Source organism: Zingiber officinale, chromosome 3A, assembly GCF_018446385.1.
Source record: "Zingiber officinale cultivar Zhangliang chromosome 3A, Zo_v1.1, whole genome shotgun sequence".
In the NCBI taxonomy this organism is placed as follows: Eukaryota; Viridiplantae; Streptophyta; class Magnoliopsida; order Zingiberales; family Zingiberaceae; genus Zingiber; species Zingiber officinale.
The window spans coordinates 37089811-37161899 of record NC_055990.1 but is presented as its reverse complement, the minus strand read 5'-3'; the positions used below and the strand labels follow the sequence as shown (position 1 = coordinate 37161899).

Genomic DNA, 72089 nt, shown 5'->3' with positions numbered 1-72089 from the left:
TTGGGCTCCCACAGTCGTCCCTAGGTTCAGATAACCTAGTAAACCCTACTAAATGCGGGACTTGCAAACCCGGGTCTAGCTAGGGATGCGCGCACAGCAAGTACTGTTGCCGGGCCCAAACAGCAGCATGATTACTATTTTCACTTATTATGATAATAGCTTTCAAATTCGTAACCTAGTTATGTGAATATAGTTTAAGCTCAGTTTTAGCTCAGTTTTAATTGCAGTTTCAGTTTAGTTCTCCTAGTTGATACCATGAGATAGCTCCATGCTTAGATTTTATTATGCATGCCATGTTTCAGTGTTTATGCCATGTAACTTCAGTATGTCATGCTTTAATGAATTCAGTGCATGTTTTAAATAGCATTCTTTAAAAACATGTTTGCATCGTTGCATGTTTTAGTGAGGTAGTTGGTTTCTTACTAAGCTTTAAGCTTATAGATACTTTTTCCTTATACTGCAGATAAAGGTAAAGGGAAAATGGATTAGCAGAGGAAGCTGAAGGTCAATGCAGTGATGGTGTGTGTGGCAGGAACCTGGAATGAAGATCCTTAGGGAGTTTAGCACATTAAGAACTTAGTTCCTTTTCTTAAGTACCTTTATGCACTTTTAGACCTTAGAATGTTTAAACCATGGAATATTTGTTTAAGTTGTTAGTAATTATGTTGGAATGCTAGTTAATAGATGTTAGGACTTATTTCGATTGATTTTAGAACTCTTATATGAGATTTTGGCACGAACTAGTGCTGAAATCAGAGTTTTCAGTGCGAAATCAGAAACTTCGATCGATCCATGGATCGATCGGGGGTCCTCGATCGATCCATGGATCGATTGAGGGTTGATTCCTCGAACAGTGTGCTTCTGGATCGATCAGCCGATCGACGCAGTCACATTTTGTCGCGAACAGAAGGCTTCTGGATCGATTGGTCGATCGATCCAAGCTTTTCCTCGCGAACAGCAAGGTTTTGAATCGATCACTGGATCGATTGACTCATGTTGGATCGATCAGCCGATCCATCCAAATAAAGTCCCGTGCACAGAAGCACGCTGGATCGATCACTGGATCGATCGGTGAGCCTGGATCGATCAGCCGATCGATCCAGATTATCACCCGAGCACAGTAGCAGTCTGGATCGATCCATGGATCGATCCAACAGTGTGCAATCGATCCAGTACAGCCTGGATCGATTGGGAAGTTCAGTTTCGACCAAGAAATTTAGCAGATCAGCTCATTGACCATAGGGGATGTAGGATACACCATGTATCCATTAGACTGCATCCTTTAGCACGTGTAGAACCAAGAACAGATATCAGTCAGTTATCAAAAGAAAATTTTAAATTAGCTCACGTTTCCGCACAGCGTAGTTCAGCACAGCATGAATTGTAGCGATTGGCCTCGTAGTCTAGCCCGTAGGAGGTGGGTCGTTACACCTATGGCCCTTGAAATGGAACCCTAAGTTCCTAGATCTTGGGCGCCGAGAGGGTGGAGAGGAAGAGGGGCGGCGTGTGAGGGTTTTAGGAAGAGAAGAGTTGTGTTAAAACAATTCCCTACTTAATAATTTTCCTATTTATATTTAGTGGATAATTCGGCCCAACTCTAACATAAATATAATTGATTCCCTTTTCTTTCAGCACGGCCCTGCTAGGTTCACTTGGTCACTAGAGTCATCACTAAAGCATAAGGTCTAGTAGGTCTCGGGTTCAATACCCGCGTAGGCTATTTTACGTTTCCATTTGTTTTTGCTACTTCCACTACTCTAAAAATTCCATAAAAATATCCTAAAATTCCAAAAAAATAGTAGGATATTTATAAAAGTCTTTTGAAAATTTTCAGGCATTACACACATAATTGACTTATACTTAGTAAATTAAAGTTAAAATTTTCAACCAATAAAACATTTCGAATAATGAAATCGGAACTAAGTTCAATATTACCTTTTCCGATTACTTTAAGTTTACCGTCGTTGCCGAATGCAACTAATCCTAACTTCTTGTACTTGAGTTTAGTAAACTTCAACTTATCTCCAGTCATATGTCTGGAGCATCTACTATCCAACATCCATTGATCCAATTCCTACACATGAAGTAGTTTGAATTGGTTTTTAATGGATTTAACGATAGCTTAATTGAAGTAGACTCCTTAGATTTTCTATCTTACTCAATTGTATTCGAAGTAATTTAGCAAACACGTAATCCTATGGTTATTTTTAATTAATGTTTTGAAAAGATTTTACAGTTAATTTTGAAATAAGTTTAATTTTAATTAATTTTGAAATTGATTTTAAAATAAATTTTGAAGTTTGAGTTTCAAAATATTTTGAAATTGAGTTTTAAAATAATTTTGAAATTGAGTTTTAAAATAATTTTGAAATTAAGTTTTTAAATAATTTTGAAATTGAGTTTTTAAAATAATTTTGAAATTGAGTTTTAAAATAATTTTGAAATTAAGTTTTTAAAATAATTTTGAAATTGAGTTTTAAAATTTTAAAATTTGAGTTTTAAAATAATTTTGAAATTGTTGATTAACTTGATTTAAGTTTAAGTCAATTTAATTTCTTAGTCATCTCACCCGATCTAAATTGTCAATCAGGGAACCCTATAATTGTTGTGAGATGAATTATTGTTGAATTTAAGGGTCTGGTTTAACTTTGTGTTAGATTCAGGTTAGCTTTGGGTTCAACAAGTAAGCATTCTTTGGATAAACTTCTAGGCTATGATGAGTCACAAGGAACTCATTAAAGTAACTATGCCTTCGAGGTTTCCCAAATAGTCCTACCCATTGAACTTAATACTAATCCTTGGTCTAACTAGTTAGGATCCATTTAAGGGTAGCTTCGGTCAGTTCCACTTGGCCAAATGCACCAGGTCGAAGCCATATCTTCCTAGACATGCGATGCCCAAGCTTCCCTAACATACTATCATCCAAAAACTTCACCAGTACTGTGGGTCAAGTTAAACCTAGCCCGTTTTAATCTAACCTTAATTATCCTGCCGGGTAATCTACTCTTGTTTTACCCATTTCGGGTAGATTAGGTTTAATTACCCTGTCGGGTAGTTCAGTTGGGGGTGCCAGCTAGTCTGGATCCTCCATCTATATTTGATTTTGAATTTTAAATTTTGAATTTATAAGTTAATTTCGAATTTTTAATTTAATTTCAAATTTTTAATTTGATTTTGAATTTCAAATTTTGAATTTATAAGTTAATTTCGAATTCTTAATTTAATTTCGAATTTGAAATTTGATTTTGAAGTTTGAGTTTTGATTTGAATTTATAAGTTAATTTTGAATTTTTAATTTGATTTCGAATTTTTAATTTGATTTTGAATTTTGAGTTTTGATTTGAATTTATAAGTTAATTTCTAATTTTTAATTTAATTTCAAATTTGAAATTTGATTTTGAATTTTGAGTTTGATTTGAATTTATAAGTTAATTTCGAATTTTTAATTTAATTTCGAATTTTTAATTTGATTTTGAATTTTGAGTTTTGATTTGAATTTATAAGTTAATTTCGAATTTTAATTTAATTTTGAATTTTAAATTTTAAATTTTTAAGATCGTTTTTCTTTTTGCTCCCCCTGGATCATGGCCTTGATATGGTCTATCGAGGTAGTGTATTTGATCCTTCGGAACCCAGTATTGGCCAAATCCAACTTGATGAATCAATTTAGACTTGGGGACCCATGCTTGGACTGATTTACTACTTTGTTTGTTTATTAAGGATAAATAAGATTTATATTTACTTTTATATCCTAGCCCGGTTCTATTGTAAACGGCTCTTTGTGTCCCAAGAATTAGATCCAGATTCTTGGAGCCCAAAGAAAACCGTTCTAAGGTATTTTTTAAATCTTTTACCTGATTTTTCAAACTAGAATTTTCTTTCTCAAGTTTTGGAACTTGAGTTGAATTTCCAGTCTGAATTTGATCAGGTAAGGATTTAGTGTTAGTCACTTCTTTAAGGACAACTACTTCCTTTAGAAGTGATTTAATCCTAAGGTTTGACTTAGCCAACTTGCGTAATAAATAATTGACTAAATTATTAAGCCTCGAAATACTTACAGTGGAGTCTGGCCCTTCGAAAACGGATGTGGATCCATGGCTTTGCTCGGACTCGGCCTCTGACTCGCTCTCGCTCTCGACGATCTGGTCCCGGCCCATCAGTGCAAGTAAACTCGTCTGATCGAGTTCGTCGTCGTCGTCCTCCGAGGAAGATTCGTCCCAGGTTGCCTTCAGGGCCTTCTTTCTTCTTTGCTTTTTGGCTTCCTTTTGGTTGGGGCAGTTGGCTTTGATGTGCCCCTTCTGGTTACACCCGTAGCAGGTGACTTCAAACTTTACCTTCGAGCTCGGTTGGGCCTCCTTGGATTGAACTGCCTTCTTTAGATCTTTCTTGTTGAAGCCCTTCTTCTTCTTGTAAAGCTTCTTCACAAGGTTCACTAGTTCGCTGGTCAGTTCGTCTTCTGAGTCTTCTGAGTCGAGTTCGTCTTCTGATTCCGGTTCAATTTTTCGCCGTACTCTTGGTTCCCGTGTTCGACTAGTACCTGCAACCAAAGCAATACCCTTCTCGGTCGGCTGTGCATTAGTTTGTTCATGAAGTTCAAATTCACTAAACAATTCATCTAATTTTAAGGAAGACAAATCCTTGGAGACTTTGTAGGCATATACCATTGATGCCCACAATGTGCTCCTAGGAAATGAATTAAGAGCATACCTTATGATATCCCTATTTTCTACCTTCTGCCCGATTCCGTGAAGGGAGTTAAGGATATCTTGGATTCTTGCGTGTAGTGAACTTGCCGTCTCGCCTTCCTGCATTTTTAAATTGTATAGTTTATTAAGTAACAAATCACGCTTACTTACCTTGGTTTCCGAGGTGCCCTCGTGAAGTTCGATCAATTTCTCCCACAGCTCCTTTGCGGAAGAGAACGGACCGACTCTGTTGAGCTCTTCCTTGGTAAGACCGCATTGGAGGATGCAGGTGGCTTTGGCATCGGCTTCTACCTTTTTGATAAGGGCTGGTTCTCACTTTTCGCAAGATGTAGGCTTGCCGTCTTCATCCATTGGTAATTGTAGTCCCATCTTGACTATCATCCAGGTGTCGAACTGGATCTTTAGATATATCTCCATTCGCCCCTTCCAATATCCGAAGTCTTCTCCGGAAAATAGTGGGGGACGAACAGTGCTATATCCTTCTTGTTGGGCCATATAAATCTTGCAAAAACAAAAACAAGAAGATCTATTCCAAGACTGAGTCTTGGATTAGTAATGCGGGAAGAATAGAAAAAACACGAGCTCAAGTGGTTTTGACCAACTTTGAGCAACACCGATTTTGAAAAGAATTAGAATGTTAGCTACTTAACTAATTTCTAATTGACTCCGAAAGAAGAACAAAAAATACCACGAAAAAAATGTTTTGAATGGTGGTTACACCAATTCAAAACAACCCCACTCTGAAACCAATTGTTGGATCGAGAAGCGCTAGAGGGGGGGGTGAATAGCACTCGTGGCTATTTCGTTCGATTATCAGAAAACTATCGGAGTAATTAAAACGCAGCGGAATAGAATAAACACAAAGACACAAAGGGATTTACTTCGTTCGGAGCCTAAGGCGACTCCTACTCGAAGGCCCGCGATCCTTGATCGCTTCCGGTGGGCAACAACTATAAGCTCGATAAGAATTACAAATTACAATGAAAGTATTAAAATAACTTTGTACCGACAACTTAAAGAAGAAGAAAACAGAGCTCCAGGTCATCGGAATGTTGCAGCAGCACTTCGGAATGATTTTGTTAGCAGCACGTTGAAGAAAGAAAGCCTGGAACTTGATGATCTGAAGTGCTGGTCGAAACCCCCTTATAAAGGGTGTTCAAGGCGCCTTGAAGGCTGTTCAAGGCGCCTTGAAGGCTGTTCAAGGCGCCTCCATGCTGCCGAGTCCTCCGCGTGGATCAAACTTGATCTGGTCGAACTTCATCTGCTTAAGGCGCCTTAAACCCTATTCAAGGCGCCTTCCAAGGCACCTTATACTCCCTTCAAGGTGCCTCCATTGATGCTTCGCAGCCAGGTCAGCTTTTGCACCCGAGGCGCCTCCAAGCTCCATGGAGGTGCCTCGGACACTGTTCATCCGAGGAAAAACTTCATTATTTTGTACCTGCAAGACATGTTAGTCCAAACAACTATCCTGCAACACAAAGTTAGCATAACCAGCAGCATGAATATGATAACGAATATTATGATAGTCTCCGGACTGTCGGGGTCTGACTTCGGATTTCCGACCGAAAACCCTAGGTCGACCCGACACCTACTGTTCCCTCTACGGGGAACGCGTCCTCACCTACTCCACTCAGGAGATTTACCTGTTGCCAGTGCGATCCTCCAAATCGACTGGACTTTTGCTCAGCACTCAACGCTTCCGGACTTTCTGCTGGACATCCGCTTCTTGGCAAGTCCAGTCTTTCACCTGGTTCGCGACACCAGGACTTTCCACCTAGGGTTACCACCCCCTAGGACTTTTGCCTGAAGCCATCGACCTGCCAAGTCTTTCCGTATAGGGTTACCACCCCCTAGGGGTTTTTCCTTTGCCTAACCATAGCTAGGATTTCAAATTAATTATGCACATATCATATTTAATTTAGGTAGGATAATAGTAGGATATGCTAACTTTGTGGTTGCAGACTCCAACTATTATGACATTTAGATATTATGTGTGATTGGACCTTGGACATGTCAAGGGCATTATTTTACGTGCATGATTGTATGTATCAAATACAGCAGGAGTTGTATTATTTTTAGAATTTTATTTTTTGTCGATCTAGAATACATGTACATTCCTTTATGGAATATAGAATCAATATATGTAAAATTCTATATTTATCGCGGATCGTATCTTTGCGAGGCATGGTGCTTTTTGAGGACCAAAGACGCAGCGGAATAAGAAGCAAGATAGATGCGACAACTCGACCCGATGGCGGTAGCTAAAGATGGCAGTAGCTAGGGTTGGAGTATACTGAAGACAGTGATAGAAAAAGGCCATAATAGTTGGAAAATAAATTTCCATATTTATTGCTTTTATTTACTGTGATGTGTGTGTATGCATGTGATGTATGCTAGGATAGTTTAAAATTCCTCACTTTAAATAACTAAGTGGGAGAGGAATTTATTTTAATAAATTCCACGGTCTCCATTACTGGTTTGTAAGTGATGCAAACAAACTTGCGCATTGGCTCTGAGTGTCTTCCTCCATATCGGATGAGTTTGTTTGCGGATCACTAGATCAAACTTCCATTTTGGATAACTATAGGAAATTAATTAAGAGTGTGTGGTCTTCCCCATCGGAAGGGGCACAATCTTATTAATGGACTAAGTGTTAAGTAATGGTATACACTTAGACACGTCTAATAGTATCCTCCCCATCGGAGTCACTGCTATTATTTGTGTGACCGAAGGAAAACCAACTATTAATTTTATTTGTCATAAAGTTAGGTTGACAAGAATAAAATTAATGGGTAAAACCTCCTCTTACAAATGTTTGATTTTGTATACGTCCACACTATCGTGGCATGCAAAATCATGGTGATTTGAGGTGTTGGTTAATTTAAAATAGTATTGTTTGAGGAATCAATATTATTCTAAATTTAGAGTCCTGACCAAAGTTTATTTTTGTGATTCTTAGGATGATTTTCAACCCACTGGTCATTATACTGAAAAAAAACAACTTACTGGTCCCAACTATATTGATTGGAAAAGGAACCTGGACATTGTTCTTACTGCTAAAAGCTATAAGTTTGTACTGACTGCGGCTTGCCTTGATGCACCTGACGGTGACTCTACCCCAGAGGAGATTGAGTATCATAAGAAATGGGTAAAAGCTGATGAGATAATCGGTGTTATATTTTGGCATCAATGTCAAATGTATTGCAACATCAGTATCAAGATTTACCAACAACTTATGATATAATGAACAATCTCAAAGAATTCTTTAGGCACCAGAGTCGGACTGCTAGGTAAGAGGCAATGAGAAAGTTAATGACGACCACCATATCTGAGGGAACACCCGTAAGGGATCATATCCTCAAAATGATGGCCTATCTGAACGAAATACAAGTTCTTGGAGGAGAAATCGATGGGGAAACTCAGGTCGATATAATTCTCCAAACACTACCCAGAAGTTTTGAGCAGTTCTGCCTGAACTATAACATGAACAAAAGAGAGTATACGTTGGCAGAACTTCTGACAGAACTACAGGCAGCAGAAGGTATATTTCGTCAAAGTTCTCAGATTCACTATGCTAAAAATGGTTCTACTTCTAAGCCAAAAGGCAAGAAGAAGAAGAAATAGGTCTTTTCAACAAAGAGAGTGAACAAACCTCAGGGACAAAAAGTTGGAATGAAGAAGCCAAAGGGAAAGTGCTTCATCTGCAAGCAGTCAGGATATTGAAAGGTTGACTGTCCTCGTAGGAATCAGAACAATAAAGGTATATCTCATGCTCTAGTAGTTGAAACATGTTTAGCGGTGTTATCTACCAGCACCTGGTGTGTAGATACGGGAGCCACTGATCATGTCTGCAATTCTTTGCAGGGGTTCCAGGAAACCCGACGACTATTTGATGGAGAGATAACTGTCTACATGGGCAATGCTACTAAGGTGGCAGCTGTTGTAGTGAGAGACGTCTACTTATCTTTTGATAGGAATAGAAATTTAGTTTTAAGAAATTGTCTTTATGTACCCAGTTTTAGAAAGAATTTAATTTCAGTTTCTAAACTGTATTTGGATGGAGATTCAGTTTCTTTTAGTAACAATGTGGTTATAAAGAGAAATAAGGTAATTATCTGTTCTGGTGCATTGGTTGGTAATTTATATACTTTAAATCCAATTTCTCCCACAAAATAAAATATGGAAATTAATAACACATCTTCTAACTCTAATAAGAGAAAAGAATCTTCGGAGATGAACCAAACGTATCTTTGGCATCTAAGACTTGGTCATATTAACTTAAGTAGGATTCAAAGACTCATAGCTGATGGACTCTTGGGTCCATTGGAGTTGGAAAATTTTCCAATCTGTGAATCTTGCTTGGAAGGTAAGATGACCAAGAGACCTTTTAAGGCCAAGGGGTATAGAGCCAAAGATGCGTTAGAACTGGTTCATTCTGATTTGTGTGGTCCTATGTCTATCCAGGCAAGAGGTGATTTTGAATATTTTGTCTCTTTTATAGATGATTATTCAAGATACGGATACATTTACCTGATGTGTCGCAAGTCTGAGTGCTTTGATAAATTCAAAGAGTACAAGGCTGATATAGAGAAACGTCTTGGTAAAAATATCAAGACACTACGGTCTGATCGTGGTGGCGAATACCTCTTAGGAGAGTTTAGGAATTACTTATCAGAGGCCGAGATTCAATCCCAGTTGTCTGCACCTGGTACATCCCAACAGAATGGTGTGACAAAATGAAGGAATAGGACTCTTATAGAGATGGTTAGATCGATGATGAGTTATTAAGAATTACCAAATTTATTTTGGGGATATGCACTGGAAACAGCAGCACACATTCTGAACTTAGTACCTTCTAAATCAGTATCCTCTACTCCCACAGAATTGTGGAATGGGCGAAAGCCCAATCTAAGACATATTCGGATTTGGGGTAGTCCAGCATATGTGCTAAATCCGGATGCTGATAAGTTAGAATCTCATACAGAAGTGCGCATGTTTGTGGGTTATCCCAGAGGAACGAAAGGTGGTTTAATTTATAATCCTAAAGATCAGAAGGTCATTGTTAGCATCAATGCCCAGTTTTTAGAAGAAGACTATATAATGGACCACAAGCCCAGTAGCAAAATTGTTTTAGAAGAACTTAGAGAGGACACATCTACTTTAGTACCAATAGTACAAGATGAAGTACCACAAGAGACTGCAACACATGCCACACATGATACACAACCACTAACAGTGTCTCATCGTAGTGGGAGGGTTGTAAGGCAACCTGAGAGATTCATGTTTTTGGGAGAGTCTTCAGACTTGATCCAGGGCAAACATGAACCTGATCCCCGGACATATGATGAAGCACTCCAAGATATAGATGCAGTATCTTGGCAAAAGACAATGAATTCAAAAATAGAATCTATGTATTCTAATAAGGTCTGGGAGCTAGTAGAACCACCTGATGGTGTAAAAGTCGTTGGATGCAAGTGGATCTACAAAAGGAAAAGAGGGACAGACGGGAAGGTAGAAACCTTCAAAGCAAGGCTTGTTGCGAAAGGGTACACTCAGAAAGAGGGAATCGATTATGAGGAGATTTTTTCGCCAGTAGCCATGCTTAAGTCTATCCGGATACTCTTATCCATTGCCGCTCATATGGATTATGAGATTTGGCAAATGGATGTCAAGACAACTTTCCTTAATGGAAGTCTTGAAGAAAACATCCATATGAAGCAACCAGAAGGGTTCATTAAAAGGGGCAAAGAGCATCTAGTGTACAAGCTCAATCGGTCCATTTATGGACTGAAGCAAGCTTCAAGATCTTGGAACATCTGGTTTAATGAAGTAATCCAGTCTTATGGATTTATTCAATGTCCGGATGAGTCTTGTGTATACAAGAAGTGTAACGGAAATGTGGTGGTATTTCTTGTACTATACGTAGATGATATTTTGTTAATTGGCAACAATGTCAAGGTATTATCGGGCGTAAGGGTATGGTTGTCCAAACAATTTGATATGAAGGACTTAGGAGAATGTGCACACATTCTTGGGATCAAAGTTATAAGGGATCGCAAGAAAAAATGTTGTGTCTATCTCAAGTTTCATATATAGATACGGTCCTTGCTCGTTTTAGCATGCAGAACTCCAAGAAAGGTTTCTTACCTTTTATGCATGGAGTAGCCTTATCTAAAGAGATGTCTCCAAAGACATCAAAGGAGATGGAGGATATGAAGGCAGTTCCTTATGCTTCGGCTGTAGGAAGCCTTATGTATGCAATGCTGTGTACAAGACCTGATATCTGTTTTGCCGTGGGCATGGTTAGCAAATATCAGAGTAACCCTGGACAAGGACATTGGACTGTTGTAAAGCATATATTGAAGTACCTGAGAAGGACTAGAGATTAAATGCTAGTTTACCAAGCAGACGATTTACTCCCTGTGGGTTACACGGATTCAGACTTCCAATCAGATAGGGACAATAGTAAGTCTACGTCAGGCTATGTGTTTACTCTAGGAGGTGGAGTCATTGCATGGAGGAGTGTTAAGCAGAAATACATCTCGGACTCAACCATGGAAGCTGAGTATGTGGCAGCCTCTGAAGTAGCTAAAGAAGTTGTATGGCTCAGGAACTTTCTAATGGACTTAGATGTGATTCCTAGTTTGCCCAAGATCATCACAATTTATTGTGATAATAGCGGTGCAGTTGCAAACTCGAAGGAGCCGCGAGCCCATAAGGTAAGTAAACATATAGAGCGCAAGTACCACCTGATACGAGACATTGTCAAGCGAGGAGAAGTTGTCGTTGCTAAGATTGCATCAGCAGATAACCTGGCAGATCCTTTCACTAAGGCCCTTCTGGCGAAAGCTTTTGATCGACATGTGGAGGGGATGGGAATCAGATGTATGGCAACAGATATAATAGCTTAGTCTTTTAGTATAAGTGGGAGAGTTTAGAGTGTATACTAAAAGCCTAGCTTTTGTAAATATTTATTTGTTGAAATAAAAGAATCACATTGGTCAATATCTACATTTATTTGTTAAATGTAATTATTCAATTAATTTATATAGTAGACAACATGGTGTGTGGTGTCACACACAGAAGATTATGTTGATGGTTCTTTATAAATTATAAACAGTTACTCACGACTAAGATGGAAAGGAACAAACCATCGGAATAGTCGTAGTGTAATTAAGTATTAGTTTATCTTGATTAATAAATTACACTGGTACACTCTAAGTATATTGAGTAGGACCATTTAGGTAAGTTCTTTTTGTACTGACTTAGTAAAAGAACTAGATCTTAGTTATTATGGAAGTGTGTGCTCTTAATCCTAATATAATAACAAGCACATATATTTAATATTTATTTCTTTGATATCAAAGGGTGAAGTTTAGCTCGATAAATCAATATGCCCGATAAGTTGGGAAATGATATTACTTATAGTGTGTGTTATTGATTATAGAAGGAATCTGTGTCCTAATTATCTAGGTTGAGAATGTCCCCAAGAGGAGCTCATAAGGATTGCCATGTTAAACCCTATAGGTGGACTTAGTCCGACATGACAATGAAGTTGAGTGGTACTACTCTTGGAGCTAGATATTAATTAAGTGAGTTGTCAGTAACTTACTTAATTAGTGGACATTTGTTATCTTAAACACAGGGAGACTAACACACTCATGATAAGAAGGAGCCCATAATGTAATTTGGGATTGGTGCAGTAGTGCGATAATAACTCTCTAGTGGAATGAGTTGTTATCAATGAACTTGAGTTGTGTGCTCGGGGCGAACACGGGATACTCAAGCTCATCGGAAGGCCAAAACCAATTTCTCCTCTAGGTCTCTGTCGTAGCCTTATTATAGCCTCAAGTCCATCTAAATGTAAGGCTCTTCTTGGTCTATAAGAAGGGGGTCGGTCCAATGCTTGGTGACCAAGCAAAGGCCGGTCACATCCTCTTCTATAGGGGTCGGCCCTTTGCTTGGTGACCAAGCATGTAGGGGTCGGCCATAATAATTTAAACAAGGAGGGGTATTTTGAATTTTTAAAATCTTCTCTTTATAGAAAACTATAAGTTTTAAAAGAGAGATTTTAATTTCAAAAACTTTCCTTATTTGAATTAGGTCACATGTTTTAAAAGAAAGTTTAAAAGATTTTAAAACTTTCATTTTTTAACCATCCTCATGGTTTAGAAAAAAGGAAGATAAGTTTTAAAATTTAAATTTTCTATCACTATGTTAAAAAAGGGAATTTTATAAGAGAAGTTTTAAATTTTAAAACATGGTTTTAATTTTTAGAACTTTTCTTTTTTTAACTCCTATTTTAGGAAAGAGAGCTTGTAAAATTTTATAAGAGTCTTTCTTCTTGTAAAATTTTATAAAAAAAATTATTTCCTTCCTCTTATAGGGGTCGTCCACCCTTGCTTGGTGCCCAAGCAATGTGGCCGGCCATGTTTAAAATTATAAAATCATCAAATTTATTTTTGGAGATTGATTCAATCAAGAGGAAAGAAAAGGAAAATTAAAAGGGAAAAGGAAAAGCTAGAGGAAGATTTTAATTTTTGTAAAAATTCTTCCCTTATTTACCTTGGGCAAGTATTATAAAAGAAGGGGTGAGGAGACTTCATGAAACACAACAATTCTTATTCTCTTGGTGGAGTCTCTCTAGGTGGTCGGCCCTCTCTCTTCTCCTTTTCCCTTTGCTCTCTTCTCCTTGGTGGTGGTGGTGGTCGGATTTTAGAGGAAGAGGAAGATAGCTTTTGGGTGGTGTTCATCTTAGAGGATCGTCGCCCACACGACGTCCAAGGCGAGGCGAGGAATACGACAGAAGATCTCGAGGTCATTAGTTTACAAAGAGAAGGTATAATTAGCAATTATTTTCCGCATCATGCTAGTTATTTCTTTTTGTAAGAATTCCAAACACAAGAGGCATTAGATCTAGTTTTTTCGAATTAGTTTTTCGAGTTTGTGTTTTTTCTTCTTTTTCGAATTTGTGATTCGATTGTTCTTTTTGGTTAACCTAGAGTTATTTAAGGAAATTAAATATTAGTTTTCCTTAAAAGGCTTTGTCTAGGCGGTGGTGGTTGCTCCCATATCCAAGAAGGCCATGTGCCTCGCCATGCAGTCCTGGAAGCCAATTTTGGAAATTAATATTTAATGGAATTAATAACATAGGTGGATTTGAATCAATAATGTTAAGTTCCGCTTGCGATTCAAATCTAAACCATTAAGAACAGATAAGTTAAATTTGGAATCAATGATGTTAAGTTCCGTCTACAATTCCTAATTTAACTTCTAAAGAACACAATAGGTTATTTAAGGAAATGTTCGACACTTGTACAAAAAATTTTTGTACAGTGGAACCGGTACGTTTTCCTAGGACTAACCAACATCTAGAAAATACTTGATTAACCCTGTAAGAAGGAACCTCTATTGGGTTCCAAAAACCTATTTAATTTAAATTAAAACTTAGCATTTTTAGCGAGAAAATTAAATATATAGTTTCTTTATGAGGTTTTGTCTAAGGAAGTGGTTGTTGCTCCAATAACCAAGAAGGCCTAGTGTCTCGCAATAACCTAGAAGCCAAAATATTGAAATCAAATGTTTAATTAACTTTCTGGCAAAGCATTAAAATTAGAAAAATTTAAACATTTATTTTTGATTTTTTTTAAAAAAAAATTATTCTTTTTAGAAAAATTCTTTTTAATTTTCAAAAATGTAGATTTTTTTTTAAAAGTTGCAATTTGCCTTAGAATTTCTTTTTACTTATGAAATATTTTTTACTTAGAAATTTTTTTTGTACACTCAAATTTTTTTAGTTAGAGTTAACCTTAGACTTGTCAAAGAACCCCATTTTTTATCTGATCAAAGGGGGAGAAGAATGTTACGTAAGTCTAGGGGGAGGTATAAATTTTTTTTTCCTATTGAAGATTCTTTGCACTTATTTGCAAAATTTTGTTTTTACTTTATGTTTGTTTCACTCTACCTTAACTTGGGTTGCTCACATCAAAAAAGGAGAGATTGTTGGAACCCCAAGATGTTTTGATGTGATCAAACAAGTTAAATTAGGTCCTGCTTGTTTTAACCGTTGTGTCTAAGTGTGCAGGAGCTTAGGAGCACAGAAAGTCGAGCGAAAGATGCGACTAACAAGAAGGACGACACAGGAGAGAGCCGACGGGCTCGGTGCATCCGAGGGACGAGGTGACCGCGGAAGAGTACCCCAGTGGACGAGAAGAATGCACGCGACATTCGAGGGACGAGAAATCGGGGAGGAAGGCTGCTCGAGGAGAAGACTAGAACTTGGGTTCGGGTGAGCCCTATTTCGGATGGCCGAGATCACCCAAGCTAGTGGAGCTGGAGCAAAAGACCCAGACCGAGACGAGCTGAACCAGAGCAGAGGTCTCGGACCGAGGAAAGTCAATTCTGTTGACTTTCCTGGTCCGGGCGCTCGGAACCACTCGGGCGCCCGGACCACTGGGGCGCCCAGGATGCTTCCGGGCGCCTGGACCCGACTTTTGACCAGATCGAGTTTTGACTCGATCTGAACGTTGGGAGATAAAATTGTATCCCCCCCAGGGCGCCCAAACCCCTCAGGGCGCCCCGAACAGTACTATAAATATAGCACTGTTCTGCACAATTTATTCAATTCACTTGTAATCAATTTCTCTGTGCTTTACATTTCTGTCTGTGCTGTTAATGTTGTAAGAGGCTACTCCGACCGAAGGAGACATCAGATAGTGCGCCTTATTTTCCTTGGATTAGCAATCCCCTGATTTCAAACCATGTAATTTTCTTGTGTCTGTTTTCTTTTTGTTAGTCTCTTTATTTTAAATTATAAGTGCTTTTATTTAGTTGAAAATCCTAGAAAGGGTTGTTTAATTTTTGTAGGGCAATTCACTCATCCCCTCTTGCCGACCTCCAAAGGGACCAATAATTATTGTTCTACCGCACCAATCTCATATTACAATATGAGCTCCTTCTTATCATGAATGCACTAATCTCCCTGTGTTTAAGATATCGAATGCCCATTAATTAAATAAGTTACTGACAACTCACTTAATTAATATCTAGCTCCAAGAGTAGTACCACTCAACCTTATTGTCATGTCGGACTAAGTCCACCTGCAGGGTTTACATGACAATCCTTATGAGCTCCTCAAGGGGACATTCTCAACCTAGATCACTAGGACACAGTTTCCTTCTATAAACAACAACACACAATATAAATAATATCATCTCTCAACTTATCGGGCCTATTGATTTAACGAGATAAATCTCACCCTTTGATAAGTTAAAGAAATAAATATTAAGTATACGTGCTTATTATTATATCGGGATTAAGAGTACGCATATCCATAATAACTGCGGCATTGTCCTTTTATGTAGTCAGTATAAAAAGAACTACCTCAAATGGTCATGCTCAATACATTCATAGTGTACCAGTGTAATTTTATAGTCAAGATAAACTAATACCAAATTACACTACGACCATTCCAATGGTTTGTCTCTATCCATCTTGGTCGTGAGCTACTATTTATAATATATAAGGAACTGATAACATGATCTTCTGTGTGATACCACACACCATGTTATCTACAATATAAATTAAATGACCAACTACATTTAGCATATAGACATTTGACCAATGTGATTCTTATTTCATAATAAATGTTTACAAAAAGTTAGGCTTTTAGTATACATCCTAATAATGACGTCGCGATTCTCCACCTTCTAACCGATCGTGTGGAGTCCGTTGAGAAGATCTTGTATGCCAGCATGTAGTTAACTCGTAGATTCACCATCCTGTATTTTTATATTATATAATTTATTTAAAATTAGATCTTTTTTACTTATCTTAGTATCAAAGGTCCCTTCGTGTAACTCGATTAGCTTTTCCCACAAGTCATTGGTGCTTGAGAAGGGGCTTACTCAGTTTAGTTCTTCTTTTGTTAAGCCACATTAGAGAGTGCATGTCGCTTTAGCATCAGCTTCGATCTTCTTCATCAGACTTGAATCCCAGCTCTCTCATGATACTGGTTTTCCTGTGCCGTCAAGTGGAAGTGTGAGGTCGGTTTGGATGATCATCTACATCTCGACTTGCGTCTTGAGATGATACTCCATTCGACCCTTCCAGTAGCCAAAATCCTCGCTGGAGAAAAGTGGCAGGCAGACTGTGCTGTAGCCTTCTTGGTGGGTCATTTTTAGGGAGAAATCTCGCACACAAAAAAAGGACAAATATTCTAAGACTTGATCTTGGATTAGTAGTGCGGGAGAGAGAGAGTGAAAATAGTAAAACTTGAGTGGTGTTTGCACCGACTTCGAGAAGCGGAAAAAACTCGATCGACAAATCTGATCGAAGAGCGACAACTTTACCAATTCTGATTGACTCTGAAAAATTAAAAATACCACGAAAAAGAAAAAGAAAAAAATTCTGGAATGGTGGTTTCACCAAGTCGAAGCGGTCCCACTTTGATACTAATTGTAGGATCGAGATGCACTAGAGGGGAGGGGTGAATAGCGCTCGTGGTTTTTTCACACTTTTCAGAAATCACAGAGTATTGTAGCAGAAGATAGAAATAGAGCAGAAGCAAACAATCTCTAGCACTTTTCTTTTACTTGGTTTGGAGCCTGTGATGACTCCTACTCCAAGGCCCGCGATTGTCGATTGCTTTCGTTAGGCAATCACTATAGATTCGGATAATTACAACTTGAAAGTACAATTAAGTGAAATAATTAAACATATACTGACAACTTTTGAGGATCTTAGAAGGTCGTTCTTTCAGTTGTTGAAGTCGCATCGCTCGATCGTCGGAGTTGCGTCACCGAGTCGTAGGATCGTCTTTTAGAGCAGTGCGCTATAAAATGATCGCAGAAGTCATTGTTTATAAGGCTTGGCTCGAGACAACCTTATATAGGTTGTTAAAGGCACCTTCAAGCTTCATGGAAGGCACCTCCAGCTAAGCACTTATCCCCACAAATTTGATCGTCGATAAAATCTGCTTTCTGCAAATTCTATCTGTCCGAAGGTGCTTTCAAGCTCCATGGAAGGTGCCTTCCACCTAGCATCCGAGGCACCTTCAAACTCCTTGAAGGCGCATTTGCGCCCTGCAGTGGCCTTCGACTAAGACACATGAGGTGCCTCCAATAGCTTAGGAGGTGCCTCGAACATTGTTCATCCGAGCTTTTCCTTGTGCAACTCCCTTCCTGTAAGACATATTAGTCTATAAACAAAGTATACCATGCAAAATAAAGTTAACACAATAAAATATGAATAACATAAGTGATTGACAGTCTTCATACTATCCGGTTCTGACTTTTGGATTTCTCGGAAACCCTAGGTCGAATCGATGCCTATTGTTCCCTCAACGGGGAACGCATCCTCACCTACTCCTCTCAAGAGAAATTACCTTTTGCCAGACCAGTCTCTAGACTGATTGGACTTTTGCTCAGCACTCGAGACTTCAGGACTTTCTCGTTGGATGTCCGATTCCTGACTCGCCCAGTCTTTCACCTGGTCCATGACCACTAGGATTTTCACCTAGAGTCCCCGACTCTAGGATTTCGCCCAAAGTGCTCAACCCTTCAAGACTTTCTGCCTAGGGTTACCACCCCTTAGGACTTAGGGTTACCTCCCCCTAGGATTTTTCAGCTACCTAGAATACACTAGGACTTTTTGTAAAATACCAAAAATAGGCGAATATTAATAAGGGAATTTTCCGGAATTTTTGAAAATTTTTCGGAAATTTTTCGGAGCTCGTATGGACGAGTTAACGGGGACAAAAATGGGGCCCGAAAAAGCCTGTTTAGGCTACCCATTTAAGCGAGGAATTGTTTCTTTTATAAATTCTTTTTTTTCTTATTTCTTTTTCTTTCCTCTCAGCTTCGCCGAAAACCCGCGCCCTCTTCCCTTCTTCTCCCTGACGCCACCCGACGATCCTTGCCCTAACCGCCGGCCCGGCGGTTTCTTCCTCGCCGCCCACCCACTTCTTCTTCATCTCCTTCATTTTATTCCTCCTGAGCCGCACCCTTGGTGCCCTAGCCGAGCACACCGACGCCACTGCCGATCCACCGCAAGCGCGTCTGTGCCCTAGTGTCGGCGCCACCGTCGACCACCTGGAGTCCTAATCTTTGCCGTGGAGCTTCCTAGCGCCGACCACTGGTGCCCTAGCCGTGTCGCTGCTGCACGGAGGTGCCGCCGCAGCACGGAGGTGCCGCCAGTATTCTCTGTGCTTGTGCCCTAGTTTGGGTCATAGCCAGCCGACTCCCTCTCCACCCTGTGCTCACGACCCGCTGCATTGGACCAGCGCTGGCCATCTCCACACCGTGCCCTAGTACTGTCGTTGGATTCTTGATCTCCTCCTATTCTGTTCAGTGAAGGATTTCGGCTGGAAGGGGTTGTTCAGTGGGTTTTTTTTCTTGGATTCCAGCAGCTACAATCATTGGTTGTGGAGGGCTGTGAATTGAGGTAAAGTGTAAATAATTTGTTCTTTGTTGTAGATAATAGATGGAGAATGGTATCATTAACTGGTTATGATTATCATAAGGAAATTGGAATTTAAATATAATGTGTTGGTTAGGGAACATTTGATGTGGAGGACAGCAACATTACTTTGCTCCGGCTGTGGATCATCGGCTGAGGTTTCAGAGTTGGATTTAATTTAGGTAGGAATTGGTACATACATAATTGCTTATGTGTTTGAATTAGGTGATTGATTATGTTGATGATTAATCATGTGTAAATGGAATTAAGTTTGGATTCTTGATCTAGTGGTGGATTGAGGATTTGGTAACTAAACCATTGTATCGTTAGACTTTGTTTAGGTGGGATAATGGTTATGTGATAAGGGTTTTTCCCTAATTGATTTGGAGGATTTTATTTGGCTATTTTAAATTTATTTGAAGGTAGCTAAATAAAGATGCATATATATATTGGTGACACAGGACTTTGACACGAGACGAGCATCTCGACATCAGATTTGGACTGGATAGGATCCTTACTATTGGAGGCGGGTACCTCTTGACTTATCTTTTATGATATTGTATTTGGATATGCATAGTATTTTATAACTACAAGCAATGAACATGTTTGTCTTTGGTATGTCACTGTTTAATATCCATAGCATGTTAGGTTTATCGCCTGTGATGTATCCGTGCTTATATCATATGATTTATTGCCATGAGTACTGTATTACCATGAGTATCTTAGTTTCTAGAATAAGTGACATACCATGTTTTACTGAGGTTAGGACTAGATTCTGGACTTTTGGTTTCAGTCATGTGTATCGAGATTATCTGATACTTAGGTTTTATGTCATGACTGGCTTGTGTACCTCTATTTGTATATCATATATAATTCGTGTACCTAGACCTTGATTCTTGATATGTGCATATTGTTGGTACATATGTTATGGAAGGAGATATGTTTAGGATCTAGGTTGCTATACTATAGAGGACCTGTATGCCCTAGATCCATGGATTGACCTACTGATACTGTGGTACCCATATTATGTATATATGGATTTTTCTATGTTGATCAGGATATTCCATACTTATTATGTTCAGGACATAGGTTTTTGATATTCTATCTGACCTGTGTACTCTAGATTTTGGTATGTGACCATCGCTTTTACAGTACCCATTTTGTATATATGGATATGGTTATATTGATCAGTTTTTGTTATGCATAGTGACATGCATCATGATTGCATGCTGTGCGATTGTCGGCTCCACTATGGTTGAGCCCATCGCCAGTTACATGTACACACCCCACTCATGGTTTAGTGGTATATCGGGCAGGTGTGTGGCGGTTCTGCTGTTTAGCTCCGTTGGTCATATGACCCAGTGTGGTAGCCGGCAGTCAGTTCCGCTATGTTTAGCTCCGTTGGCATGCGTAGTAGCCGGTAGACGGTGGACTCTGTTTGGCTCCGTTGGTCGGTGACTCGGTAGTGGCCGTGAGAGATACCTCCCGTCATCGTGTCTGAGAGTTGAGGCATTGAGCTCCCCATTTATGATTTAGGGTCACGGGACAGGAGACAGCATCCGTCCACTCGGTCACTCATCGGGAGGCGGTGTGACGAGTGCAGTTGTCATAGCCCACCCACTCGGTCTCGCCGTTTGTGTGTGAGAGGAGCGTCAGGGGTGACCAGGACGCATCATTAGCATCATATGCATTGATGTATTTATATTATTGTGATTGTGTTTGCTGCATTTGGTTGCTGCATTTTGGTTGGATGCATACCTTTGACCTGCATACAGGATTATTGACACTTTCGGTTTGATGACCCTTTTGTCTGGATATGAGTTCCTGGTGAGTACAGCTTCCTCAGTTACCTTTCAGTTTTGCATATTCCCTATATATGATTAGGAAGTTGTATTCCATGTTTGTTGCTGTTAGATATATCTTACTACTCATGTCCATTGGTATTCACTGAGTTGTTGAACTCACCCCCGTTGACACTATCTTTTTCAGGTACCAGGTTATTTATAGTGTCGCTTGGAGCATCCTGTCTGTTGGTCCCCACGTCACATCAGAAGACTTATCGGTTTCACGTATGTTTGTTTGTTTTATGTATCAGTTTGTTTAGCTCTGTACTCTGGTTTTATTTTTGGAGTGTTGATGTTGTTATGTGGTATTTTGTATTTGTTGTTGGTTGTGTAAGCCTAGCCGGCTAGCAGTTTTTGTGCTTTGGTTAGTATTGAGTTTCTGTCATTTTCGTTGTGTTGGTTTTGTTCCAGCCGTGTGGGCTGATGATATATTTATAACTGCGTGGTTGTGTGTATATTCCAGCCGCCTGTGGCTGATGTATATTATGTCTGTAGAAATGATTCAGATTGTCACCGGTACAGGGGAGGTGCTGCCAAAATTTCTTCGGACAGAGACTCCTCTGGGGCGTGACACTTTTGCCTAAGTACACTTAGGACTTTCCTGCACACTTGGTTCAATACTTGTTAGATCACAAGACAACTTAACTTTAAATCCTTTGCCATTATCAAAACACAAGTTCGATCGTCTGATGCTTCTGCACCAACAGTATCTTTATTAGATATCATGAGACCTCTAATGGTTATGTTTTTATAGATGAGCAACTAGATGGAACCATCTCCCAAATAGACTCGAGAGATGCGACTTTTCTTGAAACTGAATTCCCAATTAGAAGTGATGTTGATAAAAGAGTTTCTCTATTTGAGGAGGATGAGATATTATCAACAAGAAAGGTGTCAAAAGGGATGTCTGAGTCTAGTCAACCGAGTGGGAGTAATATGTCAAATCATGAGTTGACTTCTCAGCAGCCCAACTTATGAAGAAGTGTTAATAAAATCAAACCTAAGAAGAGGTTTGATATTAAGAATGAGGCATTGATAATACTTCCAGTTGATGATGATGAACCTCAATCCATTGAGGAAGCATTGGGATGTAGAGTTAGAGAAAAACGGAAAGCTGCAATTGTTAAAGAGATGGAGTCAATGAATCAGAATTATGTTTGAGACTTAGTTGATTTTCCTCCAGCTAAAAGGCTATTGAGAATAAGTGGATTCTCAAGATAAAGAGGAAAGATGAAGGATCGATTAATAGATGCAAAGCTCGTTTGGTTGCAAAAGGATATATCCAAATAGAGGGTATTGACTTTAAAGAAATATTTTCTCTTATAGTAAAATTTGTGTCAATATGAGTTATTTTAATCTTTGTGGCACATTATGACTTGGAATTATATCAAATGAATGAAAAAACGTCTTTCCTTAATGGTGAGCTTGACAAGGATATCTATATGGTTCAACCAGAAGATTTCATTACTGATGGCCAAGAGGAGAAAGCATATAGACTTAAAAAGTCTATATATGGGCTAAATCAAGCGTCAGGACAATGGAACATAAGATTTAACGAAGTCATTTTATCTTATAATTTTGAGATGATCAATAAGGATCATTGCATTTTTTTGAAAAGAGGAAAAGGAAAATATATCATTTTATCATTATATGTTGATGATATGTTGATCGCAGTAAATGACATAGGGTATGTGAATGAAGTTAAAAAGTGGCTGTCATCATATTTGATACAATAGATATGAGAGAAGCTGAATATATGTTAGAGGTGAAGATCATTAGAGATCATTCTAAAAGACTTTTGGGTCTGTCATAAGAGTCTTATATAAATAAGATGTTACATCATTTCAGTATGTCTAATTGCAATATAGAACATACACCATTGTGAAAGATACTATTTTGAGCAAGAATATGTGCTCTAAAACTCTAGAGGAAATAGCTAAGATGAATAAAAAACCATATACCAGTACTATTGGTAGTTTGATGTACACTACGTTGTGTACACGTTCAGATATCAACTATACTATTGGCTTAGTCAGTCGCTTCTGGTCAAACCTAGGACCAATACACTAGAATGTAGTAAAAAGGATATTCAGATATCTGAAGGTGACAATAGATTATTATCTTTATTTCCAAGGATCAGATATGAGTCTGAAAGGTTATTCAGATGTAGATTGGGTTGCAGACCTAGATGATAGAAAATCCATATCAGGCTATGCATTCTTGCTGAATGGTGGAGTCATCTCATGGAACAACAAGAAACAAGTTTTTGTAGCTTTGTCAACTATGGAAGCTGAATATGTGGCATGTTCAACGGCTGTGTAAGAAGTAGTTTGGTTGAGAAGGTTCCTGAAACATCTGAAGATTTCTGAGGATAGTGGGAGTCCAGTAACTGTCTACTTTGACAGTCAAACTTCAATAGCTTTTTCCAAGGATCTCAAATATCACAATAAAGGTAAGCATATAGCTATAAAATTTAACTTATGAGGGATATTGTGGCTAAAAAAGTAATTCTTGAGTATATCTCTATACATGTTATGCTTACAGATTCTTTTACTAAGCCAATGACTAGAGAGTCATTTAAAGAACATGTAAAGTCTTTAAGATTTCATAGAATATAATAATATTATAATAACACTCAGATATTGTGATTTAATTATGCGATTTACCATAATTTATTCAGTGCATATGTTATTTTTGTTACATTCATATAAGCTTTCGGTGAGTATGTGACAAGTTGAGATTGGTTCACTCGCATGGACAAATTATCTCTATTTGTTAAATATAAATAGAGGTAAGACCCTTACTTATATGACAACTTACGTAGCTATGAATAGAGATGAATCCATAAGTTAAGGTTGTCTTGATAATTATGTCAAGTTGAAATATCTATTTGTTAATAATGATCGAAGTAAATGAACCCACCATTTACTAAACCTGTTGAAAGCCATATTGGAATTCATATGTTGGATTCAGGATTAGACATTAGGTGTGTTTATATCAAAATTTGTACGATATTAAATTTTAGAAAAACATGCACGCACTCTTTTTAGTAAAGAGAATAACATCGTAGCATGTGATTCATACCACATGTGCTATTACGGCAATAAAGGTAGTAGGAGAATGGATCACTGTTTCTCTATTATGTGAGACCTTTGAGTTTATAGGTTAATCTCAGGTTTGCCCTAAGTGATTATTTAACTGTTTATTTAAAGTTTTAATTAGTGATTGATACTTTAGCATGTATCTTATGACTATGATTGATTCGGTCTATGAAGTATAACTAGGAAAGTGACTAATTAAAATGAATATATTCTAGCTAAAAAGGAAGATTAAATAGATTTACATCTTTTGATGTTATTCACTAGTCGATCCATTTCTGTTATGTATAGAAATGATTGTGAATATTGAACATGGAATATACTCTTAACATAATAGTCATTATACGATATTAGAGATATTCATATTGATGTAAATAAAGATTATTTAATCTGGATAAATATCAAGACATGAATATCTCCAAGATAATGGTTGTGTGCCATTAGAAAATTGGATGTTTATTGGATAAAGGCTATGTGCTACTAGGAGAGAGAGACTATGTGTCATTATGAGAATGTCTCTAATTCATTTGGAAGAACGGTTAAATAAAATATAACAATTTTGTTAGCATTGATTGTTCGGAGAGCGGCTATGTAAGGTGTAACAATCTTTTTAGCAACTATCGCTCAGTGTGCTTGCTATTGTACAAATCATTTTTCCTAATGTATGAAATGAATATTCTTCTATAGTCTTTGTGACTTGATGATCTTTGGGGATTGATTTGGACGAGTGGAAGATGTTGGACGTGTGCAGTTACTACACACATTGCCAAGTGAAAGACATATATTGTCGAGAGAGTGGGCAAGTGGCGTTCACTCTTCTCCCTATAAGAACGTCCAAGTAAATCAAAGGGATAAGGGAGTTTATTCAAGAGAAATAAGAGATTTAGTTTGTGGAATCGTCAAGAAACGTTCGTCATCATAACCTTCTTACAGATGACAAGAGACGATTCCATCCAACGTTCTTTCTTCTTCAAATTTCACTACAATGATATATGATTTATCATTTCGTACAGTAAATTTCAATAATAATTCCTTCAAGGTAAACATTTGATTATTATTATTATACTATTACCGTTTATATTTTGACTTATGATTAAGCAAACATATTAAGGTTTAAATTAGATTTTGTTTAAAAAATTTATCCAAATTAATTTTTGGGATGATCCATTCAATTTAGAAGACGCCCACCACTATACTTGGGGGAGCTAAGTTAATGAAAATTTTGATTTTCTTGTTTATATGCACTTTTATGAGTCCGGATCCTCTGGACCACTTTTTGTGGTTCAGGGGATGACCCCTATATATGTATTGGTGGAATACATGGTCCCCACTTATAAAATAGGTGGGGACCATTCATCCCCACCAATACATGTTTAAGGATCATCTTTTCGATCGAAAAAAACGATTCATAGGATCTACCCTCGTACTTTTATTGGGTTTTATTATTTGTAACTTAAATTGATATTATATTTATTGAATATAGATATAAATAATTATAATTTGATAATATGAACTTTTTGTATTTTTATGCTTGATCATTTATTTAAGTGAGCAAAAATTATCATGAAATTACGAAGATTAATATATATTAAACTTGGACGACGTATTTCAAGTGAGCATTATAATATTATGAGAAAGTAATATTATCAACTGTCGTCAATCAAATAATGCCAGGAATAGCATACAGGGAAGATAATCATTCAGACTACTATTTCACTTGGGCCACGTGTGGTTTTATTGTCTTACGAACCAGCAGCGATCGTTGATGACACATCGTGTTTTTCATTGGACAGCTAATCGTCACCGATGGCAGCGACATTTTTTTTCCTTTAAAATTTTAGTTTCGGACACAAATTAATGGGCGAAAGATCCAAAGGTTTCCTTCTCTTTGATTTTTTTCCCCCAACCATTTCTTCCTTTTGTTCATCTCTCGCCGAGGTAGATTCGTTTCAGAGGAAGAGCGAGGGAATTGTACTCGCCGGGACGAGGATATCCTGCTAGGGTTCCGATTGGAGGCGGAGAGGAGAAGAAATGAGCGCGAATTCGGTCCCGGCGTCCAGCTCCCATGACAACCTCGACGAGCAGATCGAGCAGCTTATGCAGTGCAAACCGCTGTCGGAACAGGAGGTTAGCTCTTACTCGCTTCTTCGATTTCTCTAAGATATCGTTTAAATGCTTGATCATTTTTGGTGGTTGCTCCTTGTTCCTGCGTCGGACAGAGTCGATTCCGCGTGGATCTTGATGAATCAAAGTTGATTTTTTTAGTATTTTGTTAAATATATGATCTCTACAGGATGCCCAGTAATCTAAAGGATTTAGGGATCTCTTATTTGATCAGGGTTATGATTTCCTACATGTTTAGATTTATTTCTATACTTATGCTGGATTCTATATAAGTGTGGTACCGCCACATTAGGGCCACTGCCCACACCATTGAGAGAGAGAGAGAGAGAAGAGAGAGAGAGAGTTCAGGAACCCAAATTGGCAAGTGCATGAGGTGATGAAATCCACTATCGAGTTTGGACCCCCTGACCACTACAGTCATTATCTCATTCACTTACCAACTGAGCTAGCCCTGGGCGCCGCTGGATCCAATATAAGCTTCCTATTTTCTGTTGTTGTAAATAATAGGTTTAGCTATATACGTGTTATGGTTGGAAACCGATGGTATTAGAGTTTCAAATATAAGTTGACGTGTCTGTTTATTTTCTTTTGTCATAGGTTGGGTATTATTTATATTTTATATGAGGGTCCTGAAATGTTATTATAATTGTCAACGCTAACTATTATTCAACAAAAGCTTGCTTATTAGCCCAAGATTGGTTTCACTCATTCATTCCAAAGACTACTTCCTCATATCCATATCACCTCAGCACATACACATATACTGTTACATACTTTTCAGGTCATTAATGGATTCATCTGTTAAAATGTAATCTATTAGCTAAATCCACTTAATGTTTTGTAGTATAAATTAGCAATGAGATGATGAATTAGAAGGGGAGCTTTGGCGCAATGGTAAAGTTGTTGCCGCGTGACCTAGAGATCACGAGTTCTAGTTTCGGAAACAACCTCTTGTAAAGTAGGGTAAGATTGCGTACAATAGACCGTCCTCAGCGCCCGTATCGGCGGGAGCTTCGTGCATCGGACTGCCCTTTTTAGATGATGGATTTGGTGCATATTTAACTTAATTTGAATACAAAGATCTGATGAACGAGAAGGGAAGCTATCACTTATGTCATGTTTCATACTCATGGCACTTGAAGCAATGAGATTTTTTTAGCAAATTACAATTTAATTAGTTCAAAGAATAAGTACTATAGTATGCTTAGTTTTAATAAATCACCCTTATTTGTAATTTCACTTCAGAAAATGGCCAATTGTTTTAAATAGGAAGAATTATTGTGCTAGTGGTTTTTACGAACTAAGTTTACTTAGTTTTAAAAAAACAGCCCTTATTTGTATTTTAACCTCGGAAACTGGTTTCTTATCTACTTCAATAGTTTTAAATAGGAAGAATGATTGTGTTAATATATTTTTATGAACTAAGTTTATAGGTGCAGGTTGGTGGTTCTTGATGTAATAGTTGTATATTTATAGGTAAGTATTCGACTAGGTTCAAATGGGAGGAATTTTTATGTGAGACAAAAGTGTAGAAAAAGAAATGATAGAAGGTGCATTACATGAATTTGGACAGAAAATTTTCTATCTCCTATTATTGTGTATAGACTAGAGATCTGGCAGTCTCTCACATCCAATGCTAGGACATCTTGAGTTATTAGTTATCTTCCTCACAGATGAGCTCCTCTATATATTTAACCATGGACAATTATCTGCAGCCATAACACTTATTGAAAAAGGATGGAAGGAATGATTATTTATGGGTAGTACAAAATAAGACAACATTGGGGTTGAGCTTGGTAGTAGATTTAGTTGCTAAAACATCAAGAGATAATTAGTTATTTCAACCAAGAAACATCTGAGGAAGAGAGTGAGATTTTGTATAAACAAAAAAAAGAAGTTTTTTTTGTCTAATGAGTGATTTAGGATTGTATGAACTGTGCCTATATGGATGCATTTAAAGCTCCAGGTATATTGTTTATTTTCCTTTAGTTAATCCCCTTGTTTCTAACTCACTTTATTCTGTTTGCACTGACAACCAAGAAAAGTTTCCTAGATATGCTGGGTAAACAAATTCTATTTCAATTATGTTTATACACAGCTATCTGCATTATGTAGCTTTTACCAAGGGATCATTTCAATTCTTGTAAAACATTGTTGGCTTATTCTTCAACTTTGGTATTGCTATTGTCATATAGGTTAGAGTCTTGTGTCAGAAAGCCAAAGAGGTGTTGATGCAAGAAAGCAATGTCCAGGTGAGGAATGCTTCTAGGCAACATCATGGATCACATGCTTCTTTTTTTTCTATATATCTTTGAATAGATTTAAGTCTGCATATTTGGATTTTGCTTCTGACAGTACCTTCAGCTTCCACAGGTTTTATCTTCTCTAAAATAAATCCATCCTTTTTTTTAAATTTTCTTTGATAGCAATAGCATTGCATTTCTATGTAGATTAAGAAAATTCTGATAATGCCTAAATGCAAACTAAAAATTATATACCTTTGGTATTACCTTTTTTTTTTTTGCATGGAAAGCTGTTTGTAATGGTTGAGAAAATTGTTATTCCTCATGATAATTGGTCAAATTATCTGTTCTTTGTAATATCATATGATCAGAACTTGGTTAGATCATGTTTTGGTCTCATTGGTTTGGCAAATCTCACATGGTGCTAAGAGTAGTAATGAGTTGCATGCATGTTGTTTTTTTTGTATCCTAAATTGCTTCTTCTAATGTATTTCTATGTGGTTCTAAATGTATCCTAAATTCCAAATTGCTATAGACCAGGGCATTAGTTTGTTTTGTTGCACGGCAAGATTTTATTTAACATGTGGTGTCCATCTACTGTTAGGAAGTTATGATATTGTAACTGAATGTCGGATTAATCTATTAGAAGATATAAAACACAGATCTCAAAAATCTGCTCATTGGAGTTACTAGTGTGCAGAAAGGATTCATCTCCACAGCCTTGGTTTTGCCAGCAAAAAACAGTTAGCCAAAGTTGACACATAGGAGCAAACATACTCATCAACTAGACAACTCTATCACTGTTTCATTAATTTTCAACCCAATTGAAAATGAGGCATTATAATAAAAACTGCCATATTTAATTGAAATTATATTCTAGTTTGATTTGTTTGAGGAAACATTTGCTTGCCTCTAGTATGTTATGAGAGCACTACTACCCTAACCATTTAGCATCTATCCTTTGTCATGTAGGCTCTGGACAAGCAAGTAACTTTATTGTTGTATAGAAATGTTTCATGAATGCTATGATAACTAGAGACTCCTTTTAATTTATATGGTGGCTTTTATTTAAGGATTTTGATTTGGATGGACCAATGATGCATCATTATAGGAATGATACTCTCTCGCTAGACTATTGTTCTGCTTGGGTGGTCTTTGACTGTGGAGAACATTCATGCAACATTGGTAGAATATTGATTATCAGTTTTTCTTATACAAGGGAACTGATGTGCAAATTGCAGAGTATAAATTTGTGCTAGCCTATCAATTAAAGTTAGTTTCTTTTCCTACACATTGCACCTTGAATTGGTTATGTTTTCAACTTAGGAGTATATGCAATTGCTTGGATCATCTTAACACCATCCTTTATTGCAAAACTATGGTTTGTAAATGCAACTATACTTTTTGCCACTGTTCTATGATTTGCTCAAATGCTATGGTTTCAGCATCCTGCTCGGACAATTATATAAATCAACATAATGGGGTAAAGGTTTGCTTGTGTTAGATCACTTGGTTTCCATCATTTAGGCATCCTCTCAACGTGGTCAATGATTTTTGATTCATAATGATTTTTGATAACTGTTACAATGCAGACGAATATGAAGAATTCTTAATTCATATTTAGTCATGTTTGTCTTTTGTACGACAATTTTATATACCTTTCTATTGATCTTGATTGTGGTTTTCTGATTTCCCTTAACAAATAAGTTGTACCTTTTTCTACTTCTAATTTACTCAATGGAAAAGATTAGGTCTATTTAGTTGACCTCAATAGTTGGGGCACAAATCTTATTTTGTTGTGTAGTCAACATAATAGAACTATGTAGGAATCTCTGCTAACATAGCGAATTAACCTTATTGCAGCCAGTGAAGAGCCCTGTGACAATATGTGGTGACATTCATGGGCAATTTCATGATCTGGCAGAACTGTTTCGAATTGGAGGCAAGGTACTACTTCTTTCCTTGACATTTGATGAACAATGACCATGAATCATTTCATTGATTAAGCCTTCTCGTATTCTTGGGTTAATAATTGGGATAAAAACCAAGACGGAATGAGTTTCTCTCATGTACTTGGAAGCAAATTAAAAAGACGATGGAAAAGTTGAGGGGAAACATTTAGTTTACTTGGACACTTTGTCTAATGATCCTCTTGAATTTATGTTCCCATTTGGTAATTAGATTTATTCTACACCTAGATCTGTATCGATACTCTGAGCCCAGGTTTCGTAGTAAAATATTGGTAAGTTTTTGTTCAAACTTGTCTACCCAGTTTTTAGGGAAAAGGGAAGGAAATCCTTGTTGATCTTTTTACATCCCAAGCTAACTCTCTAGCATTCTGTCAACCATTGTTAGGACATGAGGTTCATTGCATCCAGGATGGGGAGATGTTAAGTTGGAACATGCTATCCGTCAACCATTTTGAGGATGATGAGCTGCTACTAAATTGAACCTTATAGTTCTTAGTGCATGACTGTCTCCTCCTACAACCCACGGCCTGTCACGCCTCAAATTGTGGAGGCATAATTGCATGTCCTTGCAAACTTATTATTTTTCCTATTTTTTTAATTTAAACTTCATTTTGGCATGTACACCGTTACAGAGACTAAGAACTTGCTAACATGCCAATCAACTAACATTAACTAAGTAATCATTAATATTTAATGTTGTATTTTGCAAAGTAGCATACAACAACAACAACCAAGGTTTAAAATCTCGACCCATGCCGAGGTTTCGATTCACACTAGAACCAGATAGTTTCGGTATCGTATTGTGCTGTGTTGATACGGTTTCAATAGATACACACACACACCAAAATAAAGGATAGATAATCTAAAGTATTTCCTAGGCATAAAGATCAAACATTCATATTAACAAAAATATGTATTTCATAAGTGATCCCGTCTAAATCGGTAAGCTTTGGAATGCCAAGTGAGAGTGAGCTGGCTGTAATGTAGACCAAGTCGCCATGACCAGGAGGGGATGAGCTTTTTCTAGGTTGACTGAATCGCTGGACCTCCAAGAAAAAACCAAGAACAGGGAGTCAAGAATCTCCAAAAGTCCTTGGTTAACAATGTCTGCAAGACTTTTAGCAGACAAACAAAGGGGGAAACAAAGCGTTAGAGGAATGATCGAGGTTGCCCCGACCTTCCACTTTGACGCTCAAGTCAGATTTTCGACGATGGAAATGAAGAAGATAAACAGTGCAGTAAAGTAATATGTATCTCTATAGACGCGGAGGGGTGTAATCGAGCTGATCTGAGCCAAACTCTTGAATGTTTGACTTTGACTCGTTTATGATCGAGCCAAGCTCGAGTTTTATTTAACGAATATATTCATGGCTCATGAACTTATTCGAGCTTTTATCGAGGCTAAACGTGCTTAATAAATATAAATTATAAATTTAAATATTTATTAAAAACTAAATTATATATCTAGAGAAAATTATAATATTCTTAATAAAAATTATAATTTTATTCTAATAAATAAATTTAATATATTTGTTTATATTTTCATAAGTGTAAAATCCATAAATTCAGTATTAAAACTATTATTTTTCCATTTAAAAGTTGATTCATGAGCTTACTAATGAATATGTTCACGAGCTAACGAGCCGAGAATTGTGAAACTTAGCGCTTGATTTGTTTATCTTAATGAGCCTCATTAAACGAGCTCAAACGAGCTTTTATCGAATTGAACTTCGAATAGCTCATGAGTGGCTTGGTTCATTTATACTCTTATAGATGCGCACATATATAAGTAAATGTATGTCCATACCTTAGCATGCGGGGGCGGGATCTTTTATAATCTGAAAGAGAGAGATGTCACATCCGCGGTTGTTAGAGGGGATGATGTGCTTCTGACAAGATGTTGTATCACAGTAAGAAAGATATCCCATCGCCGTATCAGAAGGCTTATTAATCATATTTGGCATTGTAGAAGATCTCGTGAGATCATGCTACGTTTGCTATAGTACATGTGTCGTGTCAGTCCACGTGTCAAAACGTATGGATATTTGGGCCTTGGAGAGGCGTCGGGTCGGAGTGGAGGTGTGCCGGAGCATTTGAGCGGCAGGGCCGATCGGACGTGAATTGGATATCCGTCCAGGGAGCTAGGCCCTGGAGTATCCGAGTAGGGAGCTGGCCCTTGGAATATTCGGTCAGGGAGTTGGACCCTTGGAGTATCTGAGAGGGGAGCTGGGCCCTTGGAGCATTCGGTCGAGGAGCTGGGCCCCATCGGGGAGATGAATGGAGCGCTAATCTATAGGTCAGTAGAGCACAGTGGCAGCGAGGGCTCGAATGCTCGATCGGTAGTGGAGGCGGAGAACAACAGGGGTGTACAAGGAGGGCTCAGAGGCCCGATCGACGACGGAGGCTCAGAAGCCGAAGATGGGTTCGATCAGCGGGGCTGAGTGGAATATTGGATTGGTGGAACAAATGTCGGGCTGCGCATGGATCAGGGACGAAAAAGAAGCACAACGACAGATCTGCGTTAGAAGCATACGACAGTGTGGATCAAAAGCCAGATCATCATCGTCGACAACCAGGGATCTGCACCAGGCACGGCGGTATCGACGATAAGAGGCGAGGGCAGTGAAGAGGGCTCTTGGCTGATGCGATGAGAGTACCTGTCCTTTACGGCAGTGACTACTGCGAGCTCGCGGAGGCACGTGAGGAAGAGGAGAGAGGCACGGGGTTGCAGTGGCCGACGAGAAAAGAAACGATGTCCGACTAAGGCGACGGTGCAATTTGTGGGTAGCTATGGCAATGCGGTCAACGAGGCCGGTAGCGGTAGTGAGGGTTCGGCGACAGTCGTTCTTGAGAAAGGGAAGATACGTCCCTTGTGGCGGCGTGCGTGAGTGTGAGAGGTCATAAGTGAGGATGACGACATTCTGACAGGCGGCGACGAGGAGGGGATGACAATGCGTGAGTGCAATAATGTGCGTTCGAGAGAAAAAAGAGAGGACCCCCTTTTCCTTTGTCAAAAACCTACCCTAAAAGGGGGGAAACTTAATGAAATCTCCAAAATACCCCCCTGCCCACATGACTCAACATCCATCTCACATCAATATGCTTAGGAAGCAAGAATCTAAAAGTAGAGAGCTAAGTATGTTAATATTCATGGTTTCAAATCTTAAATTGATTCTAAGATTAAAAAATTATTATCTATAATAATTATATAAATTAATCCTAATTTATATATAATAATTATATAAATAATTTATTTATTTATATTTATATAATTAATAAATATTCTAAATAATATATATTAAATATTATAGCTTATATTATTATATATATATATATATATATATATAACTCCGCCCATGACGAACCAATCATGGCCGGTCCCAAGTCCGGATAAAGAAGGAGGGTTGCGTTTGGTTACTAGCCAACGTTAAAACTATAACAAATGTTTAATGAATAGATTCATTAAACTATTGTGTTAATGCTAAGTTGTTTCTTACTAAATTAATAATAGTTTAATAATAACAAATATGATAGAAAAACTAATAGTTTAAGATTTGGAACATGGAACATAGAAATAAGAACCCTTACTAAATTAATGGAGGTAGTAGATACGATGATTAGGAGAAGAATTAGTATTTTATGTGTATAAGAGACAAAATGGGTATGTGAGAAGGTAAAGATGATAGGGAACTCGGGTTTTAAGTTATAGTACACAGGAAAGAGTAAAATATGAAATAGAGTGAGTATTGTTGTAGATTGTTCGTTAAAGGATGAAGTTGGAGTAGTTAAAAAAGATGATCGAACTATAACTCTTAAGATAATAGTGACGAAAAAAATTATGAACATAATTAGCGTATATGCACCGCAAATAGGATTAGATGAAGCTACCAAATCAAGGTTTTGGGACGATTTAGATGAAGTATTACAAAATATTCCGCCAAATGAAATGATTTTAATAGGAGGTTATCTAAATGGACATGTCGGAGTGAAAAATGAGAAATATGAGAGGGTACAGGAGTTATGAGTTTAGAACGAGAAATGAGGAAGAGAAAACTATATTAGATTTTACGATAGCATATGACCTTATATTAGTTAATACATTTTTTAAGAAAAGAAAAAAACACTTAGTTACATTCAAAAGTGGGAATAATAAATCGCAAATTGACTTTCTTGTGGTTAGGAAGCAGGACAGAAAGATTTGTAAAGATTGTAAAGTCATCCCCGGAAAATTACCCAACATAGGTTAGTAGTGTTGGATATACGCCTAAAACATAATATCAATAGAAAGAAAATATATATAACTCCTAGAATTAAGTGGTGGAAACTAAAGGATGGGAAGCAAAATATATTTAAGGAAAAGATAAGAGTACAAGTATTAGGTGAAATATATGGTGACTCTAATACAACATGAGATAAAATGGTATCAAAGTTGAAAATAGTAGGTAAGAGTGTACTCGGTGAGTTAAAGGGACATGCACCACTAAATAAGGAATCTTGGTGGTGGAATGAGAAAGTATAAGAGAAAATGAAGGAAAAAATGAACAATTTATAAGAAATTATATATTTGTAAAAATAAGGAAATTTTAAAAAAATATACAATAGCCCAGAAAGACACTAAAAATGTAGTAAATGAAACAAATAATGAAACTTTTGAATGATTATATCAAAAATTGGATACAAAATAAGGGGAAAGAGACATTTATAGAATAGCTAAAGTGAGAGAAAGGAAGACAAGAGATCTTATTCAAATAAAATATATTAAAGATGAATGTAATAGGGTACTAGTAAACGACGGAGAAATAAAAGAGTGGTGGAAGAGGTATTTTTATCAATTTTTTAATGAAGGTTTATGTGACCAACTTAACTTAGGTAATTTAAGTATGTCAAATGAGTATAAAAATTTAAATTTTTATTGTAGAATTTAAATTGTAGAAATAGAACAAGTTTTAAATGATATGCACAATGGAAAAGTCGTTGATCAGATGATATTCCAATAGAGGTATAGAAGTGCCTAGAAAAATAAAGTATTAAATAACTTATAAAATTATTTAATATGATATTGAAAATGAAAAAAATATCTGATCAATGAAGGATAAGTACTCTAGTTTTCTTATATAAAAATAAAAGAGATGTATAAAATTGTGCAAACTATAGAGGTATTAAACTAATGAGTCATATTATGAAACTTTGAGAAAAAGTAATACAAAAAAATTAAGGAAGGAGACTACGACGACCGAAATTTAATTTGGGTTCATGCCTGGAAAGTCGACAAAATAAGCTATACATATTTTTAGACAACTAATTGAAAAATATCGGGAGCAAAAATAAAATCTACACATGATATTCATTGACTTAGAAAAAACTTATGATAGAGTTAGAGAAATTATATGGAAAATTCTAGAAAAGAGATAACATATATTGAACTAATTAAGGATATGTACGAGAGTATAACTACCAGAGTAAAGACTTCAGGCGGAGTAACTGAAGTATTGCCAATAAAGATAGAGTTATATTAAGGATCAACTTTAAGTCTCTATCTTTTTACACTAATTATAGACGAACTCACTACACACATTTAAGACACAGTATCGTGGTGCATGTTGTTTATACATAATATTATTTTGGTAGATGAAACACGTGTAGAAGTAAATACTAAATTAGAATTTTGGCGGGAAATATTATAGGAAAAGGTTTTAGGCTTAGTTGAATAAAGACAAAATATATTGAATTTAAGTTTAGCAATATTAGACGTAACGAGACAATTGTTAAGATAGGAGATGATGAGTTATCCGGAACTGAGAGCTTTAAATATTTAAGATTATTTTTGTAAAATGATGGAAGAATTTAGAGAGATGTCTTACAAATATAAATAGGATGGTTGAAATGGAGGAGAGCGTCGAGTGTTTTATATGATCGTAAAGTACTTCTAAAACTTAAAAGATAGTTCTATAAAATCGCAGTAAGACCTGTTATGTTATATGAAGCTGAATGTTGGACTATGATTTGAGCACATTAGTAGAAAATAAGAGTTGTAGAGATGAGAATGTTAAGGTGGATGTGTGGACATACGAGGATGGACAAAATAAAAAATGAGAGCATTAGAGTGAAAGTCAGAGTTGTATCTATTGAGGGAAAACTCGAGAGACACATTTAAGATGGTATGAGCATGTATTTAGACGACCAATAAATGCTCCAGTTATTCGATTTGAAATTATGACAAACACATATCAAATGAGGAAGAGGAAGATGAAAAGCTGTGTAGCATGGATACGGGTACGGGTATCGTATCGGACACGACACGGATACGGCGATACGAAATTTTTTGAAAATATAAGACACGATACGGCTAAGATACGACGATTATTAAAATATATATATATATATATATATAAAATTAAAAATCCTAGAATAGAAACCACATTACATCAATCATAATATCCATTACAAACAAAACGTAAACATAACAAAATATAAAACACCAAATCCATCTTAAACAAGTAAAAAAATCAAACATCCATATCTGTATCATCACCAACACCACCTTCATCAGTAAACAAGACTGACTCCAACTCAGGTTCATCAAGAGACAAATTGACAATTTCAAGTATAGAAGCACCCTCCATGTCCATGGAATCAAATTCATCTGCTCCAACATCCCACATCTTACTTTCTCCTTCACTATAATGTGGACTCCTCCTAGATAAAAGACGAAGATTATAGTGAACATACATCAAATCTTCCGCTCTTTGTGGTGTTATCTTGTTCCTCTTCAATGAGTGTATGAAACTGTAGGTGCTCCAATTTCTCTCACAACAAGAAGAAGAAGATGGTTGTCCAAGTAGCTTTAAAGCTAAACTTTGAAGAGTTGGTGCAGAAGCACCATGGATAACCCACCACTTAGTTGGAGACATTAAACCTCGATCACGCATTGCATCATTATCAGAAAAATCATCAATGGCAGCTGAAAAAGAGGCAAACTCCTCATTGACACTTCTTCGTTCGGATGAATTGGAGTAATATCTTTCAATGCACTTTTTCCTTTCCCTTGAAACTTCGATGTCCCTATGAGGAGGAAGACGATTGGGAGATTCTTGGAGCCACTCATGGCTATAATACCTATATAAAAAGATTGATAGTTTAACATCATTCACAAACTAATATTTCTAATTTGCTAAAACTTAGAAAGTTAAAATTTTTTAGAGCTTTACCTTGGATTCAAAGAATGCGGCAAACAATGTAGAGGTGTATTGCTTTTATTCCATCGCTCCACCAGAATATTATGAACAACCTCATAAAACTTTGAATCTTCACTATGAGCCCCCTTTGAGATAGCAACTCTCATTTTCTCTATCATTTCATCCCACCACTCATAGACTAAATGAAGACAAGGTTGATCAGTGTCTGCTTTCCTTAGCATCTCATAAATCGGACTTGTGAAAGCAAGTATATAATCAATCTTTTCCCAAAATTGATCATCCAATATCTTGTATTTCACTACTCTAGCCTTCACTACATCATCCTCCTTGTACACATCCCATCTTTCACTAATCACCATGTTTTCAAGACATTTCTTGATTTGTCTAAACCTTTTAAGCATAATGATCGTGGAAGCAAATCGAGTATCTGCAAGTGATAGCATCTTCAAGTTTGAGTTATCGTTGAACATCGATAGTCTCATATTGTGATTCAGGATAAAATTCTTGATCATTGAAGCATCATTTGCTACTTCTGCTATCCATTTGCACTCATCAAAGGCTTCTTTGTTTTGTAGAGAGTCAGTTGGTGCACAAATATTCTTCAAAGCAAGATTCAATGTGTGCACAACACAAGGAGTCCAAAATATGTGTGGATACTTTGCAAACAGGAGCATTATCGGTGACTACTTGGACAACATTCTGATGTCCCACTTCATTTATAACATTAATGAGCAACTTAGAGATGAAAATTTTATCCTTGTACTGGCCTTCACAATTTATAGCCTTCAAAAACATAGGACCACTTTCACACACGACTATGATATTAATTAGCGGTCTTCTTTGCACATCCGACCACCCATCACTACAAATACTAACCCCCTTTTGTTTCCAAGCAGTTTTTGTTGGCTCTAATAACTTTTCAATATGAGCTTTTTCTTTTTGAAGAAGTGAAGTTCTCAATAAATTGTATCCAGGTGGAAGATAACCCGGAATCGTTCGTTGAGTAGCCAAACTAAAAGCACGAACATAATGAGGATTCCTAGCAATATTGAAAGATAATCCCCCAGTGTAAAAGAGCCTTGCAATTTCAGAGTGGAGCTCATCTCTAGCATTCAAGTTAAAAGCTTTTTCAAGAGGGCCAAGTTGTCCTTTCCTCTTCTTTGTTAGAGTTGGATCATCATTTTGCAAAGGACCAGGACCACTAAATGATGATTTTGAAGCCATGTTTGATGATACAGATGACGAAGGCAACGAAACTTCTTTCGGTTTAGAATTCTTCTTTCTCAATTCTGCATCATCCACAAGTTGTTGCATGCGCTTCATTTGATCCATTGTAACAGCTGTACAACCAGCAATTCCAGCCCCTTTTTGTTTTAACAGATGTGCTTTCACCCTCGAATATGATCTTTTGCACACTTTAGTACATATATTGCATGACCAAGTGACATTTCCTCCTCCAACTCCCTTTTCCACCTTGGTTACAAATTTCCACAGAGGAGAATAATCATCAATATCTTCCTGTCCACTCTCATTTTGAAAACTTTCCATAGCAAATAGGCTGGAGAAATAACATAAACATATTGATCAATAGACTTTCCAGTTTCCAACAAATTAAAAAAGTGTTGTTCTATGGACCATTGCACTATTTGCACACTGCACAGGAAGCCCTAACCAAAATGTGCAGTGCAACTAAAATGTGCAGTGTTAAAACTGCTATGAGAAAGGTCTCATGGATGTGCAGTTCGGCAATTCCTTTTTTTCAGAGGAAAGAAAAGCGAAAAACAAAAAAACAATTTCAGAACCATGATTTCAGAAGAAAAAATAGAAAGGAAAACTTGCCAGAAAATAGAGGGCGACAGCGAGTAGTGACGAGGCGAGCAGATGCGAGCACGACGAGCAGAGGCGAGCACGGCGAGCAGAGGCGAGCACAGCGAGCAGAACAGTGGCGAGGTGAGCAGAATAATTGCGACTTTGGCGAGGCGAGCAGAGTAGGCGAAGCGAGGCGAGAAGAGAAGCGGCGAGAGCAGAGCAGCGGCGAAGGTTTGCATGAGCAGCGGGGAAGGTTTGCAGCGAGCACCGGCGAAGGTTTGCACTTTGCAGCGAGGCGGCGAAGGTTTGCAGCGAGGCGGCGAATGGGCGAAGGTTTGCAGCGGCGAGAGTCGGGAGGAAATAATCGGGAGCAATACAAAACCAAAGGAATTTAGGGTTTTGTTATGTCAAATTCATTTTAATTTATTTATTAATCAATCCTTAGAAATTTATTATTTTTCAATTTGAGCCTTATAATTTTTAGGTTTTTTACATTTAAGCCCAAATATATTCAAAAATGTGTCTCATCCTTGTCCTAGCCGTATCCTAACCGTATTCGGCTGGTCAAACTTTAAAAAAGTCAATGACACGGATTTTGCCGTATCCGACACGCGTATTTGCGTGTTGTGTCCGTGTCCGATACTTGAAAAAAAAAAAAAACCTGCAAGTGTCCGTGCAACATAGATGAAAAGAGACTTGGTTAACAACAATAAAACAAGCTAAAATTTATTTAAGTATAGATGATGATATAGTAGGAGATTGAGCTCAATGGCGTAAAATGATCCATATAGCTGACCCCACTTAGTGGGATCAGGTTTGGTTGTTGTTGTTGTTATAGTTTATATATATATATATATATATATATATATATATATATATATATATATATATATATATATATATATATATATATATATATATATATATATATATTGTATTTTGAAATCAAATTTATTTAAAAAATTTATATATTTATATATATATATATTTATTTTTTTAACAATTATTTATAAAATTTTAAAATTATTTTAAATTATGTAACTATATATTATATAAATTATCTATTTTTTACTTTATTTTTTTATATTTTAATTAAAAATAATAAAATTATATATTATAATTATATTAATCAATTAACTGTTTATCTAATTGATTATTAATTTATATAATAATTTATTAGAAATTATATATATAATTTAACGGGTTTAATTAAAACTTTTAAAAAATCCTTCTTTAATCTTTTCCTCGTGTATTTCCCAATTCCGCCTTCTCCCCCTTGCGCCTCGTGATTCTTCCACCTCCTCCCCTTCCATGATTTTTTCTTGCCTCGCTGTTGCCTTATCATTGCCTCGTCGATGGCCTCGCCTAGCTAATCTTTCGTCGATGCTTGATTCCTTCTTTCTTCTTTCTTCTGTTGTGCGTGTGTGACGCACGTGATGATGCACGTGAAATTGTTGCACGTGCTATGCCGGTCCTGTGTCGAAACGTTAAAAACCTTCCATCAATGATGCACATGAAATTGTTGTGCGTGCTTTGCTTGTTTTGTGTGGGAACGGTAAAAACCATTCGTTTATAGCGACATGGTTCGAGATTTCAATCCTTGACAACAACAACCAAGCCTTATCTCACTAGGTGGGATCGGCTATATGGATCCTTCTACGCGGGCTCTATCCCCTACTATATTATCATTTATATATAAATAAATTTTATCTTATTTTATTGTTGCTAACAAAGTTTATATTTTTGTTTTCCTCTTTCTTGTTTGATATGCACATTTGTCATAGTTTCGCATCGCCTAACTAGAACATTTATTGGTCATCTAAGTACATATCCACACCATTTTAAACGTGTATAAATTTCATTATGTATTTCATAATAAATTGATTTTATGATGAGGGAAATTCTAATTGATATTAGGATCATTAAGTAATATAAGATAAACATAGGAATCATGATCAAAGATGTGATGGATAAGATTGTATTATTGGTTAAAAAAAATTATTACACCCACTTATACGATTCCAATAATCAAATATTTTGAATAAAAACTATAAACTTGCATACATCTATTAATTCTAAGAATTCCCCTTGAGTTGCAATATAGGTGTGAGGTATTGATTGATGGCTAGCTTATGACACTTTGTGTCACAAATAGAAAAATAAATTGATATATGATATTGAGATGAAATTACAAAGACAACAAAGACATAATAGATTGTGTAACTTGAGTGACTTCGATGATGTAATACTCTGAATTGTATCTGGTCGTATTCTTTGAAAGAGAGTTTGTTGAGTTAATCTGATCTTTAAAAGTTTCAATATGATAGTCTTAATTCTGAATCAAATTGATGATACCACTAGACTTTGGAGTTTGCAATGATGAAGCCCACAATTGTCAAGGATGGCAAGGAAACAAATATAAGTAAGGAGACACATAAGCTTGATATTACTCTGAGAAAAAGGAGTAGATGTCAGAGGTAACATTTACTCAAGAGGAGAAAGAGGCACTAGAAGAGAAAAAACAATAACTTTTGAGATTGCAATTTATAAAGAATTGCCAACAAAATGAGATTAGGGTTTCATCATTATTCCACGAGCATAGAAATGCTGAAATTAGATTGAATTTTGGTCATTTTATTCTGATTTATGAAAAAGATGCCATGAGAGAGTAAAGATTTGACATTAGAGTCCACTCGTAAATGAAATAGTTGAAGAAACAAACTAGAATTTGGCTAAAAGAGGAGAAACAAAAACTTGACAAAGATTGTGAAAACAAATGTGGCATAACTATCATTTTTTTTTTTTTTTGTTTTTTTCTTCTAAATTTGGTCTCCTCGCTTAGACTTTTTTGAACATTTGTTAACCTCCCTTTTTTCTATAGTTTGTTTTTTGATAACTTTTATTAATAGCTCCACTTTTGTGCTATATTAGCATTTGTCATGCATTTATGTTTGTTCCTTTTTCCATCTTTGATGTATAACAACTTGGTTCAGTTGCCTCGACGTCGTGACCACAACTTGTCGGATAAATAGGGGGTCCATTGAGGAAGGGGAGAGAGTGAGTTTACATTGAACAAGGGAGGCAAAACACTCTCATGAGAGCATAAAGGAGGAAAGACTAGAGGTAGAAAAAAAATGATAATCCTAGTTAGTCTCATTGACTATCCCTCGGGGTGATCGGCCCGGTCCCATGGAAGTTTCCCACCGTCCATCAGAATAAATCGGGAAGCACATACGACGACTAGCCCAGAAGCTCAGCATTCTTTGATTACGCCCCCCATTTGAAGGAAAAATTCCTGCAAATACGCCGTACCTGGAGTTTGAACCGCGGGTGCTTGGGTGACAACCTGAATGTCCTACCGCGGCACCATGGTCCCGGGGACGGAAAGACTAGAGGTAGAGGGTGAAGTTCTGGTGGAGTAAGAAGGCTCAATGTCCCAGGAGGCTTAATCTATGTCATCACATTGCTTGCGCCCTAGTGTCTCTCAATTGAGCCACCCCCCTCCCTTCTTCATTTGCTACTTGCTGGGATTGATGATAGAAGCCTCCATAAAGTGAGTTGGGTCTTATTGTAGGAGCACTTGAGTAGGTATGACAATGATAATATGTTTCTTTTCTTAGGTTGCATCTAAATCTACAAAATATAGTGATTGTAAGATTCGTAAAAACGGTGAACAAATATAAAAGGCAAGGAAGGCAAGGGAGGGAGGCCACATCAAATTCGTGGTCCTCTCAGGGGATTGAAAAGAATAATTACTCAGGATTTGGTTGGCTCGAACACTAAGTTGAGAGGAATATGTTGGTATTTTATTTTGACAAAAGGGAAATTGTTACACCCATATACATGATCCCATTATTAATTGGCATACAATCAGTAAAAATTAATTTAATTTTATTGATCACATTATATTCCTTTTGAAAATTGTAATATTTGTAGTTAATATATGAAATTTGTTTTTTTTTTGCAATTGCAAATACACAAAATTTAAACATTCAAAGGGTACAATGTAATTTAAGTTCAAAGCTTTAAACATGACTAGGATGAGGGTTGTGGAGAGGATTTGAGCACCACTCAGACCGCCTGATATGTCATACTCTACATAGAATTTTACACTTGTTGTATTTATTTATATAAATATTTTTCATGTCTTGCCCTACCGAATCACATAATGCCCTTATGTGACCCAACTGCCTTGCCCCACCCAACTTCTAATTCAGGGCAAGGACAAAAATTCATATCCATCCTAATGGGTGGCCCACGACACATTATTTCCAAACCTAAATGAGCCAAACTTTGTAATATGAACATGGTAAATTTAATTTTAATTTTAATTTTAATAAATATGCCCTAGAGATCATTACGTAAATGTAATTTTAATTTTAATAAATTTGTATAAATTTAAATTAAAATGTATAAAATAATAGACTTATATTTATGAATTATATGTATTAATTTTATATTAAATTATCAATTGATAAACATTGTGAAAGTCATCAATCTATAGAACAGCAATAAGATCTACTCAATTACGAGTCATAAACGGTTTACTTAAAACCTAAATTCACAGATTTATGGGGCAATCACGTTGTGTGGAAGAGTTGTGTCATGCTTTTCTACCCCTACTCTAACATGCTCCATTGTCGTCCCGATTGTGATGCCTTGATGAATAGGGCTCTTAATGATTTCATTCAATTAAGCCCCCCAATCCCTGAGTGCATATATCTCGATGATCAACTGCTCAAGTCAAACTTTATTGACTGATTATATTAAGTCTACAAATATGCTATTATACACCACCCACTTGAATTTAATTACTGATGTATTTGAATATGATGATTTTTTTTTTAATATCTGATTGATTTATTTCTTTCCAATTTTGCTAGTGTCCAGATACAAATTACTTATTTATGGGTGATTATGTGGATCGTGGGTACTATTCTGTTGAAACTGTAACGGTAAGAAATCTCTACATTTGTTTTACTATACATCATACTGATTTTTCTCTCTACACTACTATTTTTCTCCTCTAGATTTCGGTAAGATTATAATATCCATGGGGTATTCAATTTGAGTATAATGCGTATACCACTTTCTAGGTTTATCATATAACAACATCTTCATATTAATCAAGCTTTGTTAGTCCTAACTATTCAAGGTTGCTGGATATTTCTTATCCTTCAATTGTGATTCTATGCAAGGTTATTTTTTTAAACATTAATCCATCAAAAAGGCAATTTTTTCTCTCTAGTTGTTGGGACTTGGGAGGATAATTATGAAGGGTTCATATGATGAATATTTATGTCTGTCTATTATTCCTCATCAAAGGGTAAGTATGATTCAGCTGCAACTCCATATGTATGTGCATGTGAAGAGATCATGATACTTAAGTTGCAACTTAAAAGTCAATATTGTTTAAAGTGCTATATGGACTGAGAGATTTACTGGGAAAGAAGGCAGAGGGAGGGGAAGGATTTGGAATTTCTTGCTTGGCAACCTAAATTTAGAGTGCAAGGGAAGTCTGCTTCCTTTTCTTTCATTCTTGGATGTTTTTTATTCCTCAAATATTGAAGGGATTCCGTTTGCCATTCATTTTCCTTCTTTTCTCCCCTCTTTCCTTCCTCTCTCCTTTTCTCCTGACTTTTTCTCAAGTTTTCAGAAAAGAACTTGATAACTTACTCTTCAGTCAAACACCAGTTGTTGCTATGGAGCTGCATATAATAGGTACCCCATTGACATATTCATTTCTCAGGAGAATGACAGGAGAGAGATGTTTGAGGTGAAAGGAAGAAAGAGAGAGCCAAAAAAATGTTTATTCTGACCATTTCAGAAGCATTAACTTACTTTGGTACATGTCTAGAAAGGAATAAGCCTAGGGTCATTATGTGGTTTGCAATTCAGAATGATGGCGCCCATCAGAATTAGATAAATGAGCAAAATGATTTATTGAGCCCCTTGACTCCCTACCGGACAAGTTAACAACTACTTGAGACGTGCAACATTACATGGCTTGCTTACTTTTAGGTATGTATTTTCCCCCAAAAGAAAACCCCCTATTCATTTTCTTGGAAAAAAAGCTTGATGCTGTAGCATGACTCTCATGTTTGATACTGACAATCTGTAATCATTCTCATTACTAATTAATTTCATGACGAGCATGTTGAATTATTGTTTGTCAAATCCTTAAATATGTTGCATGACATTTATGTTCACTGGTTTTTATCAACTTGAACAAGCTACAGCTCTGCACTTCCTTTTTTTGGCCTTTCATTATGTCTGATTTTGCCTTGTCTCATGGGTCACTTGTCGGCTTCACCCTAGGGAGTATCATTTTAAAAAAGTTAGTCTTGTGAGTTTTTGTCGGTTGTTTTTCTTCTGCCTGAAACCTGCTTCTTTCTATGATTGTCCATGCTGTTGTATGGCCACTGGTTATGCTAGTCATCCACCACGGTAGGTAACTGGAAATGCAAGTTGAATCTTCTAATGCCTTGGTGATTGCATTTTATTTTGCCATATCAATTGTATATTGCATTGTTTAACATGACTCACTACATTGAACTCAAAGTAGCACCAACAACAACAAGCAAGCTTTATCACCCTTCTATGCCATTGGGCTCTATTCTCTACTATATATCATCATTTATATTTAAGAATTTTTTCTTGTTTTCTTGTTGCTAACCAAGTATTTTAATTATTTGAACTCAAAGCAAATGATGTTTTATTGCAATGATATAATTTTCCTATTGTTCCCTTTGGGACATTATATTTTTTAATTGTTCTAAAATTTAACACACTCGGATGAGTATATAATGTATTGCACTGACCTCTTGGCATTTAAGCTTTTGGTGGCCCTCAAGGTTCGATATCCTCAAAGAATTACCATTCTCAGAGGAAATCATGAAAGTCGTCAGGTATGCAACTTCTCAAAGAACTCCTTTTTTTTACTGACAGAAGGACTATAGATTAACATGTTTATAAAGTAAAGAAAATTGACTAATGACAAATTAATATTGTGGATTTGTTTTATGCAACTGAATCTAGTATCACATTGCAGATTACTCAAGTTTATGGATTTTATGATGAATGCTTAAGAAAGTAAGTATTCACTTTTTTCCGTGGTTTCATCTTCATCAATATCACATTTTTACTTATCCTATAGTGACAATTTCTAGCATTTATTTGTTTGCTGATTTTCCATCAGATTTGGTGTTAACTTGTTGATTTGTGTGTATGTGTGTAATTCAAATTAAATGTGGATTACTTATGTACTTGTTCCATTTTGAGCATTAAAATATACTTCATTAACTTAATATATGTTGGTGCAATCATGTCCTTAACTGGTTTTAATGTTTGGACAAAGGGTTAAGCTTAGAATATATTGTCTTTATTAATGAGGCGTGCCAAGTGTGCAAGTGTAGGATTCTTGTGTAGGTGTAGGATTCTTGAGACACAAGTATAAACAATAGAGGAAGTCTTGACACATCAAGAGTCATCAGATGCGTGGCAAATGGAAGTCCAGGTCAAGGGTTACTATGTTTGACAAAAGAGGAAAATTCAGAAGCAAGACATTTTGGCATATGAAGTTTTGGAAGAGTATACTCTTGATATTTTTATTTTGCACAAAGTTGAGCGTGAGTGTTTTTTTAAAAAGGTTTACTGTGGGCTAGATGATGGCCTAGATTACGCATGAACTAACCATAGAAATGACCTTAGTGATACGGTTGAGTGAAGCTTGATTCAGAGTCGACTCAGGTTAAATGAAAAGGGAACAAAATGTTGTTGCTTGCTTCTGTTTGTAAGGTAGTTGACAAGGTTGACTTGTCAACAGACATAAGAGCAATCAATTGATGTCAGTTTGAGTCGATGAAAGAAACAATTTCAACTGATGGAAGATTAAGTTGACTAAGGATAGTTCGGTGCACGAAACTTCTGCCAATGCGGGGTCCTGGGGAAGATTAAGTTGACTATGAACAATTATAGGGTTACAACGGAATAGATAATTTGGTACAACGACGATATTCTAGAAGTTTTAGCAAGATGATTTTAGATAACCGAAGTAGTTGGTAAAGCTATTGTGGAGGAAAAAATAGTAGATTGGAAGGATGAAACAATCAACGGAACAAACGGAAAAGATATTATGAAGGCTAAATGAGGACTTGATCAAGGACTATAAATAGGGGTTAAAGAGCTAGGAAATGACTAATTCTCAAACCTTTTCACTCTATTTCTCTTGCCCTAATTGTAATTCTTCTCTTGTACCGAAGTTCTATTTGTAACACTTTCGAAAGGTTATCTGGGAGGAGAAAGCTAGTGGATTTCATGGAATGATTTGCCAAGGGTCATTGGCCATGGAGTAGGAGCCGAGGGTTCCGAACCATGTAAAAACTCTTGTTTGAATGTCTTCTTTATTTGCTTTCATATTTGTGTTTTGTTGTTTCTTGATTATTGTGCACTAATCTTCTGTAGAAGTTAAACCATTGGTTATTCACCCATTCACCCACCAACCTCCTTCCTTCAATCCAACAAGATCTCATGTCTCCTTAGTAGTTTTGAAGAAAGTGATACTTGTGAAATTGTTTAGTGTTTTAGTAAGTAATTCACTTCCTTCTCTAGATGATTTTCACCTTTTTTTCAATGACTAGGTGGTTGGATTAATACAAATTACAAAAACAACAACTAATGAGTATTAAGTTTATATTATTTGTACTTATTACTCCATTGAACTCATTAGGTGGTTCTGATTAATCCAGAAGTGATACTTAATGTACTTTTTGGAGTGACACATTTTGTACTAAGTTTCCTTGGATCAATGTGTTGTTCTTTGCGGGTGATAATATTAGGATGAATGTTTAGCTTTAACACTTCCCATTTTGTGGCAAGATAACAAGCATTGGTTTAGAAGGTGCAGGTGCAAGGTCTCATCTTTCTCGTCGTTGTTGAGTTTGTGAAGCATTTCTATTTTATTACCTTCACAGTCATTAAGCATCAAAGTCAAATGTATAATCCATCCTCCTTACTGGTTTTGCGTATATTTTTGGTTCTACAGAAAACAAAACCATGACACTTCTTGATTTGCACTCCGATTGTACTGTAAACTTCAGGCATATCAATTTCAACTTGTTCTAGTTTTCACAGTATTCGTTGTTCTTTAGTTCCTTAGAATGTTTTCTTTCATTATTTGATGACAGATATGGCAGCGCAAATGTATGGAAGACCTTCACTGATTTATTTGATTATTTCCCATTGACAGCCTTGGTTAGTACTCTAAACATTGTATATCTGTTTGTCTTCTCTATTTAAATATTATTTTAATTTTGATAGCCTAACTTTTAACTACCGTCTAGGCACTAAGCAGTGGGTTGACCGCTTATTGCATGTAACCACCTTTTAATACCTTGGAGATGAAATAAACGTTAGCCAATGCAATAAAGTAGACTTGATTTGTATATACTCGTGATTAGCTTTGCATGAAGCGCAATGGAGGGATAAGATTTATGTAGTTGACCTCAAATAGTTGGGACAAATACGGTTCATTGGTGTGGATGATGAATGTCTCTGGTTTGTTGATCCTATAATGACAACCTCTTTGTTGTCTTTTCAGGTCGAATCAGAAATATTTTGCCTGCATGGTGGGTTATCTCCATCTGTTGAAACCCTTGATGGCATACGGAACTTTGATCGTGTTCAAGAAGTTCCACACGAGGGAGCTATGTGTGATCTTTTATGGTCTGATCCTGATGACAGATGTGGTTGGGGTATTTCTCCTCGTGGTGCTGGATATACATTTGGCCAAGTACAATGTTATGCTTTTGTTTCCTTATGGTTGTGGTTACTTGTCTTTACTTAGCAACCTTGGGTAATTTCAATCTCAGGATATATCTGAACAATTCAATCATACTAATAACCTTAAGCTGATAGCCAGAGCACATCAATTAGTCATGGAAGGATACAACTGGGGACATGTACTTAGCTATTTTTATCCTTTTCAGTGTTTTCTGCTCAAATTTTTAAAGCCCTGATTCTTATAGTAGGTTTTGTTTCCAAATAGGACCAAAAGGTCGTTACCATATTCAGTGCCCCAAATTATTGCTATCGGTGTGGAAATATGGCCTCCATCTTGGAAGTTGATGACTGTAAAGGTCATACATTCATTCAGGTAACTCTCTTTCTCTCTCATGCATCTCTATTCTGTGTTGGAGTGTTAAAATTGATAATTCTTCGTGATTTATATATTATTTCATCTGGATGTTTTGATTGTAATACTGATAGGTATACAGTCAACACTGTCAAAACATTTGGGCATTTAGATTAAGATACAAATTGATGCCACAAAAATTTTGCAATATAAAAATATTTTGCTCCCTTTTTTTGGTATAAAAACTAACTTCGACATAAGTTACTCTGGTTGCTAGAAATTATCAATTTGTACTTGCTCTAACTAGGAAGTTGTGTATATTGTTCTCTCCTGGAAGGAGCTACTTGTTCTAGTCTAGATAAAATTCCTAAACATCATGCTCCACCTATTGTGTTAAGGGTGAGTGAATTGACGAGTACATTTGCCAGCTCTCTGCGGCACTTTCTTTTTTCTTCCTTTTTAGGTCAAGCAATCATGTGTAAAGACTTACTGCCTCGTGGATTTTTCCCATAAAATTTTTCAGACAGCTTTAGTGATCTAGTTTGGTTTTGTAAATGGATAATAAACAATTTTCATAATCAATGTGATTGTTTATTGCAGTTTGAGCCGGCACCCAGGAGAGGAGAGCCAGATGTAACTCGCAGAACACCCGATTACTTTCTCTAAGTCAGCTAATTACTAGTTACATTCTTGATTTCTCACAGCAATTACTGCTAGGTAATTTGCCTTTTGGTTGCTGACATTTTAGATCCTAGGATCAACTTGACATTCGTATTCCAAACTGCTAGAGTTTGGTAGTTACATGCATAATCATGTTGAAAGCGGCAAGTGGTGGTCATTAATCTGTAAGGGGGTTTCGTTATGGTTGGAGATGGCGAGGGTAACCAAGCAGCTCTAGGAGAGCAGCCTTTGTTATTCCGAAGTGTCATGATATTCATTCCCATTTCCCTTCTCTCTTTATTTATTTTTCAGTTTCTAAATTCTGTAGAGGGTTCATTTCAACTTGCACACTGCTTTAGCAAATTCATAGATTCAGTTAACCTTTCAGTTCTTCTTCTTCTTTAATTTCTGTATATTTGTTGTCCTAACATTGATTCATCTTGGTAGAACAACTTCAGGTTATAGATTAGCTTTGTTTTCCTGCTTTAATCTAAGCACAAAGAGGAAATTCCTGCAGTGAAAGTGACTGATTTCATTATACAAAGAAATCAAAGCCTATAAATATTTTCTGATGCTTGTTGGTTGATTAAGTTGAAACAATGCTAATTTCAATTGCAATCCAATTAAGAGAGTTTGGAACTTTGGATCCCATACCTTTGCTCAATGTGTGTTAATATTGGTGGAGGGTTGGGAGAACTGTGTAGATTGCCTGGATGGGTGTGACTGGCCTTAAATTTGAACGGGTGATACTTGCTTATGAAAAATATAGATAGTTCGGCAAATTACTAAACCACAACTTAGTTGTTGAATATTCAAATCACATAGACAAGTTTCATGTATTCAATTCTGTTTTTAGCTCTCTGTATTTGCTAGTGCCTACTCTAATTGATTGCTGCAGTAGACTAATCTATTCAGGACACTATTGTGTTGATGAATAGTGTTGAATCGATTGTTATAATATAGCATTCAATTAAAAATTTTAATTTATGTTTTAAAAATTATTGCTCTCAATGTGATATATGGAAATGATGTTTAAGAGTATTAGATGAACATATATGATCTTCTTTCATGTCATTCTGAGTTTTCTAGGTCCATCAATTGATTTTAATTTGGTTTTGATCAAAATCAGTTGATGGAGTTTAGAATGACATGGAATCAGGTATGATGTGTTCGTCTAATTTTTCTAATTATATTCATACTCGTAAACATTATTTTCATACGTCATATTGAGAGTAGTAATTTTTTGAATACAAATGTGATTGATTTGTATTTAAAAAATTGTTATCTTCAATATGATATATGAAATTTATTATATTTATACTCTCAAACATCATTTTCATACGTCATATTAAGAATAGTTATTTTTTAAACACGAATGTACATGAATTGATTGATTCATATTTAAAAAATTGATGTTCTCAATATAACGTATGGAAATGATATTTGTAGATATAATTAGAAAAACTAGATGAATACATCGGATATGAGATCTCAGAATGACATAAAACAAAGTTAGTTATTCTAATTATATTTATGTCCTTAAAATTTATTTTCATATGTCATATTAAGAGTAATAATTTTTTAAATATGAATCATTTTTTAGTTATAGCAATTGATTTGGGATATTATTAGGTGCTGATGATTAGTGTCCGAATTGATTGTTATATTATAGTAATTGATTGGGTCAAGTGTGAGTGAATGCGGAGAGATAAAATCAGAATTGAATATGTGATTTAGTAATTTCAAAATTTATGTATGTGATTTGAATATTGATAATTTTAACTATGTGGTTCCGTAGATAGTTTGAAAGTTTTCTATAAAAGGTTGGAGATCCCGTTAGACTTTAAATTACATGAAAGTTGGAGCGTTAGCAAATCAACACGTTCCATTGGAACTCATATCTATAAATAAAAAAAAATATTAAAATTTTAAAAAATAAGTACAGGACCGATCCTGATATCTTGATTTTACATGGCATCTATTATTACTATTGAAGAATAAATTTATCTAATCAATCTAAATAGAAATTTAATTAAATAAAATTTATACCTCCAAACGCTCGGATCAATCTAATCTACACAACGCATACAACGCATTGTTACTAATACTTGACCATAAATTGGTCATTATATGAATAACGACATCGTTAAACAAGGTGACTCTGGTGACCAACGACGGTAGTTGCAGGGCTGACAATGAAGGAGGGTTACACTGGACGATGGCTCTGAGCTCATAATTTAGGAGGTTTTTTTTTTAATTTTTTTTTTTTTTTTATTTTTAGTATTATGTATTATAAGTATGTAGTTGGGGCTTTGGGTAGTTGAGCTCAAATTCATATTTTAGAACCTCTTGATATTGTCTTTTCCTTTTATCCTTTTAGGTTGTAATTTGTAAAGTGGTAAACAAATGAAAAATTAGGCATTTGGAGTTGTCATGAAATAATTGGAAGGTATAATCTTATTTTTTGAAAAGTATAGGAATGATGATTTTGTTGGAAGTTTGACTATTACTAAAAGTCTTGTATTATATATGAACATAGTGTTGGATTGATATCGCGCTAAGTGGGGGAGGGGGTGAATAGCGCTCGTGGCTAATTCATTTAGGATTTAAAACTTTATCAAAGAAACGCAGCGGAATAAAATAAGAGACAACCACAGAGAGACACAGGATATTTACTTGGTTCGGAGCCTATGACGACTCCTACTCCAAGGCCCACGCTCATTGAGCGTTTACGTTGGACAACAACTAATATCATAAAAGATTTACAAATGAAGTACAATTAATAGCAAATAAATATACCGACGACAAAAGAAATGGCAGAAATAAAACTCCATGTCGTCGGCGTCAAGTTGTAGCTTCGTCGGAATTTCTCGTTAGCAGCCGGTTGCAAAAAGGTCGCTTGGAATTTGATGCATTAACTTGCTGCTCGAGAGCTCCTTTTATACACTACTAGAGGCGCCTCAAACACCATCCAAGGTGCCTCCAACATGCCGAGTCAGCCGCGTGGATCAACGCTGAAATTTTCATCTCTGATCCACTTGAAGGCGCCTCCAAGCTGGTCCAAGGCGCCTCCAAGCTGGTCCAAGGCGCCTCCAAGCTGCGGTCCAAGGCGCTTCCAGCTCAGTCCAAGGCGCCTCCAGCTCTGCCGCACATACTTCAACAACACCTGTAATATGAGGTAATAGACTACTTAATCGATTTAAGTCTTGTTAGTTTCTGCGGTTGATAGTTAAACAAACCCTAAACCTTGATATTATGGATATCAGGCCCAACGTAGGCCTGATATCATCGATATTAGGCCCAATGTAATCTTTGGTTAAAAGTTGGATTTTACATCATATAGATATTTTCCTCGCTCAACTCTTCCTAGTGGTTTAAATTGAGCAAAATTACAAATTAACGACAGTACTTGATTATGTAGTTGCAAATTTACTAATTAGTTTGGAATTTATTTATCAGAGACGATCATATAACTGAAGAAATTCTTTCTGAGATATGGAATACACTTGATACAAATTCTAGCATTGGACATGAAGCTAATGTAGGAGAAGTATCCAGAACAAATATTCCATCATCTTCGCAGTATAGTTGTGTGCCTAATACAAATAGAAATACAACAATAACAACAACCAAGCCTTTTCCCACTAGGTGGGGTCGGCTGTATGAATCCTTTTACGCCATTGAACTCTATCTCCTATTATATCATCATCTATATTTAAATAAATTTTATCTTGTTTTATTGTTGCTAACCAAGTCTTTTTTGGTCTTCCTCTTCCTCGTTTTATATGCATGTTTATCATAGTTTCACATCGCCTAACTGGAGCATTTATTGGTCGTCTAAGTACATGTCCGTACCATCTTAAACGTGTCTCTCTGAGTTTTTCCTCAATAGATGCAACTCCTACTTTCTCTCTAATGCTCTAATTTCTTATTTTTTTCCATCCTTGTATGTCCACACATCCACCTTAACATCCTCATCTCTGCAACTCTCATCTTCTGCTCATGTGCTCGAGTCATAGCCTAACATTTAGCTCCATATAACATAGCAGGTCTAACTGCGGTTTTATATAACTTACCTTTAAGTTTAAGAGGTACTTTACGGTCACATAAAACACTCGACGCTCCCCTCCATTTCACCCATCCTGCTTGTATTCTATGTAAGACATCTCTCTCAATCCTTCCATCATTTTATAAAAATGATCCTAAATATTTAAATCTCTCGGTTCCAGGCAACTCGTCCTCTCCTATCTTAACAATTGTTTCATTACTTCTAATATTGCTAAACTTAAATTCCATATATTCCATCTTTAATCTACTAAGCTTAAAACCTTTCCCTTTAGTGTTTCCCTCCAAGATTCTAGTTTAGCATTTACTCCTTCACGTGTCTCATCTACCAAAATAATATCATCTGAAAACAACATGCACCACGGTACTGTGTCTTGAATGTGTGCAGTGAGTTCGTCCATAATTAATGTAAAAAGTGTTGGGTTCTTCGGGCCGCGAAAACCGCTTTTCGCGTTGGGGAAACCTCGAATCACCCAAAGCCGTAGATCCGTGCAAGGAAAAACCGAACGAAAATACGAGTACGAGTTTCAAAGACTCTAGATCTACACTAGATGAGAGTTATACCTTCGAAGCGTGCCCTTTCGCGTTCCCGCTCGTCCAAGGAATTGCCGGATCTCTAGACCGTCAAGCGTCGGTCCTCTAGAAGTATCCACACGGATACGTAGGTTGAGAATACCTCACACAAAGGTGTGCTAGCACCTTGGTAAGATTTGGCCAAGCAAAGAGGAGAGGGAGAGGGAGAGCTTGAGGAAGAAGAAAGGAGTGAATAATACCTTGAATAAAATCAAATTTCATTCACCACTTTTGTGTGGCCGGCCACTCCATGGAGTGTAACTCCCATTCCACATTAATCACAATTAATGTGAAGCCATTAAGAGGTGTTTTGTAACTCCTATGATGTGGCACATCATGAAGATGTGGACCATTACCATTGGTCCACATCTTGCCACTTCACAATGATGTGGCAAATGAGTAACCTCCACTCATTTAATGTGGCCAACCCACATTAAATGCAATGGAGGCTTGTAACCTCCATGAGGTGGCAAAGCAAGATGATGTGGAGTAACACTATTGGTCCACATCTTGCCACCTCACTCATGATGTGGCAAAGAGTCAAGTCAAACTTGACTCTTCCTCTTCCTCTCTAGTCAAGTCAAACTTGACTCAATCTCTCTCATGGCTGATCTAATCTAACCATTTGATTCAAACAAACTTAATATAATGAATCTAATTCATTAAATTAAATTGATCTAATGAGTCATAATCTAAATTAGACTCATTAAATACATGAATCAACTTGAGTCTAACTTAATTAGCCCAATTTGGATTACTCTTAATCCAATTTGATTCATCAAATGAATCTAATCCTCTTGGTTCATCGTATGAACCAAATCTCCATCTAATTGTCCTTAGTGTGTGACCCTATAGGTTCTTGTAACGTTGGCAATACCCTAAACCCATTTAGGAGCATAAGGAATGAGCGGTATCTAGCAACACATCATTACTACCCAAGTTACAAGAAATGTCGAGATCCAACATCACCTTGTGACTACTAATTGTGACTCCTCACAATATATGACAAGTGTTCTTCTATCCTAGACATCTAGATTGGTCAATGTGAGGCATAGACCGTGTCATCCTCTGACCAATCTAAATCTTGAACTCCAAGTAGACTCACTCGATCAAATGAGCTCAACATCTAATGTTGACTCATTTGGACATGACCATGCACTTAGTGGTCTCACTCTATCAAGAATACCGATGTCGCTCCCGTCATATGGGAGGGATATATCCCATCTACATCACTCACATCCCTCTACATAATTCGTTATATACCCAGTAATCGCTTTTATAGTCCACCCTGTTACGGGTGACGTTTGACGAAACCAAAGTACATAACTTCTTATGTAGGGATCCATGGTGACTTCAGGTCAAAGGACTAATAGTCATACTAATAGCCACATGAGAAAGTATATGCCACTCATATAACGATCCATGATACTTTCTCATGGCGGGTCATTCAGTATACATTCTCTAATGCATACCCATGTGTCTGTTTGATATCTCTATATCCATGACTTGTGAGATCAAGTCATCGAGCTGACCTACATGCTAGTCTTATTGTATTAACATTGTCCCTGAATGTTAATACTCGACTAGGAATGATTTAGAGTAGTGTTCTCTATATCATCTCACTATCGATTCAACCAATCGATTGATATAGGTAAGAACGCTCTACTCAGGGACGTTATTATACTTAGTTTATTTGGCACTAATACAAGTAAGTATAATAACCAAAATCAAATACCTTTATTAATATACAAGAATATGATACAATGAGTCCATACAATCATCAAATGATTGGCTCTAGGGCTCTAACTAACAAAAAGATAGTGACTTAGAGCTGATCCTTGATGTAACCCTATCTTTATTGGAAATGCTTCAGTTACTCCGCCTGAAGTCTTTACTCTGGTCGTTACATCCTCATACATATCCTTAATTAGTTCAATATATGTTACGCTAACACCTCTTTTTTCTAATATTCTCCATATAATTTCTCTTGGGACTCTATCATATGCCTTTTTTAAGTCAATGAATACCATGTGTAGATCTTGTTTTTGCTCCCGATATTTTTCAATTAATTGTCTAAGAAGATGTATAACTTTTATTGTCGACCTTCCAGGCATGAACCCAAATTGATTTTCTATCACTATGGTCTCCTTCCTTAATCTTTTTTCTATTACTTTTTCCCAAAGTTTCATAGTATGACTCATTAGTTTAATACCCCTATAGTTTGCACAATTTTGTACGTCTCCCTTATTCTTATATAAGGGAACTAGAGTACTTATCCTCTATTGATCAGGTATTTTTTTCATTTTCAATATCATGTTAAATAATTTTGTAAGTCATTCAATACCTTGTTTCCCTAAGCACTTCCATACCTCTATCGGAATATCATCTGGTCCAACGGCTTTTCTATTGTGCATCTCATTTAAAGTTTGTTTTACTTCTGAAGTTTGAAATCTGCGATAAAAATTAAAATTTCGATGCTCATTTGACCTAATTAAATTACCCAAGTTAAGTTGGTCTCCTAAACCTTCATTAAAAAGTTGATGAAAATACCTCTTCCACCGCTCTTTTATTTCTCCATCGTTTACTAATCCCTTATTAAATTCATCTTTAATACATTTTATTTGACTAAGATCTCTTGTTTTCCTTTCTCTCACTTTAGCTATTCTATAAAAGTCTCTTTCCCTTCTTTTGTATCCAATTTTTGATATAATCGTTCAAAAGTTTTATTTTATGCTTCACTCACTACTTTCTTGGCTATTGTATATTTTTTTAAGTTTTCCTCGTTCTTACAAATATATAATTCCTTATAAACTATTCATTTTTCCTTCACTTTCTCTTGTACTTTCTCATTCCACCACCAAGATTCTTTACTTAGCAGTGCATGCCCCTTTGACTCACCGAGGACACTCTTAGCTACTATTTTCAACTTTGATATCATCTTATCCCATGTTGTATTAGAGTCATCGTATATTTCACCTAATGCTTGTACTTCTACCTTCTCTTTAAATATATGTTGCTTCCCATCCTTTAACTTCCACCACTTAATTCTAGGAATTGTATATATATTTTCTTTTTATTGATACTATGTTTGAGGTGTATATCCAACACTACTACCCTATGTTGGGTAGTTAAGCTTTCTCCAGGGATAAATTTGCAATCTTTACAAATCTTTCTATCCTTCTTCCTAACCATAAGAAAGTCAATTTGCGATTTATTATTCCCACTTTTGAATGTGACTAAGTGTTATTCTCTTTTCTTAAAAAATGTATTAGCTAATATAAGGTCATATGTTATCGCAAAATCTAATATAGTTTTCCCTTCCTCATTCCTCGTTCCAAACCCATAACTCCCATGTACTCTCTCATATTCCTCATTTTTCACTCCGACATGCTCATTTAGATCACCTCCTATTAAAATCCTTTCATTTGGTGGAATATTTTGTAATATTTCATCTAAGTCCTCCCAAAACCTTAATTTGGTAGCTTCATCTAATCCTACTTGTGGTGCATATACGCTAATTATGTTCATAGTTTCTTTCGCTACTATTATCTTAAGGGTTATAATTCTATCCCCTTTTTCTAACTACTCCTACAACTTCATCCTTTAACAAACTATCTACAATAATACCCACTCCATTTTTTGCTTTACTCTTTCCAGTGTACCATAACTTAAAACCCGAGTTCTCTATCATTTTTGCCTTCTCACCTGTCCATTTTGTCTCTTGTACACATAAAATATTAATTTTTCTCTTAATCATCATATCTACTACCTCCATTTATTTACCAGTGAGAGTTCCTATGTTCCATGTTCCAAATTTTAGATTATTAGTTTTTCTATCATATTTGTTCTTATCTAACCTATGGTGTGAGAACTCTTGCTTATTTAACACTACACCCAAGTTCTCATGGAGATGTAGCGGTCCTTGCTGAGACGTTACAGTCGGACCCTGTAACGCGAACTCTTGCATATTTATCACTACACCCGAGTTTTGGAGATGTAGCGGTCCTTGCCGAGACGTTACAGTCGGACCCTGCAACGCGTTCCTTCCGGGGAACAACCTAGCATTAGCACAATAGTTTAATGGATTCATTCATGAAATATTTGCCATAGCTTGACGCTGGCTGGCAACCTAACGCAACCCTCCTCCTTTATCCGGGCTTGGGACCGGCCATGATCGGTCATCATGGACGTAGTTAATATAAATAGAAATAGAAGCAGTAATTTTACATTTGATCTAAATGAAGAAGCTAGTATTCAAGAAGATAAAGTTCTGAATCCTTGTACAACACTTGATGTTTACTTTGAGCCTACTTGGAGGGAGGAGGAAGGGTATTATAATCGAATTGGAGAGGAATTGCAATGTAATATAGATGTACAAGAATTCTTAACTGATGATATGCAGATTGAACAATATGAAATATCTCCAGAGCAGTACAGTGACTTAGAGGAGGAGTTCCCAATAGCTGATGATCCATATATTCTAAATTCTCGATTGCTTGAAAGGTTAGTTGAAGAGGCAACAGATGAGCATGAATTTTGTGTTGGCCAGATTTTTCCGTCTCGACAAGAGTTCAAGAATGCACTTGTGAAACATGTCATGGTTAAACATATGAGATATAACCCAGTCGACACTCGGAAAGATAAAGTAAAAGCCGTCTGCTTCAATCAACCGTGTAAATGGAGAGTAGTTGCCTGGGCGGATGTAGAGTTCATTGTTACGAAATATATAAAGGAACACCAATGTGGCACCATTAGGGAAAGTGCTGATCATCAAGCATGCTCTTCATCCTTTGTAGCTTCTTTTGTTGAAGAATGATTTTTTACTAATGAACAATACAAGCCAAGTATGATTATAGCAGATATAAAAGCTAGGTTTGGAGTGACCATATCATACAGAAAAGCATACATAGCTTGAGAGAAAGCGATGAAGAAAGTTGTTGGAGATTATGACCAAGCATATAGAGATCTTTCACTATATCTATATGAGTTAAGAGTCAGGGATCCTGAAACCTATGTGACACTACACAGGAATGGGGATAATCAGTTCCAATACTGTTTTTGGGGTTTTGGAGCTTGTAGAAGAGTATTCAGGTCTTATCTTCGTAAATTGATTGGAATTGATGACATACACCTAAGAGGCAAATATCTGGGTGTGTTGTTGATGGCTACATCAATTGATGCTAATGACAATATCCTCCCAGTAGCCTTTGGAATCGCTGAAGTTGAATGTGGGTCTGCATAGGAGTGGTTTTTGGATCATACGAAGAGATTCTTTGATGTAGTCATAGTATCAGATAGACATCGCGACATTATTTCAGCAGTTAGGAAAGTCTATCCTACCGCCCATCATGCTTTTTGTTGCCACCACATGTCTTGCAGTATGGTAACAAATACTGGCAGTAGGTCAGGTTTAGGCTTGTTTTGGGCAGCAGCTCGAGCAAACACAACACTCCAATATGATCTCATAATGTAGTCCATGCTTGATAAACATCCAGATGCTCATAAGTGGCTTCAGAACATTGGCCCTAAAAGATGGATTAATGCACACTTTAGTGGCAGAAGGTACACAATGCTAACAACCAATTGTGTAGAGAGTTTAAATGCTTTGTTCAAGGAGACGCGTGAACTTTCCATAAACAGGTTAATTGATAATACTAGAAGAAAAGTTGCTCAATGTTTCTTTAACCATAGGGAGGAAGTGTCGAAATGGTATGTTGCGTTGACACCTCATGCTACCAAAGAAATGAAATCAATGAAGGAGAAAGCTAGACGATATAAAGTCCACCCCTACTCTCAATCTGAAATGGAAGTAGAGACATGGGGCAGTTCCTACATTGTTGATTTGGAGAGAAAATATTGTAACTGCGGGGAGTTTCAAATTTCAGGATTGCCTTACTCATATGCAATTGTCGTCATCATTCACCGGAACATGGATACACTCCCATATTGTGAACATTATTTTCATTCACAGAATTGGAATGCGACATACATGGATCGTATTTACCCCTGTCGAAGCAAGGAATTTTGGCCTAGGGGAGTAAACAACATTATAGTTCTATGTCCCCGTAGCCTTGTGCAGCCGGGTAGGCGAAAGAAGGTAAGGATCGAGTCGAAACATAATGGGAAGGTAAAAGTCAAATGCAGCCGGTGCAAACAACTGGGTCATAATCGGAGGACCTGTAGAATGCCGCCAGCCCCTGATTCATGAATTAATTGTAAATTGGAGGAGTTGATCCATATGTTTTGTATACAGTACATACATAGGATTGTAAGAAAAATAGTTTTGGAAAGTGATGTTTCTGTTATATCGTTTTATGTAGTATTTATTTTATGATACAGTGGTATTGTAGGTATGAGAAGTGTCAACTATCACCTGCAAGGCATAATTAATACTTCACACCATATAAGTTTAGTATATATCCGCATTTCAATTCAACATGAAGGGGTTTGAAATTTCAAAGTAATGTAAATATGTTTTGAAATATAAATGAGTTAAAACTCACACAAAGGGATTGTAGTCATCCTTGAAAAATAAGATTGGAGTCATTGAAAAAGAAAACAGGTCATTGTTCCTTGCCAACTGGCACGGAACAATAACTTCTAATCTAGGGGTATAAATAAGTTTTGACATCATTTATACCATCTCCCCACTCAGACCATCACAGGGAACGTGATTTCAGGTAAATCCAATTAGGGGAGGGCCATCAGTGGGTTTTGGTTAAAACCCACTGATGGACCTAGACACCTCTGATTTGACTCATTTCAGTTCGAATGGGAATCTGGAATTGCAAGGACTCCAACGGTGCTAGCAAATCATGTTTTAAAGCTCCATAGATGTGGTAGCAAGTGTTGAAAAAAAAAAAAATCACCCACCGTTGGGCCTAATATGAGAGCATATCAGGCCCAACGTGGGCCTGGTATGCTATCGTTTCTTAAAACTTAATTCTATCTCCCTCTTCTATAAACTCAACACGTGCTACCATGCTCCTTATCAAAAAAATAAAATAAAATAACCTAGATTTACCATAGGGTTTAAGTCTACAGCATGGGCATCAGTGCATTGTTCCGTGCCAACTGGCACGGATCAATAACTTAGTTTCCAGGGTGTATAAATTCATTTTGACACCATATATACCATCTCCCCACCAAGATCTTCATAGGGAACTTTATTTCAGGTAAATCCAAGTAGGGGAAGGCTATCAGTGGGTTTTGGTGAAAACCCATTGATGGACCTAGATACATCTGATTTGACCCATTTCAGTTCGAGTGGGAATTTGGAATTGCAAGGACTCCAACGGTTCTAGCAAATCCTGATTTAAAGCTATATATTTGTGGTTGCAAGTGTTGAAAAAAAAATCAGCTCCCGTTGGGCCTGATATGAGAGCATATCAGACCCAACGTAGGCCTGATATGAGCGCATATCAGGCCTAACGTGGGTCTGGTATGATATCATTTCTTAAAACTTGATTCTATCTCCCCCTTCTATAAACTCAACACGTACTACCATGCTCCTTATCAAAAAAATAAAATAAAATAAAATAAAATAAAATTACCTGGATTTACCATAGGGTTTAAGTCTACAGCATGACCATCAATGCACTGTTCCGTGCCAACTGACACGGAGCAATAACTTAGTTTTCAGGGTGTATAAATTCGTTTTGACACCATATATATCATCTCCCCACTCAGACCTTCACAGGGAACTTGATTTCAACTTAAGTCCAAGTAGGGGAGGGCCATTAGTAGGTTTTGGTCAAAACTCACTGATGGACCTAGACACTTTTGATTTGACTCATTTCAGTTCAAGTGTGATTATGGAATTGCAAGGACTCCAACGGTACTAGCAAATCATGATTTAAAGCTAAATATTTATGGTAGCAAGTGTTGGAAAAAAAAAATCAGCCACCGTTGGGCCTGATATGAGTGCATATCAGACCCAACGTGGGCCTGGTATGGTATCGTTTCTTAAAACTTGATTCTATCTCCCCCCCTTCTATAAACTCAATACGTGCTACCATGCTCCTTATCAAAAAAATAAAATAAAATAAAATAAAATAACCTGGATTTACCATAGGGTTTAAGCCATGCTGTTTAAGTCTACGGCATGGCGATCAGTGCACTATTCCGTGCCAACTGGCACGGAGCAATAACTTAGTTGGCACGGAACAGTGCACTGATGGCCATGCTGTAGACTTACACCCTATGGTAAATCCAGGTTATTTTATTTTATTTTATTTTTTATTTTTGATAAAGAGCATGGTAGCACGTGTTGAGTTTATAGAAGGGGGAGATAGAATCAAGTTTTAAGAAACGATACCATACCAGACCCACGTTGGGTCTAATATGTGCTCATATCAGGCCCACGTTGGGCCTGATATGCTCTCATATCAGGCCCAACGGTGGCTGATTTTTTTCTTCCAACACTTGCTACCACAAATATATAGCTTTAAATCATGATTTGCTAGCACTGTTGGAGTCCTTGAAATTCCATAATCACACTCGAACTGAAATGGGTCAAATCAGAGGTGTCTAGGTCCATCAGTGGATTTTGACCAAAACCCAATGATGACCCTCCCCTACTTGGACTTAATTGAAATCAAGTTCCCTGTGAAGGTCTGAGTGGGGAGAAGATATATATGGTGTCAAAACGAATTTATACACCCTGGAACTAAGTTATTGCTCCGTGCCAGTTAGCACATAACAGTGCACTGATGGCCATGTTGTAGACTTAAATCCTATGGTAAATCCAGGTAATTTTATTTTATTTTATTTTTTTGATAAGGAGCATGGTAGCACGTGTTGAGTTTATAGAAGGGGGAGATAGAATCAAGTTTTAAGAAACGATACCATACCAGACCCATGTTGGGCTTGATATGCGCTCTTATCAGGCCCACATTGGGCCTGATATACTCTCATATCAGGCCCAACGGTGGCTGATTTTTTTTCAATACTTGCAACCACAAATATATAGCTTTAAATCAGGATTTTCTAGAACCGTTGGAGTCCTTGCAATTCCAGATTCCCACTCGAACTGAAATGGGTCAAATCAGAGGTGTCTAGGTCCATCAATGGGTTTTCACCAAAACTCACTGATGGCCTTCCCCTATTTGGATTTACCTAAAATAAAGTTCCCTGTGAAGATCTTGGTGGGGAGATGATATATATGGTGTCAAAATGAATTTATACACCCTGGAAATTAAGTTATTGCTCCGTGCCAGTTGGCACGGAACAGTGCACTGATGGTCATGTTGTAGACTTAAACCCTATGGTAAATCCAGGTTATTTTATTTTATTTTTTTGATAAGGAGCATGGTAGTACGTGTTGAGTTTATAAAAGGGGGAGATAGAATCAAGTTTTAAGAAACGATACCATATCAGACCCACGTTGGGCCTGATATGCGCTCATATTAGGCCCACGTTGGGCCTGATATGCTCTCATATCAGGCCCAATGTGGTTGATTTTTTTTCAACACTTGCTACCACACCTATGGAACTTTAAAACATGATTTTCTAGAACCGTTGGAGTCCTTGCAATTCCAGATTCCCACTCGAACTGAAATGAGTCAAATCAGAGGTGTCTAGGTCCATCAGTGGGTTTTGACCTTCCCTTACTTGGATTTAGTTGAAATCAAGTTCTCTGTGAAGGTCTGAGTGGGGAGATGGTATATAAGGTGTCAAAACGAATTTATACACCCTGAAATCTAAGCTATTGCTCCATGTCAGTTGGCACAGAACAGTGCACTGATGGCCATGTTGTAGACTTAAACCCTATGGCAGTACCTTTATTTTTTATTTTATTTTATTTTTAGGTAATTTATAGTTTGAAAAAAATAACAGACTTTGAAATCTATAACAAAAGAGAGATGTTCAATTGAAATGTAAAGTTGCATATGTTGGGCCTGATATTGTATCATATCAGGCTCACGGGAGCCTGGATTTTTTTCTCCACATGCTATCACCCATAGAGAGCTTTGTGTATTGGATAGTACCGTTGGAGTCCTTGCAATACCCTAATCACACGAGACTTGAAATGGGTCGAATCACATGTGTCTAGGTCCATCAGTGGGTTTTGGCCAAAATCCACTGATAGGCCTATCCTACTTGGATTTATTTGATCTCACTCTCCCTATGAAGGTTTGAGAGGGGGGAACGTATATATGGTCTCAAAACATAGTTATAAACCGTAGGTGAGAAGTTCTTTGTCCGTGCCATTTGTAACACAACATATGTTTCTTGCAGTTTCAGGAATAAGAACCAATTTTTTTTCTCGTAACTTAGTTACTTTGGTGTTCCATAATTACATGCCTAATTCAAATTTCAAAGCCTACCTTGTGCTCTTCAAACCGAGTGTTGGTCTGAGCCTATTTGATTTAAGAAACAATCCCAACCATTACCAATTTTTTAGTTTTGAGAAGATAGAAATGATGTGCAATATAACTTATGTACATTATATCTATTTTCACTAATAAGCACCAGCATCGCAATTTGGATATTGTGACTAATCACTATATAATATTATTAATATTCCAGTGACAGTTTATACTCTTCTCATATAATACATACCACTGTATTAAACAACAAAGACTACATACAAAGATATAAATACACTACGTAAGTTCATTTACATTCTCTACAAGTTTTTGTCTTACAAGACTATGGATATTTAATCCAATGTCTTAAAAAACTTATCCCTCAAAATTGATACCATTACATCAATTATAATCTTTTTCATGTCTCCTTGTTTGAAGTCCATCTTCATATCGTATAGGAGACATCGAATGTATTGCATCACAAAAAAGTCACAGTCAACGCTGTAAATAATAACACCATTTTAGTGGTCAATATTTTTTTTATCAATATGTTCTATTCACACTCTGTGCTCGACTTACCTGGCTTGTTGTTGTGGGCATTCTATTGTGTGAGAGACCCATTTATCGAACGGATAATGCTTTTCAAATTTTGGGTCAATAGCAGCAACGTGCTCATGACTATAGAGTTTAAAATCTGATACCTGTAAGATTGAAGAGGAAATTGACATTTTCCATCAACTAGCATTTATATTAGAATACAAACATACACATGAATATTGGATGCTCATCACTGCTTCAAATTCATATTTGAATTTACTTCCACTTGCTAGAGAATTATACTGATTAAACGTCATTGATTTGATGTCTACCATCAGTAAGTGGAAGTGTGCATTATCACTACACAAAGGTATAAAAATATACCTAACCTCTTCATCTCCTCTATCTGTCTTTATCAGGTGTTGGAAGGCAAACTTACTTGATGATTTCATTAATGACTACAAATATGCAAAGTCATACATACATACATAACCAAATAATAAAATGAATTCTAATTTGTACTATTATCAAATAAATTCCTTATAGTGAATAATGTTGAGCAATATATAGACTTGTTGTATGTCCTTCCAGATAAGAATGCCCCCTAAATAAAATTTTACAATATGTGTCGATTACGTCCCCTCTTGTCAACATCTCTCCATTCACACCAGATAACAGAGAATACACATCTAAACAAAAGGGTGGTTCCTCCCAAACTATATCATATGTAAACCTACAAAGTTAACAAATCAATGATTATTTTTACAAATTTAAATGTGAGAACCATAGATCAACTATGTAATTAGAGAAGCATATCATTGTCTTGACTGATCAACTATGTATTCCACATACTTTAGTTTCTCCAACTCTTTTAATAAGTACACCACCTCTTCGTCTTATTTTTTTTCTTGGAAGTTTTAAATTGCTTCTTCACATACTATGTGCATAAACATAAAAGGTATTTAGATAATCTATTAAATCAAACAAATTACAATGAAATTTACAGATATCGTCTTACAGCGATGACATGTTTCCTCATTTTGTCATATTTGCCAAACATATCTGCATCTTTCTCTGCCTCTTTATCAGATTTGTCTTCTATCAATTTTACAATATCTCTTTCTTCTTCTATTTCATCCACAATAATTTTTCCTTTCCCCTTTCCCACAACATCAGGTTCTTTTACAGCTTTTTTTCCATCTCCTGGACTTGACACTTTCTTCATAGGCTCACTCATATGTATATTTCTACGCTGCCCCTTAGGTAAAGTTTTGAGCCACAATGGACTATCAATTGGAGTATTCCTGTAATCATAGCGACTTTTGTCACGTCCTCTCCTACTTCTTGTTGTAACACCTACAGGTTCAAATTGAGGATCGTCTACAGACTCGCTATATTGAGATTCCATGCCTTTATTTTCAACTATTTTAAGTAATTCTTTCACCCTCTCATTCAATTGCATGTTCTCCATTGTTAGCTCTTTAATTCTGTTTGCTTGAGTAATGCAATTAAAACACTCATTAATTTGGCTTCCTCCTTCAGTGACTTCAATTTGTGATGTCTCCATTGCATGTGGACTGTCATCAAAGCTAACAAGGTTCTCAAACAATGAATTTTCATATTGGGTAGGGATTAGGTCAATCAAAACCTGTAACAATATTAAAACACATGTTAAAACAAGAATTTTTAACCAAACTATAGTCAAAGTATTCAAAATTTATCTCTTCAGAGGAGACTTGATCAAACAATTCCCTCACCTTACTAATATGTGAAGGAATATTCCTCTACTTATTTATTCTTGCTTCTTTTATTTTGTATGATTTTTGGATTGGAACATGCTCCAAAAACTATGCCTGATTCACCATCACAAGGGTTACCTATTTATAAATGTCCGCAAAATATTAATAAATTTTACATAAATTATAAATTTACTGTCAAAAGACCAACAAATCCCTTTAGGTAAGAGAGGTTGGTGTTAGATTATTTTGTCCCAGTTGATAAAAATATGCCCCCAATCTTTGGTAATTGTGGAGCCATATATTCATAGATGGCTTCAACCCAGTTGAATCTAACAAGATTCTCAAAATCATCTACTATATCTATAAGACATAAAGGGACCTTATATGTACTAGAAGAAAATAAGATACAAACAAATATATACAAAATATAGAATTTACAAAATAATAAAACATCATCTTTTTCTTCAAAACGATTGCCATAAAATTTAAGCAACTCCTCAATTCTTGATCTAGTAGCTTCTTTTTTGTTTGAGAAGTATGTTAGAAAGAGGTCACCGGATGCTTTAGTTGAATTCATCGGAATTGAAGTTCCTCGGTCTGCAATACCAAGTAGCAATGAAACATCTCTTCTTGTGAAGGCAACCGGAACACCTGACCAAGTTAAATGATTATTAGACTTCTACCAACAAATACAAAAGTATTAGGCCCACCTTGGGCCTGATACACTGCCATATGAAGCACATGTTAGGCTTGCTATTGTATTGTATCAGGCCCACTTTGGGCTTGATATGACATCGTAGGCTCACGTTGGGCCTGATATGGCATCGTATCAGGCCCACTATGACCCTGATGTCATATCGTATCAGGCTCACGTTTAGCCAAAGATTTAATTTTACCATACAACTACTTTGTGATTAAAATACGAAATTATATATTGTACCTGAGAATCTAAAAGTTTGATTACTTGAATCCCAATTTTGAAATATATTGACCAAAATCCCACGGATGTGTTGCATATCTTGTATGTCAAAAAATACTAAAGGGGGGCTGTTTGATTAGCGCTATGTGTCGGTCATGTAAAATAATAGACCCTTGATGCGTTCCTTTTTTCGTGGATGCTTCAAAAAAACTTTTAAAGTGACCTAGAACACTGTTCCAATACAGTTTCTGTCCAACGTCAACTGAACCCTACACTTTATAAAAATTAAAACATTATAATCATAATAGTTGAGCTTCTGAAAATAATAGAGTTTGTAAAATGATACCCTTACAGCTAATTGATGTTGAGAGGATGATGATACATCCGATCGACTTCTTTGGGCCATTATGAGACGAGATGATTGACGCAAACCCTAGAACCTTTCACTGGCGCCTCGCGATCAGTCCTGATTTTTGCCACCGAAATACTTGATGCCACTTGAGAAACACTCGAGGTCACTAAACTAGGGTTTCACAAGAGGGAAGATTTCTCCACAAAATTGGATCCGCACTCGCATGTTACGAAGGAGGGAGGTAGACAATTGATCGAAGTTATCTTTTTTAAATCAAAGTTATTCAAAAAGTGATTCGGATGCCTCGGTACTTGACTACTGAACAGAGAAGATTGACGGGAGGGTTATATTGGGTATTACACATCACTTACCTGCACCTTTTGATATATACAAAACGGTGATGCGTCTTTTGGTAAATACATTATACCACGTACGTCTTTTGGTAAATTGTCGAATTAGTTATGATTTAAAAATTAATAATTATTAGTTTTTTTTTTGAATAATTATGATAACAAATCAGATTTTGAGATAAAATTGATTTTCAAATGTGTTTTTTAAAATTATATTTAAATGATTTTTAAAGGATTTTTTGTAAAATACCGGAAAATAGGCGAATATTAATAAGGGAATTTTTCGGAATTTTTGGACATTTTTCGGAAATTTTCCGGAGTTCGTACGGACGAGTTAACGGGGATAAAAACGGGGCCCGGAAAAGCCTGTTTAGGCTACCCCATTTAAATGAGGAAAAGTTGAATTTCTAAATTCCTTTTTCTTTATTTATTTTTCTTTTCTTTTCTTTGTGTCGCCGTTCACTCCTTCCCCCTCGCGAACCTGAGCCCTAACCGCCGCCCTCTCCCTCGCGATTAAAGCCTCACCGACCCTTCCTCTTTTCCTTCTTCGTCATCGAGCGATTCTCCGGCAGCCACATCTTCTTCCTTCTTCCTCCCTGAAGCCTGCCCAAGCGCCGGCGAGCGCTAGCCACTACTGGTCAAGCCGTCGGCTGTGCCCTAGTGTCCTTGTTGACGGCGCCGACGCTCATAGAAGTATCCTTTCCCCTGCCCTAGCGACGACAGTCGACCACCTCCTCTGTGCCGAGATCTTCTCCTCCTACCCGAGCCGCACCAGGCGCTGCCATCACTTGAGGTCGAAGGGAGAAGTCGCCTCCCTCGTCTGCACGCCCTACTCCCTCTGCCGTCGGCATCCGAGCCCTAGTGCCGATTTTTTTCTTCTCCTCTTCCGAGTGTAGGTTGCCTCCAAGTTGTGTTGTTGGGGGGATTTAGGATTTAGGAATTAGGGTTTGTTGTTGGTTGTTCTTGGGTTCGACAGCCATTTTTCAGCGGCTACCTTTCTCTGGTAGCAACATCCCTGCTGTGGGTGAGATAAGATCAGTGAATTATTTTCTTGAGTTAGGTTGTTGTTGGAATACTATGTTTGAACCCTAAATCTGATCCGTGGTCTCCACTCTTGCCATTACCTTTGATCCGGACAGTGTAGGGGAATCTTGAAGAGAAGTGTTTACTGTAAGTTTTCTTGGATTTGGCAGCTACTTTCATCCAGCAACAAGGAACCGCTGTGGAGGTTAAGGTGAGGCATAGGAATTTGATATATGCTGTTGATCATGTATGAGTTGATTTAGGTAGGAATTGGTATATATATAATTTCTTATGCATTTGAATTAGGTGATTGATTATGTAGAGGTGTAATCATGTGAAAATGGATTAGGTGTGGAATTGGTCTGATGGTATGATTAGGGTTAAGGTAAATTAACCCTAGTTAATTGTTGGATTTATGTTAGCTTCTCATGGATTTGATTTAGCTATTTTATCTATATGAAATTAGCTAAACCTGGAAACTATAAATATTACAGGACCTTGACGCGAGACGAGTATCTCGGAGTCAGATTGGACCTTTCTATTTTCGGAGGCGGGTACTTTTGACTTATTGTCTTTGATATGCTTAGTAATTAAATTAATAAGATGCATTAATTGTGTTTCTTACTTGTTTCGGTTAATCACTGCCCAATACATGCTACCTGTTGATTGATTGTTTGTTTACATCTTGTATGGATATGTACCTGATTCCACATGCTCATGGGTAGTGATATAACCATATTTTACCATGTCAGGACCTAGGTTTGATACCTTATATGATCAGATACCTTGATATGATTCATTCGCTTTGGTGCACATTATGATATGTCCAGAGATTGGTTTAGTATATTACCATGTTTAGTGACATGCACCATTCGCATGATTGCATGCTGAGTGATTGATTGCTCCTTTATTGTCGAGCACATTGCCAGTTTCATCACTGTTCGGTGCTCCGTTGTGACGCTCATGGGTAGCAGGACACAGCGTGGTAGCACGTCAGTTTGACTCTTCCGGTACTCCGTTGATCCGCTCAGGGGTAGTGTGACGCAGCGTGTAGCACATTAGAGATTCCTCCCCGTCATAGCGTACCGGGAGTTGAGAGCATTGCGCTCCCCCATTTATGATTTGGGGTAGGAGTATGTATGTACTCCGACAGCATACCGTCCACTTCGGTCACTCATCAGGAGTAGTGATGCAGAGTGCACGGTCGTCACAGCCCTACCCACTCGGTCCCACTGTTGTGTTTATTGTTTGTGTTTGTGTTTGTTGCACTTATATGCTGCACATTGCTTGGATACCTTGATTGACATGCATACAGGTCTTCTATACCTTTCGGACTGTTTGTCCTTTTACCGGGTCCTGGTTAGTGCAGATTCTCTCCTGTTTGCTTCAGATGCATATTTTTATCTTTCTTATATCAGGAGACTATACGCATGATTAGTGTTAGGTGTTGTTTCTTTACTTTGCATATCAATTGTACCTGCTGAGTGTTGGACTCACCCCGCCTCCATTATTGATATTTTCAGGTTGATGCTGTCAGGAGAGAGTTCCAGTTGCTGGTCCCTGCAGACCTCGAGGATGTGATTGGTTTTCGTTTGGTTCCCTTTTCTGTTCTAGACTGTTTGAACTTGTTATGTTCTGGATTTATTTACTTATGGACATGATATAGACTTTATTATATCGATGGATTTGGATTTTGGATTTAATCTACTACATGCCTGCCTGGATGGCAGAAGAGGTGAGTTCGTCGGTTTTGAGTTTTACGTGTGTAGTGGAGTAGGGTGGATTTCGAGTCAGAGTATTGATGTGTTGTTTATTTTATTAACTGCGTGGTTGTGACAGCCAGAGGCTGAATACTTATATAAACTGCGTGGTGATTGGTTTTATTTACTGTTATTATTCCAGCCTCCTGTGGCTGAGGTATATGGGTTATGTAGAAGTTTCAGATTGTCCGTCGTACAGGCGTGATGTTGTCGAAATTTCTT

At 36.8% G+C, this 72089-nt stretch overlaps 1 protein-coding gene across 3 annotated transcripts; it reads left to right on the top strand.

Annotated features, from left to right (window-relative positions):
- Positions 1-25947: 25947 nt before the first annotated feature.
- LOC122051737 (serine/threonine-protein phosphatase PP2A catalytic subunit-like) lies at positions 25948-71692 on the top strand. 3 transcript variants are annotated; one of them, XR_006131514.1, is made up of 12 exons: positions 25948-26232; positions 28425-28481; positions 30336-30419; positions 44331-44402; positions 46284-46355; positions 46499-46539; positions 48633-48699; positions 49046-49237; positions 49317-49406; positions 49493-49600; positions 50180-50296; positions 71631-71692. XR_006131514.1 is itself a non-coding variant. In XM_042612998.1 (11 exons), the coding sequence occupies exons 1-11, from the start codon at positions 26137-26139 to the stop codon at positions 50243-50245; spliced, it is 945 nt and encodes a 314-aa protein (XP_042468932.1). In that variant the 5' UTR covers positions 25948-26136; the 3' UTR covers positions 50246-50626. The 3 variants fall into 3 exon arrangements, 1 of the variants encoding a protein (XP_042468932.1); XR_006131515.1 differs by lacking the exon at positions 71631-71692 and adding an exon at positions 70602-70620; XM_042612998.1 differs by lacking the exon at positions 71631-71692 and having other exon boundaries at positions 50180-50626.
- Positions 71693-72089: the final 397 nt, after the last annotated feature.

Bases quoted from the DNA above. Each gene is read 5' to 3' on its own strand.
- LOC122051737 (XM_042612998.1), top strand. From the start codon at position 26,137: ATGAGCGCGAATTCGGTCCCGGCGTCCAGCTCCCATGACAACCTCGAC. The intron at 44,403-46,283 runs GTAAGAAATCTC...TTGGCATTTAAG, and splicing joins ATTCTGTTGAAACTGTAACG to CTTTTGGTGGCCCTCAAGGT. The intron at 49,601-50,179 runs GTAACTCTCTTT...TGTTTATTGCAG, and splicing joins AAGGTCATACATTCATTCAG to TTTGAGCCGGCACCCAGGAG.